We start from the raw sequence: 72,089 nt of genomic DNA on the forward strand, positions 1-72,089 counted from the left end.
GTAACTTTCGGTTGGAAACCAATACTCTCTTCCTCGTATCCATTACCTCATGATTATTTGCGTGGATCCCATGTATTCCAAATCGACCTCCGTTCTGGTTATCATCAATTGGGGGTTAAGGGAGACGATGTCTCCTAAGCCATTTTCCGAGCTCGCAACGTTAGTTGTAAATCCCTCTTAGTACCGTTTGATTTATTTAGGACTCTGTCCGTATTCATGAACCTCCTAAACCACGTATGCAACTTATCTAGACAAAACTGTTATCATATTTATAGATGACATCTTAACTTATTCAAGTAAAGAAGGCAAACGAACAACATCATCATCTTACGCTCGAACTTTGAGAAAAGAGCAACTCTATACCAAATTCTCCGAGTGAGAATTTCTGTTAAACGAAGTCAAATTTTCTAGACCATGATGTTAATGGTCAAGGCATTACAATCAATCTCGAAATCAAGCCACACGTAATCATGAAACTCTCTCAACTCAGACTTGTATTCGTAAAATCTTAGATCTCGCCTGTTATCACCGAAGATTCATTTCTGACTTTTCTCGTGTTACCCGACTTTTAAACTCGTTAACTCACTAAGGGAAAACTTTAAACCTCTTCATGACTGAGCCTTGAACGTGATTCTTCACACAAACCTTCCTAGCTAAATTCGTATAGCACTAGATGGAACTCAAACATGGAAATATTTCTACTTGAACGCCGAAAGGCATACTCTCTCGACTCAAAATTAACGTAACTAAAATTCGTTATTTTGCACGAAGAATTCGAATACTAAACTGTAGATCCGATCAACTTTCTCGCCATCACGTACCACACACATACCTCTGTTATTCCACCGTTACTGTCTGATATTACTGGGATTTAAGATAACACACAATCCAACGATACTTCACTCTTCTTTGACTTAACGTCCTTGTGTTTCTGATAATCGGCCAACTATTATTCAACCCCGAACTATACAATTACGTGTACTATCTTGTTTCTCTTCCAGACTTCAATTTTCGACAACTAGAGGCGCGTTATGGCAACCTCGAGATGTAAGCTCATCCTATTCTCAGTCCTCATTTCACTCCTATCTTTATCGCTCGCATTTCCGTTTAAGGAAACTCCTTGTAACATTTCTCCATGGATAGAGAAACTCCTCACATTACATTAGTATTCGCCACGAGGGTGAATAGTCCTAACGAACATTTTTTTTTTTTTGTGAACCCTAACTGACTTGTTCAAACATATCTTAAGAGATTCTATTCCAACACGGTGTATCCTTGTCAATTATCCCGTATCGAAATACTCGTTTCACTTCTAGTTTTACAAGAAACCTTGGAGACCCGCTTAGACATGAGTACCGCGTACCACCCACAAACAGACGAACCGAACAAACGAACGATTTACGTCTTCGAAAGACATGTTTCAAACTTGCATGGTCGCTTTTAGTAGATCCCTCTTACAACAGTAGTTACCACTCATGTGTTCACACGCACTTTCCGAAACCCTATATGACCGCTAATGTCATACCCCTATTCGTTGGACCAAAGCATGTGGCAAACAAAACACCGAATCTTAACTCATCCAAGAAACAACAATTGAGATAATCCAAGTCCGAGAAGGGCTCGAGACGACCCGTAGTCGCCCAAAAGAGTTATACCAAACTTAGATGAAAACCTCACAAATCCCAGTGTGTAACCGCGTAATATTGAGAAACCGCACCTTGGAAAGGTGTAATTCATTTTGGGAAATCGAGGAAGGTTATATCCGCAATATTGAACCTTTTGAAACCTTGGGGCGTATTGGAGCCGCTTCCTACCATTTAGAACGGCCGACTCAATTAAGTTTCCGTTTACCCTACATTTCGTGTAACAAACTTAGAAACGTATCCTGCGGAACAGGAACGTGCAATCCTTCTAGATGCACCAACTATTGATGACAAACTCCTCCTCATAGGAAAAACCGGCTGAACTTGTGGATCGTAAAACCAAGCCCTAATACAACGTAACACCCCGACTATCCGGATTCGTGGAATGTCTAAGAAAGTACCTTCAATCATTCGTAGAGTTACTACACTAGGTCTCGAGTAAGAGACATCGACTATTACTTCCAACTAAATTTCGGGACGAAATTTCTTTTGAGGTGTGGATAATGTAACATCCCGTGATTTTCCGTTAAATTTATTTTAACACCGTCTTTTTTTTTATATAATATCTTTCGTTATTCAAATTTGTATCTTTCGTTAACTAACGTTCATAATATTCTCGTTATCTAATTATAAGGTCATCCGTTACTCGAACGTTTTTAAAATATTCGTTGGGTTAATTCCCGCACCCGCTTTGAAACTCGAGGGACCGAGATTGCCAAATGGGCAAACTAGTTGACTAGGTCAACTAGTCAACCCACTTACCACATCCATTCATTTCATCTCCACCTCCCACCTTCATCCTCCTCTTTCTCTCTACTTCCCATTTTTGAACTCAAAACCCTCAAACATAAAATCATCATCTAAATCCGATTGGAGAAGCAAACATCAAAACAAATTACATTTTCGTGATCCTCTCTTCATCCTCTACATTTTGATACCAATATCATCAAGTTTGGGTAACATTTCTAAAACTCTAGATTTCTCTAAATTCGTGTTTTTGACTTGAAATGTTGTTAATTAGTGTCTATGGCTCATTGTGATGTCGTGTATGTAATTTGTATGCTCGATTAGTTGTTTTTGGTGTAACTAGTTCAATATGAAAATTACTTGCTAAATCCTTGATTTTGGATGATCAAATGTTGTTAGATTGTTAAAGTGCATGTTTTAAAAGTGTTACTAGTATCATTAGCTTCGTTTTGATGTATAGGTTGATTAAGGAAACTCCAAGAACATGATTAATGATTTTGTGAACTTGGATTAGGGTTTGATGAGCTTTACATGAACTTTTGATGCGTCAAATGCTATGAGATATTGTTGTTAAGTGTTTTGTTGCAATGTGTGTTTGATTACCTTCGAAACGGCATAACATACATGTAAATTGGTTGCCCGAATCATAAAATGCGTTTTTGGAACTTGAACTTTGATTATGAATGTTTAATTACGGTTTTTGGTTGTTGTAAGTGGAAGTTTGATTGATGAAATGTGCTTAGTTGTATTCCTCGTCAAAATACCTTTCCAACGATATATGATAGGCATTATAAGTGTTTGCGGGTCGAGAGTTGGGTTGGAAAAGGTTTTGGTTCGTGCATACTTTGAAAAACTGACCAGAATTCTTGGCCCAGATGGTGGCGCGGCGCGCCCCATCCCCGCGCGGCGCGCGGATTGGCCTGGTCAGATTCTGACCCCTTTGTCCCATTTCACGTGAAATGTTTGACTAGCTACCGACCTCCGATTCACATGAAACTTGTTCTAATATACTTGTATATGAATAATTAGCATAGAAAAATAGTCCGGGACCCGACCCGAACATGTTGACTTTTTCGTTGACTTTGACCCGACCAAGTTTGACTTTTTGTCAAACTTAACCAAATACTTATGCAACCTTTATAACATGATTAATTACTTGTAACTTGCATGAAACTTGACTAGTTGATTCACATGTTAATATAATCGAGTCGTAACGAGCCATAGGACTAATTGAACATCTTTGACCGTTTGTGCTTACCGATATTGATATAACCTATATGTTTAGGTCAAGACTAGCTTTGTCTTTGCACGCGTTTACTTGTTGAAGTACTTTATTAACTCTCGCGCTCAAGGTGAGATCATAGTCCCACCTTTTCAACAACTTTTATACTTTTAAATCGTGGGCTGAGAAAACATATACTTTGTTACATCTTGTACTACTTACTTTTATGTTTTGAACACAAGTGTGAAAACAAACATTCCACGTGCGAGTTAGAACAAAAATGCCTCAATTCGATTATCATTAGTTACACTTGCAGGGTGTAAGCGAGAACTTATATTGTGTGGCCATACGGGTTTAACAAACCCTCATTCGGACGGTTCGCTACCGTTATGCGGATGAAATATATTTTTGTGTTTTAGTGTGGGTTCTAGCACTGTGTGATGGGGTAACGTTGGTTAAGTTTTGATAATTGAGTGCTCGCGTATAACAACACTTTTGGAATGCAAATGATTTGGATAATCTACGTTATGGAAATACAAAATCTTGTGGTTCAAAAACAACGTTTAATACTTACTAAACCTATGATTTCACCAACGTTTTCGTTGACAGATTCTTCTATGTTTTCTCAGGTTTTGAATGCTTAGTGGTACATGCTTCCGCACTCTTTTGATACTTGCTTGGATGTCGAGTATACATGCATTTTGGAGCATCTTTTGAACTTATTTAAACTGTGTCGCATAGTTTTCATTTGTACTTATAACGTTGTAACTTAACTTGTGGTCAATTATCTTTGTAAACTTTGAAACAATCTTTACACTTGAATGGATGCGACATATTTTGGGTCAAACGTCTGTTTTAAAGACTTATGACCAGGTAATGGGACCTACGTAGTCGACGCCGTCACTTGACGATTTGTTGGGGTCGCTACAGACCCGACCCGACCCGACTCGCCTCCCCGTTATTATAACTATAATAATATTATATAATATATTTCGTCCTTCACCTTTTTTTTTATTTTTTTTTTCGTTTTCAACTTTTTTTCCTTTTTCCAAAAAAACCTCCCAAACTTTGTTCAAAAATAAAACCGCCCCCCAAAAGGGGAGTAAAGTGTCAAATAACCATTTTCATAAAAAAATCTTAACTAAACTCCACCCAAATATTCAACGGGTCATATCTTCTCGCTCGCAACGAGTTAAATTTTTCCGACACCATCATTAAACTCGAAATAATTTTAGGAACACAATGTCACTAACTATACGCAAAATGGAATCTTTTTAAAAAACGCTAAATATTTGAAGTATTTTTCATACACGTTGATTTTGCGTTAAATTTTTAAAAGTCGACAATTCCATAGCGAAACGCGGAGATGCACATAGCACATATATTGTTAATTTAAAATAACATTTAAATCTTTCACGAATTATACCTTTTAGTTCGACTCGCGTTACGCTTCAACGACATCATCGTTAGCCACGTAATAATTTTACAAACTAAACGCACTAAAATACATTGAAAACCGAACCCCGGCGCGAAGCGAGGGTTCGTAAACTAGTTAAATACAAAAAATAAAAAAAATAAAATAAGTAAAAGAAAAAGGAATTAGTGTTTCCAATTTCACAATTTATTTAGTGTGCATATCAGTAACAGAATTAATACTGGAAGACGTATGAATGACAATAACGAAAAAGAGGCAACTCCCACCATAGAGACAAGATTAAAGTTGTAACACAGCCTTAAAATTGAAAAAAAATGGTATTTGTGGGTTGCAGGTAGCTTAGATTTTGAGACGACATAAATGGGGACTCAATCTATCTATCTATTCTATCTTTAGCTGAGGTCATTATATGCATCTAATGATTGTAACATGTGCTGTAAGGATTGTAACATGATTTTAAAAATTAATTTGATTTGATGATGTCATGCTTCTAATAATATTTAATTAACATTTAAATAACTCCTATTCTACCAGGCCTCGCCTTTTTTTTTAATTATATATTTTTTTCAATTTGTTCTCAGTTTTCTTCCCCCAAATCCTTCCACTGCAATCTCGCTTGCTCTTTTGAACACTTATCAGTAGGGTTCATTAATTCATCTCCCCCACAATACATATCTAACATCATCATCAACCGCCAACATCCATCTCTTTCACTGCAGTTACCGTCTACGTCGTAATCCGTCGCAACCACTGTCATTGTCTCCGACGTCATGTACGTGATTTTTATTTCCAAACTACCAGGTAAAACTTTAATTCTGTTACGAATTTGTAATTGTGCTCTGTCAATTTCATTATAATGAGACACTTAAATGCTTTAAGCCTTTTTTCTTAAATGCTTTAAGCCCCTCTCTCTTATTCTTAATAGCAATACATGAAGTGGTATTGTTAAATTGCAGGTAAAAGACATCTACGTGATTGATTAACTCTAAGTTCTAAAATGATGCACACCAAGTATTTGATTAAATGTCCAAATGAAAAGGAGTTTTAAATGATATGCACTTTTATTTTGATTTTGTTTTGTTACTTTCATTCATTAACTATGTTAGATGTTAGACTGCTTATTCTCATTTTCACTAAAAGCTTCTATTGCCCTTAGTCATAAGGGTTTTCAAATAGAAGAGGCAAGTCTATTAATGTAAGTTGCATTACAATAATGTATGTTTATTAATGTTATTAGTTGATGAACTGTACCATTGTGGGTGATACCATAAAGCTTATGTAATTTAAACCGCTTATGACTTGCATATCACTAGCATCTTAATTTCTTTATCAGTCATTTCAATTCTTAGATGAAGTACATGTGGATTTATTGTTACAGGTTAGTCATTTGTAGGCTTTTACTACCTCATCCTTCACGCCACCTCTATTCTTTATGTTTCACATTCCAGGTATATTTAGTTTCAAGAGTTTATCTTTTACAAAAGTTCTATGTGTGAGTTTTAGTGTTCCTTCACATCATCATCATCGATGTTACCTTTTTCTTCCTCTTCTGGATAATTCTTTCTATTTTGTTGTCGTTGTAAATGTTGACTCAAGATTGATGAATTACCTGCTTCATCATTTGTAAATACGGTGTTTTTTTATGTGACTACTATTTTGTTTTAGTCCATGAAATGAACTTCTATTATGAAAAGGTGAGTTTATGTTATATTCTTAGTGTGATGAAAATGCAATGGGAAGAACGGTGATATTTGCGTAGTCAGTATTCATTTATACTCTTTATATTTATTCTCTTCATTTTTTTTCAACTGCTATATGCATTCAACCAAATATAAGAAATTATTTTATAGGAATATTTGATCAATTGATGTACAAATGTACTTGATAAGGGACTATAATGAAAGAAGATCATTAGATAGCTACATTGTTAGGGAAAATTGTTCAAATTCAATTGCTAATAGTATCATGGATATGAGCTATTCCATGATGATTATTGCTACCTTATAGGTGGATCGTAAGGACTAATTTAATGGTGTAAAGTTTAGTTTTTGTTAGTTCACATAAGGAGGTGCAGTTGGTGAAAGGTTAACTATCAATAAAACTTATAATAACATTAGTGCTATTTTTGGCATCGATGATTTTGTGATTGCTTTGACGACATAGATTCGCCTAGCTTATCATTTATTTATCGTGATGAATTGAAGCTATTGATTGATTGTTTAGATATGATTGATAGTAGCTATTGTGTCATTATTATTGGGAGTGTTGATCTTATTTTAGTGGTGGTATTATTGGCTTTGCACAAACATCTATGTGTCTTACTGGTAACTTCTATTGTCGAAATGCTGGGCATAGTCCTGTTACTATATTTTCTTCGAGGATAAATGATGGTATTTGTGGTAGGTAACGTTTTTTTAATTACAAGATTTTTTGTATCGTATGGAAGGTATGAAAAATAACATCCCATATATTTCCATGATCAGTGATGATGAAGAACTGAATCTACATCATCTACTTATAGTAACAGTTGTGTTATGTATTCAGTTTTTCATTATAATGTACAGTTGATTCATTTATATATATAGGTGTTCTAAAATATTTTTAATGTGTTTTAATTTTTGAAGGTGTAGATGTAGATGAGCTGGAGTAGTGGCAATAGAAGTCACAAATATAAAAGGTTAATGTGATGCAATAGCAAAAAAGAAAGAAGTCTCACATCTAAGTTATTTTATGTTATAATAATAATAATAATAATATAGATATGGATAGTCAATTTTGGTGTATACATATAGTCAATTTTGGTACACAAAGTATGTATTTTTATATTGAGATTTTAGGCTATAAATACTCATGAATGCAAGCATTAAACTTGCACCATTTCTCACACTTACAAAGTGTTTCTTTCTTTCTCTCCATTATCATCTTTGTTCTTACACTTCATTATTAGTATTCTAAATCAAGAATCAAATCACTAAAGGTAGTTATAAGCCTACTGAATTATAACATCAAGAATCAAACCACTAAAGGTAGTTATAAGCCTACTGAATTATAACATCAAGAATCAAACCACTAAAGGTAGTTATAAGCCTACTGAATTATAACACGTTATCAGCACGATAATCTTAATACTAAATATGGTTGGCTCTGCCACCAAAATGATATATGGTCGGTTATACCACCAAAATGATATATGGTCGGTTATACCACCAAAATGATATATGGTCGGTTATACCACCAGAATGATATAGGTCGGTTATACCACCTGAAAAAATATATGGTCGACACTGTCGCCAAATTTTCATTTATGTTTACTAATATTTATATTTTTGTTATATAACATTTATTTATGATTGCTTACACATGGTCGACACTGTCACCTACTTATCATTTATGTTATATTAAATTTATGTTTAATGTTTATATACTTATGAATATAAATTGACTCTAATTTATCATGATGTTTGTTTTAATTTTTGATAATAGAAAATGTCGAATCTGGAAAAGCTTAAATTTACTCCTTTAGAATCAACTGGAAACAACTACATGCCATGGGTTATAAAAGTAAAAATGCATCTTAAATCAATGGGCATTCTTGAAACCATAAATGAAAACAACACTTGTTCTGAAAAAGAACAAGCTACGGCATGTTGCTTTATTCATCAACATATTGATGAATGCTTACAAAATAATTATGTGACTGTAGAAGATCCCCATGTTTTATGGGAAGGTCTCAAAAGCAGATTCAATAATCAAAGAGAAATTTTACTTCCAGCTGCAATGGAACAATGGAGAACATTAAGGTTCCGAGACTTTAAGAAAGTAAATGAATACAGCTCAGCTCTGTATAATACATGTTCACAACTTAAATTCTGTGGACATGAAATTAGTGATGCAGACATGATGGAGAAAACTTTCTCCACAATGAATGCTGCAAACATCACAGTGCAAAGAAATTTGAGAATGCTAAAGTTCAAAACATATCCTGAACTTAATTCATATCTCTTAGTTGCAGAGCAAAATGATGAGCTATTAATGAAAAATCAGCAATCCCGTCCTACTGGTACACTTGCAATCCCTGAAGCAAATACTGCAAATAATTATAAACAGGGACAAGGACGCGGGCAAGGTCGTGGTTATAATAACCATCACCATCATCATGCCAAAAGCCATAACTATGGTAGAAACCATCCTTATGGTAATGGTAATGGGCGTGGACGTGGTCGTGGTCGTGGCCGTGGTGGTCAAAGAAATAGTAATCCACGAAAATATAAATATCAACCACAAAACAAGCCCATTAAACAAGATGTTGAAGAAAATTCTTCTAAAAATTCTGAAGAATCTTGCTACAGATGTGGTAGAATGGGCCACTGGGCTAATACTTGCCGAACATCTAAACATCTTGTTAAGATGTATCAGGATTCGCTGAAAGGTAAAGAAAAGGAAGTAAATTTTGTGGATAATATTGATCCAACAGTCACTGAGAAACCATCTGATTTATATGAAGATTTCTTGAATGTTTAAGTTGTGTGTTTTTTGAAAAATAAACGATTTAATATCGTCTGTCTTTGTCATTATGTTTGCTAAATGTTTCAGTACTATCTATTTGCGTTTAAAATATTGTGTAATATTAATGTACTCACTATTTATTTCTTATATATGAAGTTCAATATGAATTTTGATGGAATACAACATCAATCAAGTGGTGGAGATCTCTGTATAGCAGACAGTGGAACTACACACACTATACTTAAATCCGAGAAATATTTTATTGATCTAAAACCAACGGAAGGAACTATACATACAATATCAGGACCTGCTAACTTGATAAAAGGGATAGGAAAGGCAAATTTCATACTACCAAATGGTACAAAATTTTTAATAAATGATGCCTTATTTTCTCCCAAGTCAAGCAGAAATTTATTGAGTTTCTCCGACATATACCTTAACGGGTATGATTATCAGTCAGTGACAACAGAAAATGAGAAATATTTAAGTATCACTGACAAGAGTCATGTGGTTGAAAAACTGCCAAGACTTAGTTCTGGATTACATTATACACATATAAATGTACCAGAAATACATATGGTAGTTAACGAAAAATATATTGATCCTGGTGTATTCAGTTTATGGCATAACAGATTAGGCCATCCAGGATCAACAATGATGAAAAGGATTATTGAATGTACTCATGGACATCCACTAAAGGATAGAAAAATCCATCATGATACAATGGTTCCATGTACATCTTGCTCTCTTGGAAAATTGATAACTAGACCCTCACCACTTAAGGTTGAGAAAGAATCACCAATGTTTCTTGAAAGAATTCAAGGTGATATATGTGGACCAATTCATCCACCATGTGGACCATTTAGATATTTCATGGTTCTAATAGACGCATCTAGCAGATGGTCTCATGTTTGTCTGTTATCAAGCCGTAATGTGGCATTTGCAAAATTTCTTGCCCAAATTATTAAATTGAGAGCTCATTTTCCTGATTACACCATTAAAAGGGTGAGACTTGATAATGCTGGTGAATTTACATCTCAAGCATTTAATGACTATTGCATGTCTATAGGAATTGTTGTTGAACATTCTGTTGCTCATGTGCATACACAAAATGGTTTAGCCGAGTCATTGATTAAACGTTTACAGTTAATCGCTAGACCATTGATAATGAGAACAAAACTCCCTGTATCTATATGGGGTCATGCAATTTTACATGCTGCTGCATTGATTCGCATCAGACCAAGTGCAAGTCATAAATATTCCCCCCTACAACTTGCTTTTGGTCAAGAGCCAAATATTTCCCATCTTAGAACATTTGGTTGTGCAGTGTATGTTCCAATTGCGACACCACAACGTACAAAAATGGGTCCTCAAAGGAGGTTGGGAATATATGTTGGATATGAAACATCTTCAATATTAAGGTATATTGAACCTATGACAGGTGACGTTTTTACAGCACGTTTTGCTGATTGTCATTTTAATGAAACATTGTTCCCTAGATTAGGGGGAGAAATGAAAAATAAAGAAAATGATGTTTCATGGTGTGAACCTCAATTAAAGTATCTTGATCCTCGCACAAAAGAATGCGAGACAGAAGTTCAAAAGATAATGCATATACAAGAACTTGCAAATCAATTGCCTGATGCATTTACAGATACAAAAACGGTGACAAAATCATATATACCAGCAGTAAATACTCCAGCTCGAATTGAAATTCCAAAAGCTGGCAATAACGTCACTCATGAATCTTTGCCACGTCAGAAACGTGGAAGACCAATCGGTTCAAAGGATAAAAATCCTCGAAAAAGAAAATCAGCTGATAATGAAGTAAAAGAAAGTGTTCAAGAAGAACCACAAATCAGTACTCCTACTGCAGAGGAGATTGATGATGTCAATACAGAAATTGCAATCAATTATGCATATTCAAAAATATTATGGAATCGAAATGAAATGAAAAATCTTGATGAGAAATTTTCATTTAATGTTGCATATGACATCATGAATAATGATGATGATCCAGAACCAACATCTATGGTTGAATGTCAAAATAGACATGATTGGGCTCAATGGAAAGAAGCAATACGAGCTGAATTAGAATCACTCAATAAAAGAAAAGTTTTCGGATCCATCATTCTCACTCCTAAAGATGTGAAACCTGTAGGATACAGATGGATTTTTGTCCGAAAAAGAAATGAGAAAAATGAAGTTACAAGGTATAAAGCTAGACTTGTAGCTCAAGGTTTTTCTCAAAGACCGGGAATTGATTATGAAGAAACTTATTCTCCTGTTATGGATGCAATTACTTTTAGGTACTTAATCAGTCTAGCAGTTTCTAAAAATTTAGAAATGCATCTCATGGATGTTGTGACTGCTTATCTATATGGATCACTTGATAGTGATATATATATGAAGATACCTGAAGGATTTAAGGTACCAGAAGCATCAAATGCAAAACCCAAAGAAATGTATTCGATTAAATTACAAAGATCTTTATATGGGTTAAAACAATCGGGACGTATGTGGTATAACCGATTGAGTGATTACTTGATAAGCAAAGGGTATACAAATAATCTTACTTGCCCTTGTGTTTTCATTAAGAAAACAACATCCGGATATGTGATCATAGCTGTTTATGTTGATGATCTTAACATCATAGGTACAAATAAAGAGATCCATGAAGCCATTCAACTTCTAAAGAAAGAATTTGAAATGAAAGATCTCGGAAAAACCAAGTATTGCCTTGGTTTACAAATTGAGCATATGCCTAATGGTTTACTTGTACATCAAACAACATATACTGAAAAGATTTTGAAACGTTTCAATATGGACAAGGCAAAACCATTAAGTACTCCTATGGTTGTTAGATCACTCAATGTTGAAGCTGATCCATTTCGTCCATGTGAAGATCAAGAAGACATTCTTGGACCAGAAGTACCATATCTTAGTGCAATTGGAGCTCTTATGTATCTTACAAATTGTACAAGACCTGACATTTCTTTTGCAGTTAATTTGTTGGCAAGGTTCAGCTCTGCTCCTACCAAAAGACACTGGAATGGGATCAAACACATATTTCGATACCTTCGAGGAACTACTGATTTAGGATTATTTTATTCTAACGAATCAAAACAAGATTTGGTTGGTTATGCAGATGCAGGTTATTTATCTGATCCACATAAAGCTAAATCTCAAACTGGATATGTATTCCTAAATGGAGGTACTGCAATATCATGGCGTTCTCAAAAACAAACACTTGTTGCTACATCGTCAAATCATGCCGAAGTGATTGCATTACATGAAGCTACTCGAGAATGTTTTTGGTTGAGATCAATGACACAACTCATTACTGATTCTTGTGGACTAGAACGCGATAAAAGTCCAACAACTATCTATGAAGATAATGCAGCTTGCATAGCACAGATGAAAGAAGGGTATATCAAAAGTGACCGAACAAAACACATACCACCTAGATTCTTCTCATACACTCAAAATCTCATTAAGGACAACCAGATTGAAATGAGATATGTGCAATCTAGCAAAAACTCTGCTGATCTTTTCACGAAAGCACTTCCAACTGCTATTTTCAGAACACACGTTCATAACATTGGTGTAGCGACCCCGACAGATCGTCAAATGACGGCGTCATCTACGTATGGTCCCATTACATGGTCGTAAGTCTTTATAACAAAGTTTGACCGAAAAGTATGTCGCATTCATTTCATAAATAAGGGTGTTTCAAAGTTTACAAAAGTAGTTTCCATAACAAGTACATAACAATGTTTAAAGTTTGTATGAAACACATGCGACACGATTAAAAGTAGTCAAAAGACGCTCCACGTATGCAAGTATACTCGACATCCAATGCAAGTATCAAATAGTATGAGCGGAAGCATGTATCACCTAAGTTCAAGGACCTGAGAAAAACATAGAGAATCTGTCAACGAAAACGTTGGTGAAATCATAGGTTTAAACAAGTAAATGAGTAATAGTAAGTTGAACCACAAGATTTGCAACATCAATAAAGCCATAGTACATTCTAAAAGTTAATATTCACGAGCACCCAATTATCAAAGCTTAACGTTCCGTCCGTTGAATACCCCATCAATTAGTGCTAGAACAACACTGTTCCCGAAAATATATTTCATTCGTAAACGGTAGCGAACCGTTTGAATGAGGGTTTGTCAAACCCATATGGCCATATAACATAAGTTCTCGCTTACACCATCTGATGTAACTAATGATAATCGGATTGAGGATTTTCGTTCTAAACTCGTATGTAGAATGTTTGTTTTCCCGTTCTTGTGTTCACTTAGTTCAAAAGAATCGTTTATGTTTTCTCATCCCAAAAGTAAGTTTAAAAGAGTAAAAGTGGGACTATGATCTCACCTTGTATGCACGAACCAAAAAGTACTTCGACAAGTAACGTGTGCAAAGAACAATGCTAGTCTTGACCTAAACAAATAGGTTGTATTAATAACGGTAACCACGATAGGTCAAAGATGTTCAATTAGTCCTATGGCTCGTTACGACTCGATTATTTAGCATGTGAAATCAAATTGCCAAGTTTCATGCAAGATACAAGTATATAAATAAGTTAGGAAGGTTGCATAATCATTTGGTTAAGTTTGACAAAAAGTCAAACTTTGGTCGGTCAAAGTCAACGAAAGTCAACACGTTCGGGTCGGGTTCCGAACTATTTTTCTAATCTTAGAAATCATATATGAGCATGTTGGCCAAGTTACATGTTAATCGGAGGTGCGTAGCATAGCAAACATTATTCGAAAAATTGACCAAATTGGACAGAATCTGGCCAGGTGATTCTGCGCGCCGCGCAGGAAGGGGGCGCGCCGCGCCACTTCCTGGGCAGAGAATCCTGGCCAGTTTTTCAAGTGTGCACGAACCAAAACCAATTCTAACACAATTCTTGACCCGCAAACACTTATAACGCCTATCATACATCGTTGGAAAGGTAATTTGACGAGGAAAGCAACTAAACACCTATTATCAATCAAACTTGCACTTATAACAACCAAAAATCGCATTTAATGTTCCATAATCAATGCATTCAAGTCAATATTGAAATTTAATGATTCGGTAACCAAATTACATGAACGATATGCCGTTTCGTAGGTAATTAAGCATACAACACAACCTAACACTTACAATTAACATTCATGTCATTTAATGCATCAAAGATTCATTCTTAGTTCATGAAACCCCAACCAAAAATCACCAAATTTCATAATCAAGTTTAAGGGGTTTCCTTGGTCAATCTTTACATCATAATGAAGCTAGTAACACTAGGAACAAGATTAAAACATGAAGTCTTAGCATCTAACAACATATGAACACTTAAAATTCAAGATTAAACATGTTAACTTTCCATATGAACTAGTTACTTCAAAATATCGAAATCAAGCATACAAATCACATAAACAAACTAAACTTGAGCCATAGACACTAATTAACAAACTTATAACTTAAAAATCTCAAGAACACATAAAATTAGTGATTTTAGAAAGTTACCCAAATGTAATGAGGTTGGTATGGAATCGAAGAGGAGATCACGAGGAGTTCAAATATGTAAACGGTTTGGAATGAATCCTTCTTGAATGATTTTAGATGATGATTTGCTTTTTGGAGAATTTGAGAAAAATGGAGAAGTATGAAAGGAAAAGAAGAAAGAAAATGAAAATGGGGAGGATAAGGGGGTTGACTAGTCAAAAGCTAGTCACCTCTTTGGCTTTGTGGCGGAACTAGTCCCTCGAGTTCGGTTGCGGGTGCGTTAAATTACCTAGACATGATAATTTAAAACGCGTATTAACGGGAGATGTTAAAAACAATTAACGGAGTTTAAAATAGTTAAACGGAAAAGTAAACGGAAAAAGGCGGGATGTTACATTACCTACACCTTAAAAGAAATTTCGTCCCGAAATTTAAGTAGGCGTAGTAGTCGTTGTTTCTTCCTCGAGATCTTGCGTTTCCGAATTCACGAATAGATGAGGATACTTCCTTTGCATTTGATCTTGTCTTTCCCAAGTAAACTCGGGTCCTCTTTTGGCATTCCAACGAACCTTGACAATCGGAATTCGGCTTTGTTTCAATGTCTTGACGGAGGTGTCTACAATTTCAACCGGTTCCTCCACAAAATGAAGTTTGTCATCGATAGTAAGTTCTTCGAGAGGGATGACGATATCGGGTTCGGCAAGACACTTTTTCAAGTTAGATACATGGAAGGTAGGATGAACGGAGTTCAATTGAGGCGGAAGATCTAAACGATAAGCAACGGTTCCAATACGCTCCAAGATTTCGAAAGGACCAATATACCGCGGATTTAGCTTCCCGCGTTTCCCAAAACGGATTACACCCTTCCAAGGTGCGACTTTCAACATTACTCGGTCACCGACTTGAAATTCAAGATCGTTGCGTCGTTTGTCGGTATAGCTCTTTTGACGACTTCGGGCCGTCCTAAGCCTATCTCGGATTTGAACGATTTTCTCGGTGGTTTCGTGAATGAGTTCGGGTCCGGTGATTTGCACGTCGCCTACCTCGGCCCAACAAAGAGGTGAACGACATTTGCGGCCATATAGCGCTTCAAAAGGTGCGGCTTTAATACTCGCGTGATAACTATTGTTGTAAGAGAACTCGGCGAGAGGTAAGTGCTTGTCCCAAGCTTTTCCGAAATCAACCACGCAAGCTCGTAACATGTCCTCTAAGGTTTGAATTGTACGTTCGCTTTGTCCATCGGTTTGAGGATGATATGCGGTGCTCATGTCTAAACGCGTTCCCAACGCTTCTTGCAATGTACGCCAAAATCTAGAAACGAAACGACCATCTCGGTCGGAGATAATCGATAAAGGTACACCGTGTCGGGCTACGATCTCCTTAATGTAAAGTTGTGCAAGTTTCTCCATTTTGTCCGTTTCTTTCATGGCAAGGAAGTGTGCGGATTTGGTGAGACGGTCAACAATAACCCAAATGGTATCATAACCGCCCGTCGTTTTTGGTAGTTTTGTGATAAAATCCATCGTTATCCTTTCCCACTTCCATTGCGGGATTTCGGGTTGTTGAAGTAGTCCGGACGGTCTTTGGTGTTCGGCTTTGACCTTGGAACATGTCAAACACTTGGAAACATAAGTAGCTACGTCCTTTTTGATGTTCGGCCACCAATATAGTTGTTTAAGGTCGTGGTACATCTTATTGGCACCGGGGTGAATCGAGTATCGTGACTTATGGGCTTCATCTAAAATAAGGCTTCGTAGGTCCCCATAACTAGGCACCCAAATCCTTCCGGCGTAATATCGGAGTCCGGTCTCCCTAATTTCGAATCGAGAGACGAGAATGTTCAAGAGCTCGTGTGAAAGGTTTTCATCCTTGAGAGCCTCATCTTGGGCTACCCGAATTTGGCTATTAAGGTTGGTGTGAATGGTGATGTTTAAAGCTCGGACACGGAGAGGCACCACTCTTTCTTTTCGACTTAAGGCATCGGCTACTACATTTGCCTTCCCGGGATGGTAACGAAGCTCGCAATCGTAATCGTTCAAAGTTTCAATCCACCGTCGTTGTCTCATGTTTAGTTGCTTTTGATCGAAAATGTGTTGGAGACTTTTGTGGTCGGTAAAGATAGTACTCTTGGTTCCATAAAGATAGTGTCTCCACATTTTAAGTGCAAAGACAACGGCTCCGAGTTCGAGATCATGTGTCGTATAGTTTCGTTCATGAATTTTGAGTTGTCGAGAAGCATAAGCAATGACTTTCGTTCGTTGCATCAATACACACCCAAAACCATGTTTTGAGGCATCGCAATATACAACAAAGTCATCATTGCCTTCGGGAAGTGACAAGATAGGAGCGGTGGTTAGCTTCGTTTTCAAGATTTGGAATGCGGATTCATGTTCGGTCGCCCAAATGAATTTCTTTCCCTTGTGAGTCAATGCGGTTAGAGGACGTGCAACCAAAGAGAAATTTTCGATGAATCTACGATAGTACCCGGCGAGACCCAAAAATTGACGAATGTGAGTAGGAGTAGTAGGAGTCTCCCATTTGCTAATGGCTTCGATTTTCGTTGGATCGACTTTAATACCTTGGTCACTTACAACATGACCAAGAAATTGAACTTCCTTTAACCAAAATTCACACTTGGAGAATTTGGCATAGAGTTGTTCTTGTCTTAAAAGTTCAAGCACAAGTCGGAGGTGTTGTTCGTGCTCTTCTTCATTTTTAGAATAGATCAATATGTCATCGATGAACACAATAACGAATTTATCGAGATACGGTTTGCACACGCGGTTCATAAGATCCATGAACACCGCCGGTGCGTTAGTGAGACCAAATGGCATGACAAGGAATTCATAACTACCATAACGAGTTCGGAAAGCGGTTTTGGAGACATCTTCCCCCTTAACCCTTAATTGATGATAACCCGAGCGGAGATCGATTTTCGAATATACACAAGACCCTTGTAGTTGATCAAAGAGGTCATCGATGCGAGGGAGAGGATATCGGTTCTTAACCGTCAATTTATTTAGTTCACGATAATCAATGCACATTCGTAGGGATCCGTCTTTCTTTTTAACAAACAAAATCGGAGCGCCCCAAGGTGAATGGCTAGGTTGGATAAAACCACGATCAAGTAGTTCTTGGATTTGACTTTGCAATTCTTGCATTTCAGATGGAGCGAGTCTATATGGTGCACGCGCTACGGGTGCGGCTCCTGGAATAAGATCGATTTGAAATTCAACCGGTCGATGAGGTGGAAGACCCGGTAATTCGTCGGGAAATACATCGGAATAGTCACTAACAATTGGCACATCATCAATGTGTTTCTCATCGGACTCGACTTTCTTAACGTGAGCAAGGATCGCAAAACAACCCTTACGGAGTAGTTTTCTAACTTTAATACTCGAAACGAGGTTGAGTCCGGTGCAACTCTTATCGCCATAGACGATCAAAGGTTCACCATTCTCGATAGGAATTCGGATTGCGTTAAGATCACAAAGAATGTGAGTTTTCGTTTTGACTAACCAATTCATACCGATTATTACATCAAAGCTTCCTAGTTCCATGGGTATTAAGTCAATTTCAAATTCCTTACCCAAAATGTTCAAAGTACACCCCCGGTAATATGTGTCGGCACTTAAGAGTTTTCCGTCGGCCACTTCGATGGAATATGTAGTATCTAAAGGGTGTGGTGGAGTGCAAAGGGTAGGAGCTAAAGTCTTGGACACAAAACATTTATCGGCACCCGAATCGAATAAGCAAGTAACATAAGAGTTGTTGAGAAGAAACGTACCCGTGACTAGTTCATTGTCATCTCGGGCTTCCTCGGTGTTGATGTTAAAGGCTCGGCCTCGGTTGTTGGGGTTGGCTTTCTTTTTCGGGCATTCGTTCTTATAATGGCCCGTTTGGCCACATTCGTAACAAGTGACCGTTTTTGGAGGATTGGGCCCCTTTCGAGCGACGGGGGCGGTGCTTGTGCAATTGTTGGCCCTATGACCAACTCCTTGGCAACGGTGACAAATTAGCTTGTTACATTCGCCGTAATGATGTTTGTGGCACTTGTTGCACAAAGGTAAGTTTCCGACATAACCCTTCTTGCCGTCGTTGTTGAAGGGCTTTTTGGTGAAGGTGTTGTTGTTGTAGTTGGTTGATGGAGTGGCTTCCCATTTCCTTTTGTTGCCACCCGACTTGTCCTCGGCCTTAGGAGCCGGCGCTACGATTTCGTCAACCGTTTCAATTAGTTGGCGAGCCATGTTCATAGCGGCTTGATGAGTAGTGGGTTTGGATGACATCACCCCTTGTTTGATGCTTTTTGGAAGACCGAGCATGTAGAGCTCAATCCTTTGAGATTCGGGGTTAACAAGATTAGGACACATCAAGGATAGTTCGGCGAAGCGTTGATTATAAGCTTTAAGATCGTTTCCGACCGCTTTCAAAGCTCTTAGTTCTTCTTCAAGCTTTCGGGTTTCTTCGCGCGGAAAATATTCGACAATCATCTTTTCCTTCAAATCGGTCCAAGAGAGGGCATGAGCTTCATCGGTACCCACCGATTGAACATAGGTGTTCCACCAAGTGAGAGCAACACCGGAGAACGTGTGGGTGGAGTATTTGACCTTGTCTTGATCCCGACAACCGCTTATGCTAAAGACGGCCTCGGTTTGCTCAAACCAACGAGTAAGCACAACCGGTCCACCGGTTCCATCATAAGTGTGAGGTTTGCACCCCATGAAAGCTTTGTAGGAGCATCCCTCGTTTGAGTTACCGGCCCCATTGTTGTTGTTGTTGTTGTTGTGGTTGTTGTTATTGTTATTGTTGTTGGAAGAGTGACCGGCCATGGCCGCATCTACGGCGGTAGCTATCATCCGTTCGAGAGCTTGTTCGGGAGTTTCATTGCGGCGTACACGACGAGGAGCCATTGTTCCTTCAAGACACAAGAATATCATTGATTAGTATTCTCAATAATACTAACCGTGATATAGAATAAAGATAAAGAGAAGTTTTTTTTTTTTTTTTTTTTTTTTTTTTCTCGACTCGCCTTAAATTCTTTATGTCATAATGTCGGAACGTTCATACGAGTCACCGTAATATAATCCCGGAAATTATATTACCCTAATTCATATGTGCATTCGACATCATTTCATATAGTCAAGGTGGCGTGTCAATCAAATTAAACAACGTGAGATTAAGATGAACTAAGAGTAGATATGAGTAGAAACGTTCGAGTATAAATGCACAAGTAGTCAAGTAATTCCTACTTCAAGTCTATATGCCGGTTGTAGTCTAGACTCACCAATGTACCCTATGACTCGGGGTTGACACTAATGAACTCTAAATCCCTACAACCAAAGCTCTGATACCACTTGTAGCGACCCCGACAGATCGTCAAATGACGGCGTCATCTACGTATGGTCCCATTACATGGTCGTAAGTCTTTATAACAAAGTTTGACCGAAAAGTATGTCGCATTCATTTCATAAATAAGGGTGTTTCAAAGTTTACAAAAGTAGTTTCCATAACAAGTACATAACAATGTTTAAAGTTTGTATGAAACACATGCGACACGATTAAAAGTAGTCAAAAGACGCTCCACGTATGCAAGTATACTCGACATCCAATGCAAGTATCAAATAGTATGAGCGGAAGCATGTATCACCTAAGTTCAAGGACCTGAGAAAAACATAGAGAATCTGTCAACGAAAACGTTGGTGAAATCATAGGTTTAAACAAGTAAATGAGTAATAGTAAGTTGAACCACAAGATTTGCAACATCAATAAAGCCATAGTACATTCTAAAAGTTAATATTCACGAGCACCCAATTATCAAAGCTTAACGTTCCGTCCGTTGAATACCCCATCAATTAGTGCTAGAACAACACTGTTCCCGAAAATATATTTCATTCGTAAACGGTAGCGAACCGTTTGAATGAGGGTTTGTCAAACCCATATGGCCATATAACATAAGTTCTCGCTTACACCATCTGATGTAACTAATGATAATCGGATTGAGGATTTTCGTTCTAAACTCGTATGTAGAATGTTTGTTTTCCCGTTCTTGTGTTCACTTAGTTCAAAAGAATCGTTTATGTTTTCTCATCCCAAAAGTAAGTTTAAAAGAGTAAAAGTGGGACTATGATCTCACCTTGTATGCACGAACCAAAAAGTACTTCGACAAGTAACGTGTGCAAAGAACAATGCTAGTCTTGACCTAAACAAATAGGTTGTATTAATAACGGTAACCACGATAGGTCAAAGATGTTCAATTAGTCCTATGGCTCGTTACGACTCGATTATTTAGCATGTGAAATCAAATTGCCAAGTTTCATGCAAGATACAAGTATATAAATAAGTTAGGAAGGTTGCATAATCATTTGGTTAAGTTTGACAAAAAGTCAAACTTTGGTCGGTCAAAGTCAACGAAAGTCAACACGTTCGGGTCGGGTTCCGAACTATTTTTCTAATCTTAGAAATCATATATGAGCATGTTGGCCAAGTTACATGTTAATCGGAGGTGCGTAGCATAGCAAACATTATTCGAAAAATTGACCAAATTGGACAGAATCTGGCCAGGTGATTCTGCGCGCCGCGCAGGAAGGGGGCGCGCCGCGCCACTTCCTGGGCAGAGAATCCTGGCCAGTTTTTCAAGTGTGCACGAACCAAAACCAATTCTAACACAATTCTTGACCCGCAAACACTTATAACGCCTATCATACATCGTTGGAAAGGTAATTTGACGAGGAAAGCAACTAAACACCTATTATCAATCAAACTTGCACTTATAACAACCAAAAATCGCATTTAATGTTCCATAATCAATGCATTCAAGTCAATATTGAAATTTAATGATTCGGTAACCAAATTACATGAACGATATGCCGTTTCGTAGGTAATTAAGCATACAACACAACCTAACACTTACAATTAACATTCATGTCATTTAATGCATCAAAGATTCATTCTTAGTTCATGAAACCCCAACCAAAAATCACCAAATTTCATAATCAAGTTTAAGGGGTTTCCTTGGTCAATCTTTACATCATAATGAAGCTAGTAACACTAGGAACAAGATTAAAACATGAAGTCTTAGCATCTAACAACATATGAACACTTAAAATTCAAGATTAAACATGTTAACTTTCCATATGAACTAGTTACTTCAAAATATCGAAATCAAGCATACAAATCACATAAACAAACTAAACTTGAGCCATAGACACTAATTAACAAACTTATAACTTAAAAATCTCAAGAACACATAAAATTAGTGATTTTAGAAAGTTACCCAAATGTAATGAGGTTGGTATGGAATCGAAGAGGAGATCACGAGGAGTTCAAATATGTAAACGGTTTGGAATGAATCCTTCTTGAATGATTTTAGATGATGATTTGCTTTTTGGAGAATTTGAGAAAAATGGAGAAGTATGAAAGGAAAAGAAGAAAGAAAATGAAAATGGGGAGGATAAGGGGGTTGACTAGTCAAAAGCTAGTCACCTCTTTGGCTTTGTGGCGGAACTAGTCCCTCGAGTTCGGTTGCGGGTGCGTTAAATTACCTAGACATGATAATTTAAAACACGTATTAACGGGAGATGTTAAAAACAATTAACGGAGTTTAAAATAGTTAAACGGAAAAGTAAACGGAAAAAGGCGGGATGTTACAATTGGCATGAGACATGTTCAAAAGATGTAACAGCTGAAGCGATGTCTACTTGAGGGGGAGTCAACTCCATGCTGCACTCTTTTTCCCTTAGCTAAAGTTTTTTCCCACTGGGTTTTCTTTAGCAAGGTTTTTAACGAGGCAGTAATTTATAGTTGATCTTCAACAAAATAAAATTGCTATCCAAGGGGGAGTGTTATAATAATAATAATAATATAGATATGGATAGTCAATTTTGGTGTATACATATAGTCAATTTTGGTACACAAAGTATGTATTTTTATATTGAGATTTTAGGCTATAAATACTCATGAATGCAAGCATTAAACTTGCACCATTTCTCACACTTACAAAGTGTTTCTTTCTTTCTCTCCATTATCATCTTTGTTCTTACACTTCATTATTAGTATTCTAAATCAAGAATCAAATCACTAAAGGTAGTTATAAGCCTACTGAATTATAACATCAAGAATCAAACCACTAAAGGTAGTTATAAGCCTACTGAATTATAACATCAAGAATCAAACCACTAAAGGTAGTTATAAGCCTACTGAATTATAACATTTTATACCAAATGCCTTGCCTAATGACAAATTAAACTATAAACATTTTTATAATACTTAGATTCTATCGTTTGAATAATTCGTAATAAATATTGATTCACGGGTATTAGTGTAGATTTCTTTTTCAAACCCGTGAATTCATGGGTCACTAAACTAGTTGGATTTCTTATTTGTAAGAATTATAAAGAAAGGGTTTTGATGGGCGGTGCAAGATTGTTCGCTTATAGCCGGACCCCCAACTGGATATCTTATTTATTTGTAGAGTAAGAATTATAAGATCAGAGTTTAATTAATACTCCAATTAACATGTCGAATTAGATCTGGAATCGTTTTGGTTCGTATTCAAATGCCGTCATTGGTTCCGATTAACATGTCGGACTAATACTCTGATCAAACTTTATCTCTTTAACCGGTTCCGATTAACATGCCGGAATTTGAAATAATATCACGAACATGCCCAAATCATTTTATTTGACGCTTGTTTACATTCAATTTCATAGAGTTGTAGATTAATGATGTTCATGTGATTTAAATTAATAGAGTTGTACATTCAAATTCATACTGTTGGATTTTTTCATAACAATTTTTTCATTTTTTTTTTTTCAATAAGTTAGAGATAAGAGGGAGATAAGAGGATGTACTTGAGTTATGGATATATTTTTAAAGATGCATGAGTTTGGTAAATATATTTTAAAAACACATGAATCTAGTCAAAAACTTTTAAGGAGGGACTGATTTGGGACTTATTTTGACATTTAAGGATGTAATATGCAGTTTTCTAAACACATGGATGATTTGGGCAAAAGTACATAAATACAGGGACGATTTTAGTAATTTTGTTTACTAAAAAATTAATATTCCTCACTAAAATCATTTGGTATTTTTGATATAATATTTCATGTTCGTCCCTTCAAAACAATTGTTCAAGTTCCACCACTGTACATAATCATGATATTAATATTTATCACATGTTTGAATTATTGTTAGAAGGTTGTCTAAAAAATAATTGATTTTTATTTGAAGATATAGTGCATGAAATACATGTGGTCTATTATATTATACACAAATAATAGTAGCCTAACATTATTGAAGAAATGTTAGAAATGTTGGTTTTACACTTGCTAAAGTCAAAGAAATGAGGCATAGTTTTCTTGTTTCTTCTTATATCATAAGTGGCTGAGAATGCTTGTAAGCAAGGTTGCAAAATTCGCTATTGGAACATCAATCGTAGTGACGATTCTAGGATGCAAACTCAATGGGGTTCTATACAATTTGAGTGATACATTGTAAAAATTTTTCTAAAGAATGACTATTGACTTTCATTAATTTTAATTTTAAAAATCATTAATTTTAAAAATATATGGGGTCCTATCTATAAATTTAGTGGTGTCCTATAATATTTTATTAGTATTTTATACATATATAAAAAAAATTAATGGGGTCCTTTGACCCCACTTGCTTCCATATAGAGTCGCCATTGATTAATCGGTCGGGACTTTAGAAGGATTAATCGAAAATTAGGAAAATAAAAGGATTGTACTATTTACATTAAAATATTAAATTTTAAAAATTATATGTGAAAATATAGAATAAAATCATAAGTATAAGCATAAAGTTTAACATAATTGTCTAAAAGTGTTCATTTTGTTCAAAATCTATAAAATTCTATCTCAACTTCATGTTAAAACGTTGATCAATTTTGATTTTGCCCACTTTGATTACTAAATTTGATTTTGACCCATCAATCGACGTTAACCAATTAATTAAAGGGATTTTCAAAAATCGAAACGGATTGCCTTTAAAAATGATTAATCGGGGATTAAACGGAGAGTAAACGGGTTTTTTTGCAACACTGCTTGTAAGTGTACGCATGTATAGTTTACATGTATAAATAGGTGTTTGGGAGTGTTGGTGATATTAGTGTTATCTAACATTTAGTTAGCTGGTTAGATTTACTTGAATAGTTGAATGTAAGAGTTAGCTTGTTATACTTAGTCACGGGTACGGAGAGTGTATAATACACGTCCGTAAGAGTTGACTAACAATTGTTGCGGAAATTGCGGGGGGTCAGGGGGTTACGCCTCCTTGTGGGGTCAAGGGAAAGCACCCTTTGCGGGGTTCAAAGGGTTCTAGCGTCCTTTGCGGGGTCCAAGGGGCAGAGCCCCTGGCTAGGGTCTCGCTACCGAAAAGGCATTATTTATTTTAAGGAAAATTGTGTCTTTCATCAGTTATTCCCACCTAAAGGTGTGACTTTTGTCAACCATTTTTCTCGTCAAAACTGAAGGGTTTCCTCCCTTCATGATTAACTGCCATTAAATAATTTCATATCCCCTTTTTGGCACAACTACATTCACACATAAAACCCATACAAAAACATACAATTCTCTAATACTTGATTTTGATTTCTTCTTGCTTAGAAACAAATTCGTTCTGATCTTATCTCAATTAAGATTTCTTTTAAATCCAAGGTTTGTGAGGGCGAAATACTTAATTAGGAAAATGTTTCACGATATAGAACAATCCATATAATCTGTCACATACCCGTTTTCGAACACAGAGTTAAAGGTATTCGGAGAGGACCACAAATCACAAATGAGATTATCGATAATACCAATGGAGAGTGTTTACTTGTGAGGGCATAATCACAAAGTAGATAGGGAGTTGATTAGTGACATCAACTGGGACCTTTCTTTATGAGGTCGAGGGTTTATTCTTATTAGACTGAAAAAAATTTACGATTTTTTTTTTATTTTATTTTTTTTGAAAGGCAAGTTGTTTGCATCGAATACTCTCATTTGCCACGCAAGCACGCGCTTTCGGGCAGGAAATCCGAACCGCATTACAGGGTTCCGAACCTTATACCATCCCGAGGAACAAGCGGTCGGACCTAGCTCCTGAATACGGGTCGGTAAAACCTTCCCCAGGGCAATTCGACTTTCAGGAAATAAATCCCGCGAATATTTTTAAGAGGAGGGATTCAAACTTGAGACCTCTCCACCCCCATCCCAATGCACAAGTGCAAAGGGGTGAATCACTGGACCACAATGGTGGGTTCGAAAAAAATATATATATACGATACACTTAGATTTTATATTAAAATCTAATGGGTTTGGGTTTGGTTTAACCGAAAGTCTACTATTGTATCGGGATCTTTTCATTATAAGAATAAAGGGATCTTTTGGAATTTGGGGTAGACGTAGGCAGAGTTTTGTCGAACCTCGTTAATCGTCGTGTCTTTATGTTGCTTTCTACTATTTTTCTGAAGTTTGTCTTTAAAAATTATAAATATGAAATTACATTATATGTGTTATGGACTTATGGTTAAACGTAACCCTTAGGTTTATCATTTTTCTTGTTTATTATATACTCGTAAAACAAATACATTTAGCATTATTCCGTTCAGCTTTATATTTTGGGAAGTAATATATCAACCACTATTTTATTACATCCACCATGAATTACGTATTAACATGTTGTACTGTACAATCAGTTAATGCACAGTTATAATAGATGTAGTAAAAATAACGGTGGATATATTATTACCCCTTATATTTTACACTGTTCGTCACATACCCATTGGCATAATAATTCTTACTGTAACAAATTTAAGTGTTCCTAAAAGACAGAGTATCAAACAAAGTAAAGACAACCCACCACCACCATTATTAGTGGGTAGTGCTGTTTAAAGTAACCAACTAGGTTACAGCATTATCCATCGAATGGGTCCTACCAGTGTGTTTTATATGACCATTCGTAGCTAAAGTTCACCAATAAACATCACTTGTTCAATAATGGACTTATCAGAAAAACATCATAATATGTCTAAAGAAGAAGAAGGGTTACTAAGAGTGAATCAAATCAATGGAAGAATACTTCTTCCGATGGTCATTAAAACTGCTGTTGAACTTGATGTGTTTGAAATAATGGCAAAGACACCTGGTGGCCAATTCTCTTGTTATGATCTTGCTTCTAGTCTTCCTAAACGAACCCCTGAAACCCCGGTTATAATTGAACGTCTTCTTCGGTATCTTGCTAGTGAATCGGTTCTTACATCGACTGTTGTAACGGATGAAAGTGGAAAGTGTGTTACATTATATGGTATGACTGAGGTTTCTAATTACTATGTACGAAATGAAGATGGGACGTCGCTTGCTTCATCGCTTTTTCTTATCTATGATAAAGTATTCGTTGATTGTTGGTTAGTTATCTATCTTTGCACTTTATGACATTACTGAATTGATTTGGTCGGGTTATCTTTCACATATAACGGGTCAAACGGGTCAAACGTCTAAAACATCCTCTGTTTTCTCTATGTAGTATCAAATTTTATTTATTATGTATATATCGAAAAGGTAAATTGATGGTTTATTGATATATAGTAACTTCACTGATGATATCTATCTACTCTTACTCTATTAGACCCTGTTCGATTGCACTTTTTACACATATTTGAAGACGGCTCTCAGCCTAATACCCACAATAGCAAAATCTTGATTGATGGGGTAGTCACATAATGTTAGGTTAAAGGCATTTTGATCACTTCTATTTGAGTTATTGTATACTTGGAATGACTAGGAAGAGAAGGCCGGAAATAATTATTGAATAACCCGGTTAGGTCGTTGTTTAGTTTTACATCTGCCCAAAGGTATCATTTCTAATACATTCGTGAGATAGGGTTGGACATCTGATTAAAAATCTTTCAAGATACTCTGAACAGAAAAACTATATCAGTTTACCCATTTACTAGATTAGAGTAAAACGAACCCGTTTTCAAATTATTAAACAAAGATTTTATGTCTCTAATCTTTACATTATTTAGGTATCATTTGAAAGATGCGGTAGTTGATGGAGGAACCCCATTCGACAAGGCTCATGGAGTGAACGCATTCGAGTACCCTGCAAAAGATAACAGATTTAATAAAGTATTCAATAAGTGCATGTATGACGTCACAAAGATAGCTATGAAGATAATTCTTGAGAAGTACAAAGGATTTGAAGGAGTAAAAGAGTTGGTTGATGTAGGTGGTGGATTAGGTGCTAACCTTGAGCTTATTGTTTCCAAGTATCCTAATATTAAAGGCATCAATTTTGACCTACCCCATGTTATCAAAGATGTGACTCCTTTTCCAGGTATATGATAAATTCACGCACAATTATACTGAGAGTATGCATTTCTTTTTTTGTACATTTTACTCGTACCAAACATGTTGTTGATTGTCATCTTGATTGCTCTATCTTGATGTGCCGGGTGATAGGATGGTTTGGACTTTGGGTTATAAAAAATACTCCGTATAAAATAAAGCTTAGCCATGCACATAAAGGGAATTTATCAACTTTAAGCTTGTGATTTCAAGTTTCGTCATGAACTAAAATTGTGTGTGTTTATTGTTTCAAAGAATTTTTTTTTTTCCAGCAACTGATTATATTAATCAAATCATTTTATGTCGGGTTAAGGCTACCAAATAGCTTTATTCTTTTAATTTTGATCTAATTTAGGCTATATACCCAGAAAAATACCATTGTAGGTCACATACTTCCAAAAAGCATTTTAATGTAGGCTATTTGTGACCGGCTACTCGCGTGTGCAGTCCCTGAAGCTAACGGACGTTGACAAAGTTGCGATTTAGGCATTTTAAATTCCATCACCTAACACTCTTGAACTAAAGTCAAGACCTGAAAATTCGAGAAACGCTTCAATTGATTTGTTGACCAAAATCTCATAAACTTTGACTTTTCGATCTGCTGTTCAGAGATGAATTTTAACACGATCTGATGTAACACGAAGCTTGAAGGAGTAATCAACCACCTAAAAAGCAATTCGATTTATGAATGCTTCTTGCTAAGTGTCCGTTAGCCCCAGGGACTGCACACCAAGTAACCGGTCACCAATAGCCTACATTGGAACACCTTATAAAAGTATGTGACATATACTTATATTTATTTAGGTATATAACCTACATTAGAAAAAAAAAAAAAAAGTATAAATCTTATGTTTCCTCTCGAACTTATTTCTCTTACACCGCCTTATAGTGTTTTTTTTTTATAAACGAAAAGGAAAATATAATAGAGGAAATAAAAAATAAATTGAGTGGAGAAAAGAAGATGAATATAATACCCTTTTTTTTTTTTTTTTTTTGCTTTTGGGTCATTTCCGTCCAAACCTAATGTATGACAAACGGAAGGAAACCATGTATGTCTATATCTATAAGGACTAATAAACCCTAATAAAGTCTCATTAAAATTTATTATTTTCATTTGTTAATTATATTCACTAAGTTAGTTATTTTTCTTTCATTTCTTTTACTTATCTTCTAATTTGAAAATCAATTAATTTATTTATATTACTTTTCGTATCCATCATTCTCTCTTTTCAATTTCATCGTTCTTTTCAAATGAAAAGATACTCGATTTACATTCCAATCTTTTCAAATAAAACGAAACTCGAAAAGTAAATTAATTGGTATCGATGATCAGTGTGTAACCATAATTTGAATTTTTGTCTTCTTGTGTATATGTGTCAAACAAGTAACATCTAAGAGGACTAAATAGGTTTAAATTGCATAATTAGTTTTAACTAGTTTATGAACCCTCGCTTTTTGCCGGGGTTCGTTTTTCAATGTATTTTATTGCGTTTAGTTTGTAAAATTATTTCGTGGCTAACGATGATATTGTTGAAGCGCAACTCGAGTCGAACTAAAAGGTATAATCCGTGAAAGTTTTAAATGTTATTTTAAATTAACAATACATGTGCATCTCTGCGTTTCGCTATGGAATTGTCGACTTTTAAAAATTTAACGCAAAATCAACGTGTATGAAAAGTACCTTAAATATTTAGCGTTTTTTAAAAAGCGTCCGTTTTGCGCATAGTTGGTGACATTGTGTTCCTAAAATTATTTCGAGTTTAACGATGGTGCTGGGAAAATTTAACTCGTTGTGAGCGAGAAGATATGACCAGTTGAATATTTGGGTGGAGTTTATTTAAGATTTTTTTATGAAAATAGGTATTTGACACTTTACCCTAGGGATGAGATCGGTTCCGGTACCGAACCGAACCGTACCGGAACCGGTTAGTACCTGTACCGAATTTGGGTAAAATGGAGAACCGAAACTGTACCAAAATTTCAATACGGTACCGGTTTCGGTACCGGTACGGTACCGGTATTTTTCGGTTTTTACCCACTTGGTACCACAATTTTTTGACAATGGTGTAGATAATACGAGTGACGTGGTATGATTCATTTGCATGTTTATTATTTACTTGTTTGGTAAAAATGATGAAAATGTAACACTTAATGTACTTATATCAATCGCATTAGTGTGTTTCTTTTGAAAGTTTGATGATGATCATGAGTCTGAAAGTTGATTATTTACGCGTTTGGTACCAAACAATGTAGATTTATTCGATGGAGATCGATGATTTATTTGCATAATTAATTCATGCATATTAGATTTTATATATATATATATATATATATATATATATATATATATATATATATATATATATATATATTAGTTGTTGTAAAACAGTGAATATTTGGTTTGTTTCTATAAAAAGACTTCGAAATATGGAGGCTGACATAGTGTGTCTAGCAAAATGCAAATCAAGATTAAAAAAAAAAAAAAACTAGAAAATAATCAGCACTATATGTAGCCACATTAGCATACTTCTTATCAAATAAATGCATACATTGTTTACTTACAAAAAAAATTCAATGAAATTCATGTAAACATATATAGGAGTTTACCACGTGGGTTAAAGACACCCGTATTGTTTATAATTCTAGTTAGATTAAAGGTCAAAACTTAATTGGTAACTAGATATTTACGGAGTATGTAAGTTATATGAGATGGACCTATTATAAAGAATAAAATATGGAATATTAAATTTCGGTAACAAATACCGATTTCCCGAAAAAATACCGGAACCGTACCGTACCGAAACCGAAAACCACCGATTCCTAGAACCGAAACCGATACCGAATCCCTTTCGGTTCAGTTTTTGGTACCGGTATCGGTTCGTTACCGGTTCGTTTTCGGTATTTCGGTTTATTTGCTCATGCCTACTTTACCCCCCCTTTTTGGGGGGTCGATTTTAATTGTTGAAAAAAGTGTGGGTTTTTTTTTGAAAATAAAAGAAAGGTGAAAAAAATGTGAAAAAAGGTGAAAGGACGAAAATGACCTAGATACTATTCATGAATTTTTTGAAAAATAAAAGAAAGGTGAAAAAATGTGAGGACGAAAATGCCCTTGATACTGTTTATGAATTTTTGTCTAATAGTTAATATGGTAATTCCTTAATTTATCCGATGTCAAAAAATTACTTTCCCGGTTCAAGTAAAATGTCTCCATTTTTCGTTAATTAAAAGTAAGATGTGTTTGATAAATATCTTATATTTAAAGTAAGTTTAACAAACTTTATTTAAGAAATAAATAATTGAGAGAAACTGAAAAGTTTAATACTCCGTAATATATAATACAGAGTAGTTTTTGTAATTATTTTAAGATAAATGAAAATAATAAGGTGAACAAGTTGTTTCAACCGTAATAGGTCCATTTTCCCATCATGTATCCATTTATGTCCACAATGATTTTTTATTCTTGTGCTTATAACGTTGTAAATTAATGGATAAAGGCTCTTAGCAAATGCAATAAACAATGATTGCTCCATGTTATTTACTAGGTGTCATGCATCTTGGAGGTGATATGTTTGAAAGTGTTCCGAAAGGAGATGTTATTTTCATGAAGGTTAGTACATCAACTTTTTCTTAGCTAGATAGATAATCTTCATTAGAAGGTTAATTAACATATTATAATAGGTAACCATGATAAAATTTTGTTTTTAGTGGATACTTCATGATTGGGGCGACAACTATTGCGTCAAGCTTCTAAAGAACTGTTATGCAGCGTTGCCAGACGATGGTAAGGTGGTAGTGGTGGAAGCAATAATGCCTGACCATGAAAACGGTTATACTAATACCGATGAAATCTCTAAAAATGCCATCTCAGCTGATTTGGTAATGTTGATAGCTAATCCTGGTGGTAAAGAGCGATCTATAAAAGAATTCGACATTTTGGCCAAGGAAGCAGGGTTTGCTTCGTTGAAGATCATTTGCACGGTTTCAACTTTTTGTATCATGGAATTTTACAAAAATCCTTGATTTAATGGAATCAGAATTTTAAGGGACTTCATTTCAATTTCATGTTTAATAATAAATGAAACAGTTGTTGATCAACAATTTGTTTGGATGTGTTGGTGCATATTGTTAGTTCCTAGTTCGATATATGTTATGATGTAATTCAGTCTCATACATTTGATCATGTAATAACATTTGTGACTATTGAATGTTTGATATTGTGCGTGAACGTTTTAATCAATAGTTAAACTGACCTGACAGTCGACCGACAGACGTTGTTAGTCGATCGACTGTGTCCACTGTCGATTGACAGTGATAGGTCTGTGTAAGTTGATCAACGATCGACTAATTAGGACAGTGGACCGACTGACGAGGTCAGTCGACCGATTGTCCCTGCAGGCAATATATATACGGGTTTTTTGTTTCATTCTTAGGTTACGCATTCCATTAACCCTAATAAACCCAAGCTGCTTTGTAATCGTATCCTACCTCCAACCCACTGATTTACAACGTTAGGCACCGTTCTAATTTAACTAGAAGTCTAGGTTTGGCTATTTCGGTCCCAATAACGACCCTTAACTCGATTAACCTTCGTTCTATCGAATTGCGCCTTTAGATCGAGTCTTGACCGTTCTAAAATCCGTGTCAATTCGTCTACAGGATGTATAATCGTGATCATAAATAGTATCTGCAGTCAAGATTTCTATTTGGAGGTCAATGTCTTATGACATCTAGAGATCATTATCTTCTTATATGGGAAAGAAAATAGTCTTTGATACACATTTTTTGAAAGTGTTATAATGTAGGCTATTGGTGACCGGTTACCTGCTGAACCGGTAAAATCAATTTTTTAACATTTTTTTATTTTATATGGCTACAAATAGGTTATATACTTTCATTTGTATTCCGATGTAGGCTATATACAAAAATGATTTGTTCCGATGCAGGCTATATACTTTCACTTTTGTTCGCTCATTTTTGTTTTATTTGGTTAACAAGTTCAATGCATTCATATTAGCATTTATTGAGTATATAGCCTACATTAAAACAAAAGTGAAAATATATAACGTATTTATAGCTTTAACCCTTCAAAAAATTCAAAGTCGCATGACGATACATAGTATAATCGTCAATTTACGTATCTCCTTTATCAAATGGTCTTTTGACTTTTTGCTCCTTTACCAAATCATCTCTTTCTTCATACATACATTCACTTCAATTTTCCGAAAATTTAATTGAAGAGCTTTATAAACAATATCGAACAGAGGTTAGTCGGTTTTGGATGTAGAAGAAATGAGTTACGACTTCCTTTGCAAGTTAGTGGTATTATGTAATTTTTAACGGAATTAACGGTAGTAGTAGGTTCGAACTTGTTCTCTCGTTTGACCACGTAGACTAAAATGAAGGAGATCATAACCGAAACCACTTGTATCATTATTTTAACGTTTCTACTTCTACTATATCTTTTTTTTTTTTTTTTTTTTTAGATCGGCTCGTTAGTTGTTAGACACACTCACACAACCACACAGGAGGAAACCGCGGACCCTTAACTGGCATCAATTGGCAGACAGCCAGGAATTCCACAGAAAACCCCCTGGTGAGGCTCGAACCTGAGACCTCCCACTGAGGCTCGGTCCAAGCACCGGTACCGTTGAAGCAATGCTACGTTGATACTTCTACTATATCCTGTTTACGCGAGAAGCATTCTCCTAATGTGATAATATACAACATCATCCACAATTCCACATCATACAACAACAAAATGTGAATCACCAGGGTTTTACTCGGGACCCAATGCAGTTGTTGCTAGGGAGATTTCTTTTAGCGAAAAAAAAATGTGGATCATAATTTCTATGACACGCTATTATGTACTAACACATATTGTCATGTATAATAATAATATAATAATGAGAGTTATAATACATGCTTAATTCATGTTCTACCCACCTCGCAGGAAGTCACACTAGTCCTGCTTCTTTCCTTTTTTTTCTTGTTGTGCATACACATTAATTAAATAAATAGTATCCTATTAATGTAGATATGTTAGACCATATAAAAAGAAAATTTTAGAAGTATTTAATATCTTCATAGCGCAGTTCATCAATGAACACCACTTATTCAATAGAAGATTCATCAGAGAAAAAATACAAAATGTCCATAGAAGAGGAAGGGCTACTAAAGGTTTATCAAATCAATGGGATATTAGCTCTTCCGATGGTCATTAAGACCGCGATCGAACTTGATCTGTTTGAGATAATGGCAAAGACACCTGGTGGTCAGTTGTCTTGTTATGATCTTGCTTCTAAACTTCCTACAAAAACTCCCGAAACTCCATTTTTGATTGAACGTATTCTTCGGTTTCTTGCTAGCCAATCAGTTCTATCATCGACCATTGTAACTGATGAAGATGGAAAATTTATCACGTTATATGGTATGACTGCAGTGTCTAATAATTACGTCCGAAATGAAGATGGGACGTGTCATGCTTCGTCACTTTTCCTTCTTTATGATAAAGTAATGGTTGATTCTTGGTTAGTTATCATCTATCCATCTATCATCAATTCCTACTCAAATCTTACATACTTGCATACCTGTCTAGTCAAGTAGTTGATCACCATTATAGGTGTCAAAATGGTCGGGTTAAACAAGTTTGCAAGTCAGGTAACAAATCAATAAGGATTTCAATCATACCAAATAAATTTATGTACAAGTCAAAGCATATATATATAAATTTTCAAATCTCTTATATGAAGTATTCTAGGGACAACTTTAAACCACTAGACCTGTTTCATACTCAACTAATTAACTTAATTGTTAGTTTAATCATCTTGTAAAACCCAAAAACATATGAGGTTGTAAATTCTTTGAATTTCACCAACATTCATTTTAGCTATTGTATTGAAAATTACTAGTTTAACCGATCAACATAAGGAAGTAAACTTAAATTGACTCATTTATTTTCATGTACATAATTTGCTCTGGGGCAGGTATCACTTGAAAGATGCAATAATTGAAGGAGCTACCCCATTTGACAAAGCTCATGGAATGAATGCATTTGAGTACACTGCAAAAGACAACCGGTTTAATGAGGTATTCAATAGGTGCATGCATGACAATACAAGAATCGCGACGAAGATAATTCTTGAAAAATACAAAGGATTTGAAGGAGTAAAAGAGTTTGTTGATGTAGGTGGTGGTTTAGGTGCTAATCTAAAGCTTATCGTTTCTAAGTATCCTAATATTAAAGGCATCAATTTTGACCTACCCCATGTCATCAAGGATGCCCCTCCCATTCCAGGTATTCAATTTCATTCATATATGCTAAATTGAGTGATCTTCTAGTTTTAAAGGAACATATTTTTTTACATTACTGTTTAATCAAGCATTTTTTTCAGCTTGTTTCGTCTTGCTTAGTGAACAAATATCCTAATTTGAGTTGTGAAAATTTATCAATTAAACTTAGCGCATATCATATCTAATATTTTAAGTTATAATCTGGGCGAGACCACCAGCAAGGGCATATCATGGTCTATGAGGGGACGTGGCTCGTAAATTTGAGTAAGTAATAAAATTATAGCCCTTTAAATTGCGACGTTTGACTTTTGAATCAACAAAATCTGATTCCATACGAAGAAGATATGGCCAAAACGGTGAAAACTCGTAGACTTATTTTGTTATTATAATTTTTTTTAAAATTACATATTACATATTAGACAATTTTGGCCAAAAAAGTTCGTTTAAGCTCCGCCACTGACCTGCAAGTACTTTGACACTACTACGTTAGCCGCTTGACGCAAATAATCTTTCACAAATGTAAGTGACAATATGGTTGCTCCTTGTTATGGACTAGGTGTAGAACATGTCGGAGGAGATATGTTCGAGACTGTTCCAAAAGGAGATGTTATTTTCATGAAGGTTTGTTCTTTAACCTTTTGCATATATGCAACATACATACATTTTAAATTTTTTTAATAAATACGGAGTAATAATTAATTGCTATTACTATTTCAACTAATTAACTTCACTGTGCTTTTTTAGTGGATACTTCATGACTGGGGGGACAATTATTGCCTTAAGCTTCTACAAAACTGTTGGGCGTCGTTGCCAGAGCATGGTAAGGTGGTGGTGGTGGAAGCGATCATACCCGAGCCTGAAACTGAATACAGTTGTTTAGATGAAGCTTCTAAAGCTTCCATTGCAAGTGATATGGTAATGATGGTTGCAAACCCCGGTGGTAAAGAGCGAAGCGTATCAGAATACAACTCCTTGGCCAAAAATGCCGGGTTTACTACTATGAAGATGATTTGCAGGATTTCAACCTTTTGTATCTTGGAGTTTTACAAGAAGGATATTTAACTATGTGACAGTCAGCTGATGATGATCAATCTGAATGTTGAGGGAAATAAAATATATCATATATAAAAAAACACAATTCAGCAAGTGTTTGAACAAGTTTTTAAAGCGAAATAAAATATGTGTTTGGTTATATATGAGTAAATGTTTTGGACCTTTGGTCTTCATGCTAGATCGTAGAGTATTACTAATTATGCGTGTTAAATTTTGTTAATCACTGAAAACTTCAAGAACAGGGGTAAGTTTAAGAACAGGGGATAAAATACTTTAAAAAAATATCACTGTTTCAATTCAATGTTATTGTCACATTGCCTTAGATCTTAGACAATTTGCTTGAACTTATAAATGAGTATGACTCTGGAAAAACTAAACGAGACAATAATATAAATAGTGATCGGAGATGGTGGTTTCACGGTGGTAATGTGGTGGTTTGTGATGGTGGTTGTGGAAATGAATACTGTACATGATTTTTTGAGTTTGGGAGAGAATACGAGGGTTAATGAATTGGTGCAACTGTGAGGTGAATGTTGTGTAGAAGTTAGCTATGGGCCTTAATGGATTAAATGTGGAAACCGAGTAATATGAAAATCATGATATCATGATGCTTGAATGTGATTGGTTAATGGATCATGATGCTTGAATGTGATTGGTTAAGGGAACATGATGCATTGTGATGTTAGGATATTAGGACCCAAACAACGCTAGTAATTCTACAAGACTACTAGCCGAGTAGTGATACTATCAAGATCACTCAACCCACTTAATGAACGAAAGATAATATGCAAGAACAATAAAGAACGACACAAGATATAACGTGGTTATATGCAATCGTTGTGATTGCTTTAGTCCACGGACCAACTAGAGAGTGTTTATTTACTGAATATTTGCATGTGGTGTCTATTACAATGATACAATGAGTTCAATTTATAGGAGAACAAGAACACTATGTAACTAGCTAGGAATCTTCATCATGCTTCAAGTAATCATCTTGTTCACCAACTAGCTTGCTTTCCACCAACTAATAGCATGTTCACAGCCATATTTTTAGGTGTAAAGTATCCCACTTTGCACCTAAAGTGACAGGTAGACCAAACTTGTTCGAATCCCATGTGAAAAAATTGACAGCTTGCTGCCAGACACCAGATGCGCCGCATCACCTGCTTTGCTGTGACAGATTGGATTCCACGACTGCAGATTCAAGTATCAGCTCCAGATGCGCCGCATCTAGATCATGATGCGCCACATCTCTGCCCTTTGATGCGCCATATCAGCTTGAAACGCCGCATCCAAAACCTTCGGCATAAAACGCTTGATGAATGCGCCGCATCCATCCCATGATGCGCCGCATCGATGTTGTTTCACGTTTACCGAAATCTGCAAAATCCGTGCAACACCTTAACCCACCTTTTGTGGCGTTTTTTCCTACTTTGTTTAAATTTCTCCATACTCCAACAAATCTCCCACTTGGAGACTTTGAACAAAACTCCAATCATATCAATGAATTAACCAAGGACATTAGACCACCTTTGATTACCGCCCAATACCATTTGGAACACGCACGCTCAACACATACTTCGGATGAGTAGACTTTCGATAAAAGGTCTTCAATACTACTTGTTAAACTTGTAACACCATTAACATCTCTAGCTGGGGTCTTCTCTCATCAATTCGTGAGAAGATAAATTGAGGTAATGCAAAACCTCAATTTCTCCGTCGTAACCACCTTAGTAAACATATCGGCAGGATTCTTCGTACCAAGGATTTTCTCCAAGAATAAAGTGCCATCATTTATATGTTGTCGAATAAAATGATACCTTATCTTGATGTGTTTCGTACGACTATGAAACACCAGATTCTTCCCAAGATGAACCGCACTTTGATTATCACAATACAAGACGCAATAGTCTTGTCTTTTACCCAACTCGCCTAAGAAGTTCTTCAACCACACTAGCTCTTTAGAAGCTTCCACAATAGCCATATATTCGGCCTCGGTGGTTGATAAAGCAACACTCTTTTGTAGTCGAGATAAACAACTAATCGCCGTCTTCCCCATTGTGAAAACATAACCCGTAGTGCTTTTACCCGAATCATCACATCCACCCAAATTAGCATCCGCATAACCTCTAAGTATGAGATTGTTCTTAGAGAAACACAATCCCATATTAGAAGTACCCTTCAAATAACGAAGCAACCATTTGACCGCTTCCCAATGCTCTTTCCCCGGATTAGACATATAACGACTTACAACTCCCACTGCTTGAGCAATATCGGGTCTTGTACAAATCATGGCATACATAATACTACCCACGGCCGATGCATATGGAACCTTTTCCATATTCATTTTGTCTTTTACCGTTTTTGGTGATTGACTCTTCGATAACTTTAAGGTGCTTCCTAAAGGCATAGAACGAGCCTTTGAATCTTCCATGTTGAATCTCTCTACTACTTTCTCAATATATTTGGATTGAGACAAGTATAGAGTACCCTTCACACGATCACGCACAATACTCATGCCAAGTATTTGCTTAGCACCGCCAAGATCTTTCATCTCAAATTCTCGGGAAAGTAATCCCTTCAACTTGTTAATTTCGGACATGTTAGAACCTGCAAGCAACATGTCATCAACATACAACAATAAGATTATGTAAGAAGACTTGAATTTCTTCAAGTAGCAACAGTGATCCGCTTCACATCTTAAGAAACCAATATTCTTCACAAACTCGTCAAACTTTAAGTACCATTGCCGAGGTGCTTGCTTCAATCCATACAAACTTTTCTTTAGCTTACAAACCCACTTCTCTTTACCCTTTACCTCAAAGCCCTCGGGTTGCCTCATGTAGATCTCTTCAACAAGATCACCATGTAAGAATGCAGTTTTTACATCTAGTTGCTCAAGATGTAAATCTTCGGATGCAACCATAGAAAGTACCAAACGGATAGTAGTCATTTTAACTACCGGTGAAAATATCTCTTTGTAGTCAACCCCTTCCTTTTGTTGAAAGCCTTTGACTACCAAACGAGCCTTGTATCTTCTCTTGCCATCTAACTCATTCTTGATTCTATACACCCATTTGCTTTGCAATGCCCTTTTATCATGAGGTAACTTCACTAGTGACCAAGTCTTATTCTTCTCAAGTGATCCCATCTCTTCTTTCATGGCAAGCTCCCATTGTATGGATTCTTTTATCTTCCTTGCCTCAAAGTAACTTTCGGGTTCACCATTCTCGGTATAGAGTAAGTAGTTTGCTGATGGAGAATACCTAGGATTAGGTTTGGGCACTCTAGTCGAGCGTCTTGGTATAGGAGTAACCGGAATGGTTGGACCGGTTTCATTTGTGTCCTCCTCATCACTAGAACTCGCACTATGTTCGGAATCATCACCGCTTTCTGAATCATTCCCATCATTAGCATTTTCCGACGCCTCACCGTTATTCGGCAATTCATTATTTCCCAAACTCCCACTAGAACCTGCAAGATCATCAATAGAAACATCATCAAAAGTAACTTGACTCGTTTTAGGACTCCCCATTTCCGGTTTGCCATAGATCGAATCTTCATCAAAAGTAACATCTCGCGAACGAATTACTTTTCTAGCTTCGTTGTCCCAACAACGATAACCCATTTCATCCGACCCGTAGCCTATGAAAATACACTTATTTGACTTAGCTTCAAGCTTGTCTTTATCCGCATCTTTGGTCTTCACATATGCATTACACCCAAATATCCTAAGGTGACCATAACTCACCTTCTTGCCTTGCCATTCTTCCTCGGGAATTCGGAAACCCAACGATGTTGAGGGCCCCCTGTTTATCAAATAAGCCGCCGTGCTTACCGCATACGCCCAAAACATCTTAGGCAAACCGGCATGTAGTCTCATACTCTTAGCCCTTTCATTTAACGTACGATTCATACGTTCGGCGACGGCATTGTATTGCGGTGTCTCCGGTACCGTTTTCAACATTCTAATACCGAGCTCTGCACAATAGTCTTTAAACTCAAGACTACCATATTCCCCTCCATTATCCGACTTCAAGCACTTGACCTTCAAGTTAGTCTCATTTTCTACCATAGCTTTTCACTTTACGAAAGTATTAAATACATCGGATTTAACTTTAAGAAAATAAACCCATACCTTTCGAGTGGAGTCGTCAATGAAGATTACATAATAGCGAGAATCTCCATGTGATTCTACATTGGTTGGACCAAACACATCCGTATGAACGAGTGTGACGACTCAGAAATTTTCGACCAAATTTAAACATAATCTTTATATAATTTCGATTGATAAGCAATGAATTTTAATAAGTCTTGAACCTCCAGAAATTTTTTTACACAAGCTTTTGGTCACCCTTTTATTCCGACGATTCACGAACGTCATAACTTGATTTAATTGTTTAATTGTTTAATTATTGTGTATATATATGGATTTATATATATTTAACTTGAAAATATGATAATTAAATATCTCATTAAGTATATTAACAAAGTATTATATATATACTTTCATACTACTAATTTAAAGAGTTTTCAAACAATATATATGTTACTATTTAAACGACGTAATTAACTTATGTTAAAATGTATTTACATATAATGTATTACGAGTGTAAATACATCCTTACAAGTATTGAATACACTTTATAATATACCAATACATATAAAGGATAGCTATACTCATATTTCCGTTCAATTTCCTCAAAGAATTCTACTCGCATTCATACGATATTTTTACCCGTATTATACACAGTTTCTAGAAGTATTTACTATTGGTATATACCAATAGAAATCTGAAATTATTTGTGTAATGTGTCATCCATGACCTAATCAATTTAATATGTCATGCATGAATTAATACAATTTAACTTATCTTAGATATTTTCACTAAAAGCCAAAATTATAAGCTTATAAATAAGGACCATTTTAACTCATTTTTACTCCACATTTTCTTAAACTAAAAACACACACTTGAATGCTCTCATATCATACTTTAATCTCAGTAACTTTCCTCTTAATAATCAAGTACTTCTCAAAATCCTTGTTCAATTCCTTGTATAGTTGCTATCTTATTATACTTATAAAACTTGTAAAAACTAGAACTTGTTTTGGTGAACACCAAGCTTGTTTGAAAAACTAATCTAATCTTTCTAACTTAACTCTAATAACACTTATTTATATGTATTATGATGTTATATTAAGTTAATATAAGAACTTATAACTTGTACATATGAAGAACACCTTGAAACTTAACATATATCCTTTAATCTCCATTCGGTAAAAAGCGGGCTGTTTTGGGTTGGGAATTAAAAACCTATATTAGACCTTGAGTTCGAGGCTAAGACTTTGGAAATATGTTAATATATGTAAATAAGACTTCCAATATTTTTTTCATGATTTTAGACAAAGTGAAAGTATTTTATCAAAAATCATATATTGGGTGGATGCCGGGATTTTTCCAAATCTGTCCACCGACACAAAAAGAGGGTAAAGCTCTAAAAATTACTACTTGGGATGAACTTTTCGATTTGGTTTTGTAAAATTTACTTCTTAATGAATCCATAGCAATTTGATTCACTTTAAACGGAGTTGTAATGAATATTTGGCGAACAAAACAAAATCTGCTAAAATTAACGTTGTATGGACGAAATTTATATTATAAAAACTATATTAACCATATCCTTGTTAACTTTTCCTATATCCTATATATATTTGGACATGTTATCAGTAGTATAACAAAATATTATAATCTTGGTTAATTCTGTGATTGTATATATGTATAATAATATTCTTGGTACGTCCTAACACAATAAGTATACAATACGTTTTGATAAATCCTAAGACAATACGTACACAATACGTCTTAGTTAATTCTAAGACAATACGTATACAATACGTCTCTGGGTTGATGCAAAGACAATACGTATACAATACGTCGTGGGATAATTCTAAGATTATATATATATATATACCGATTATTGGACTGTTGGACTTTTCGGACTATTTTGGACTACTAACAAAGGACTACTAACAATGGACTACTAACATAAAATGTTAAAAATTATTATATAAGTATTCTATGAACTTGCTTTATTTTATTCATATGTCGTATTATTATCTGAATCGTTATTATTGTTATAGGTTCGTGAATCCAAGGACGACGGTGATATTTGTAATAAGTTGAAAACTTATTATTAATATACTTTTACTACTGTGAGTATATAGTCCCATTTTTAAACTCTAAAAATATTTTGGGATGAGAATACATGAATTTTATGTTTTACGCCATGCACACAAGTACTTAAAATATATTCTACGTTGAGTTGTACCACATTGCATATCTTTCCTAATAGCTTGGTAACTAATATTTACATGTTGTAAGAACATGTAAGCGCGAATCCTATTGATAGATCTATCGGGTTTGACAACCCCAACCGGGCTAGTCGCTCTAGTATCGTAAACGGTTGCATAGTACTTTGTTTTTACTACACTTGGTACAGTGTAGGGAGATTTCATAATAAAGGGTATATGCCACATTAATGGTTAAGTATGGTTACCGAAGCACTCAACAACTTATAGAATACTTTTATACACTTGCGAGTGTACATATGTTTATAACTATGAAATCTTGTGGTCTATATTTATATCGATGCTAACTTTAAACCTATATATCTCACTAACCTTTGTGTTGACTGTTTAAGCATGTTTATTCTCAGGTCCTTAAGAAAGTCTTCCACTGTTGCATTATCTGAGCAAAGTGTGCATGGAGTCTCATGTTTTTTTTTTTAAATGAAGTGTTGCATTCAATAAAACCTTTGTCATATAATATATTCGACTGTTATGTCACGTGTGTAGTATATGAAAACCGATGTATTATGGGGATTATTTCTTAAATAATCGCCCACTTGTTTAAAACATACATTATGTATAATAATGGTGTGCTTTTTATGAAACGAATGCAATATTTTCTAAAACGTATCATATATGGGTCAAATACCTCGCTATGGGACCAATGAATAACGTACAGTGTTTATAGTAATATGGACGGGTCGTTTCAGTTGGTATCAGAGCGGTGGTCTTAGCGAACCAGGTCTTGCATTAGTGTGTCTAACTGATAGTTGTTAGGATGCATTAGTGAGTCTGGACTTCGACCTTATCTGCATATTAAAAGTTTTGCTTATCATTCTTGTCTGAAATTACCTGTTTATCATGTTAAGTCTAGACGCGTCTTACTGCAATTATTGCATAGGTAGTGTATAGACACATATTCATATCTTATCATATCTATCACGGTAGACTTTGCCTGACATCTTCCGTAAATTCCTTTGTAACTTATGGGATTTTGGTATTAAATATACATATGTAAATTATGTATTAAGAATATCAATCTAAGTCCTAAATCTTTTTCATATCAACAATCATTCCTCTGAACGTTTAAGGCGGATTCTTCACAAAGCTCGAGTTCATCGGATTCTAAAAGCTATTCCGATATGGAATTCCATTTAAGCTCCGAGAGCAGTCTAACCGTAATGAACCATCCAATTAGTCATCACCTCTTCTGGATGAATTGGGGGTGGGTTCGTGGACGAATTAATCAATTTAGACAATAAGAAGGCGATCTGTTTCATGAATCTAATTCGCCTCTCGGTGGAGAACATGAGGCACTTACCGGCGAACCCGTTCGTAACACCGTTTTCTCTCTCCTTTCCAGGATATGCCGCAACGAGTATAATATTACTAATATTATTGAGGCTATCCGACCTTTACTCCGTATCTTGCATGGTGAATTATTTAGTAAAAAAAATTACTGTCATGAAAAGCAAAACTTCATTAGCAAGTGCATCTTACATCATTTCATTCCCTTTATAAAGCTCTTGACATCTCTTTTTATTCAAGAAACTTTAAACATCTTCTTTCACAATACAAAACAAAACAAATTCTCAACATCTATACTCACATCAAACCACTACTAGCACCAGCAGCAGCAGTACCAACAACATCACAAGCCTCAACATCGCAAGCCGCATTACGAGCATCAACATCATACGCACCGCAGGCACTGAGTGATACCAACAATAATGAGTGATGAAGTATTAATTCATTATTTCATTTACGTTGAAGAAATATTCCGCGGCGATTATGTAATATCTAAAGTTTTAGGGATTATTCATTTCTAGTTTCAACCGTAAACCAAATGAGATTAATATAATATTAACTCATTAAATTCATATTACATCTGAAGAAAATATACATACATATATTTTCATAGAGTGTAATAAAAAATTCTTTTGTACAAAATATTACTTGAGAAATTTTATTTTAACGAGTAGGTAATACCCGAGAAATACTTAAGTTCACATTAATATGTTACACTGTACATTTTCAATGATGTTTCGACAATCTCTAATTATACTCTCTCCTTTCATAGCAATATACATCATTTCACAAAATTCAAGACAACCATTTTCCATACCAATTCAATTACATATTCTGATTTTGACAGATCAAAATCGAAGTTAAGATTTAAGAAGTGCCATCAATCTTAAATTCCTACATCCTTCAAAATCATACTTTAAATTCAAACTATACTAGAACATCACTTTCATTCACAGAACTCATAAAGATATTCGTATCATTCAAGATTCACGACGAATTCATTATACGGATATTGACGATGACAACCTGCGTCTAAACCCTTCAAAATTCTTGAAAACATCTCAATTAAGAAACAATCGAGAAGATGATCCAACCACACGTTATCTATGAAAAGAAGAACTTATGCATACAGTCATACACCTGGAAAACTCCTGGAACCCAAGTAGAAGTTTAACACGTATCCGTGTCAGATCCTTTGGCATTTATTACCAAAAATAACTTTTCAATTCCTTTTCAAAGTAGCCAGTTTTATCACGGCTCCAGCAAGTCAACTTCGACTTTTCAGTCGGATTAGCGGTATTATAACCTCAATATATACGTTACCCTTTCACCATCGTTATCGGAGCACCTTTTATATTCCACTATATTATCAGCAGATGTACCAGCAACTTCAGCTTTAGTCTCTCTGAAAAATATCTATAAACCCCATCATGTACTCACCTACATCCTGTAACAATAATTGCCATACCAATTACCGGGAATCATCAATCATCAATCTCGAATCTCGAAGCGTTTTCACTTCAATTCTATGTATACATATAATGTGTAACTCCTGAAAATTTTGATCTTCAATTCTGAATTTCTGAAAAGCACCCAGTCTACGAATCAATACCCTGAATTTTAAAAAAGCTGAATGAAGCAGCAGAAACTGTAGACAACCGTAACAGTCAAAAGTTTGATGATAAAGAATAGTGTGTTGGCAAAGCTCAGAAAAAGAGAAGGTTTGGAATTGGAAAACGGATTGAGCAAACCATGAAGGAGGATGTGGACAAATCACAAAGACTAAATCTGCCTTCAAAGAATCCAAATGATTCAGTGTCTACTGAAGTCTTTAGCGAATACCTTGCTCCTTACTCTCAACTCTTGCGGATAATATTCTTCATCATCCTCTGATCTTAGATATTCTAAGATATCATCATATCTTTCATTATAAATATCTTCGATGTTTCTGAAGATATCTTCATAACTATTGATATCCGAAATCATTTACCTATTCGCGCTATCTGTGTTACATCATAAAAGAAACTATTTTAGTTTCTAAATTCTGGAACCTTCGAGTTTAAAATATGAATGTTTTGAAGTAGTGTTAGGAACTCAAGTATGATTTAGTATAATATGATGACACTTGATCAACGTGATTATATTACAGTAAGTCATACTGAGTTTCTAAATAGAACGTAATGATTCACAGATCATAACGTCATCATGTGCCATGTTACATGACTCTTACATTCAATCTAATCTCTAAATATATCAAGAACATATTCTATTGATAGTTCTATCTTTTCCTTTGGATTCTGGTAATTTCACAAGTCAAATTGTGCTATTACAATTTCTCTCTTAGAGAATTAGCTATGTTCATTCCGAATTTCATATCTATGAATTCGAGACCATTATTAGCTTGACTTGAAGTCGGGAAAAGAAGACGGAAGCATGAAACTCCAAAATATAAGGAAAAATATAAGCACCAAGACAACACAGAAATTACAAATCGTGTATATCGATGCGTATAGCAATATAAAGACACGAGAAAACTAAGAACACTATAAACCCAAGAGCATAGTAGAAATTAACAGATTCCTCCGGTGGAAGAAGAAAAAGAAGAATGACAGATGTGATAGTCAAGAATATATCAAGAATTAAAACTGGATGGAGCATATTGACGAATGTTTTGGAAGTACAAAGAAAGGAAGAAAGTATAAAAGATGGGAGATGTGGAAATAAGGAAACGTAGGAGGTTGATTTATAGTGAAATATCCGACAGAGAAATCGAGACATATTATTTCATTAAATCGAAGAGGATCATAATTTCCTTAATCGCCGAAGAATCAAATCTTATATAGATTACAAAGATTTTCTTTAATCCGGAGATCAACCGTGATGATGTCAAAAGATAAGACGAATCCCTATTTTCTCATTTCACTCTTTTACGATAGCTTCACTCATACGTTTCGAGTAATCGAATTATTTTATCCATATTTCTCAATCATGATAAAACCCTATGAATCAACTTATATTCGTCATAATAACATTCTTATTGTTAGCCATGATGACCTCGATCAAATTTCGGGACGAAATTTCTTTAACGGGTAGGTACTGTGACGACCCAGAAATTTTCGACCAAATTTAAACATAATCTTTATATAATTCTGATTGATAAGCAATGAATTTTAATAAGTCTTGAACCTCCAGAAATAGTTTTACACAAGCTTTTGGTCACCCTTTTATTCCAACGATTCACGAACGTCATAACTTGATTTAATTGTTTAATTGTTTAATTGTTGTGTATATATATGGATTTATATATATTTAACTTGAAAATATGATAATTAAATATCTCATTAAGTATATTAACAAAGTATTATATATATATACTTTCATACTACTAATTTAAAGAGTTTTCAAACAATATATATGTTACTATTTAAACGACGTAATTAACTTATGTTAAAATGTATTTACATATAATGTATTACGAGTGTAAATACATCCTTACAAGTATTGAATACACTTTATAATATACCAATACATATAAAGGATAGCTATAATCGTATTTCCGTTCAATTTCCTCAAAGAATTCTACTCGCATTCATACGGCATTTTTACCCGTATTATACACAGCTTCTAGAAGTATTTACTATTGGTATATACCAATAGAAATCTGCAATTATTTGTGTAATATGTCATCCATGACCTAATTAATTTAATATGTCATGCATGACTTAATACAATTTAACTTATCTTAGATATTTTCACTAAAAGTCAAAATTATAAGCTTATAAATAAGGACCATTTTAACTCATTTTTGCTCCACATTTTCTTAAACTAAAAACACACACTTGAATGCTCTCATATCATACTTTAATCTCAGTAACTTTCCTCTTCATAATCAAGGTAAAATACTTCTCAAAATCCTTGTTCAATTCCTTGTATAGTTGCTATCTTATTATACTTATAAAACTTGTAAAAACTAGAACTTGTTTTGGTGAACACCAAGCTTGTTTGAAAAACTAATCTAATCTTTCTAAATTAACTCTAATAACACTTATTTATATGTATTATGATGTTATATTAAGTTAATATAAGAACTTATAACTTGTACATATGAAGAATACCTTGAAACTTAACATATATCCTTTAATCTCCATTCGGTAAAAAGCGGACTGTTTTGGGTTGGGAATTAAAAACCTATCTTAGACCTTGAGTTCGAGGCTAAGACTTTGGAAATATGTTAATATATGTAAATAAGACTTCCAGTATTTTTTTCATGATTTTAGACAAAGTGAAAGTATTTTATCAAAAATCATATATTGGGTGGATGCCGGGATTTTTCCAAATCTGTCCCCCGACACAAAAAGAGGGTAAAGCTCTAAAAATTACTACTTGGGATGAAATTTTAGATTTGGTTTTGTAAAATATTTCTTAATGAATCCATAGCAATTTGATTCACTTTAAACGGAGTTGTAATGAATATTTGGCGAGCAAAACAAAATCTGCTAAAATTAACGTTGTATGGACGAAATTTATATTATAAAAACTATATTAACCATATCCTTGTTAACTTTTCCTATATCCTATATATATTTGGACATGTTATCAGTAGTATAACAAAATATTATAATCTTGGTTAATTCTGTGATTGTATATATGTATAATAATATTCTTGGTACGTCCTAACACAATAAGTATACAATATGTTTTGATAAATCCTAAGACAATACGTACACAATACGTCTTAGTTAATTCTAAGACAATACGTATACAATACATCTATGGGTCGATGCAAAGACAATACGAATACAATACGTCGTGGGGTAATTCTAAGATTATATATATATATATATATATATATATATATATATATATACCGATTATTGGACTGTTGGACTTTTCGGACTATTTTGGACTACTAACAAAGGACTACTAACATAAAATGTTAAAAATTATTATATAAGTATTCTATGAACTTGCTTTATTTTATTCATATGTCGTATTATTATCTGAATCGTTATTATTGTTATAGGTTCGTGAATCCAAGGACGACGGTCATATTTGTAATAAGTTGAAAACTTATTATTAATATACTTTTACTACTGTGAGTATATAGTCCCATTTTTTAACTCTAAAAATACTTTGGGATGAGAATACATGCATTTTATGTTTTACGCCATGGACACAAGTACTTAAAATATATTCTACGTTGAGTTGTACCACATTGCATATCTTCCCTAATAGCTTGGTAACTAATATTTACATGTTGTAAGAACATGTAAGCGCGAATCCTATTGATAGATCTATCGGGTTTGACAACCCCAACCGGGCTAGTCGCTCTAGTATCGTAAATGGTTGCATAGTACTTCGTTTTTACTACACTTGGTACAGTGTAGGGAGATTTCATAATAAAGGGAATATGCCACATTAATGGTTAAGTATGGTTACCGAAGCGCTCAACAACTTATAGAATACTTTTATACACTTGCGAGTGTACATATATTTCTAACTATGAAATCTTGTGGTCTATATTTATATCGATGCTAACTTTAAACCTATATATCTCACCAACCTTTGTGTTGACTGTTTAAGCATGTTTATTCTCAGCTCCTTAAGAAAGTCTTCCGCTGTTGCATTATCTGAGCAAGCTGTGCATGGAGTCTCATGTTTTTTTTTAAATGAACTGTTGCATTCAATATAACCTTTGTCATGTAATATATTCGACTGTTATGTCACGTATGTAGTATATGGAAACCGATGTATTATGGGGATTATTTCTTAAATAATCGCCCACTTGTTTAAAACATGCATTATGTATAATAATGGTGTGCTTTTTTATGAAACGAATGCAATATTTTCTAAAACGTATCATATAGAGGTCAAATACCTCGCTATGGGACCAATGAATAACGTACCGCGTTTATAGTAATATGGACGGGTCGTTTCAGTTGGTATCAGAGCGGTGGTCTTAGCGAACCAGGTCTTGCATTAGTGTGTCTAACTGATAGTTGTTAGGATGCATTAGTGAGTCTGGACTTCGACCTTATCTGCATATTAAAAGTTTTGCTTATCATTCTTGTTGGAAATTACCTGTTTATCATCTTAAGTCTAGACGCGTCTTACTGCAATTATTGCATAGGTAGTGTATAGACACATAATCATATCTTATCATATCTATCACGGTAGACTTTGCCTGACATCTTTCGTAAATTCCTTTGTAACTTATGGGATTTTGGTATTAAATGTACATATGTAAATTATGTATTAAGAATATCAATCTAAGTCCTAAATCTTTTTCATATCAACAATCATTCCTCTGAACGTGTAAGGCGGATTCTTCACAAAGCTTGAGTTCATCGGATTCTAAAAGCTATTCCGATATGGAATTTCATTTAAGCTCCGAGAGCAGTCTAACCGTAATGAACCAACCAATTAGTCTTCTTCCTACCCTTCTTCTCAACGCGTTCAAATTTCCTACCCCGGTTGTCGGTACTTAACAAAGAACCGGACGTTGATTCTCCCGAGTTTCTCCTACGAGTATCTTCACCAAGAATCAAATCCCTTATAGCTTCAAACGCTAGCTTAGTAGTTCCCGTAGAGCTACTAACCGCGGTAACCGTACCCGACCAACTTTCCGGTAATGATGAAAGTAAGATAAGTGCTTTTAGTTCATCATCAAACTTAATCTCTACCGATTGAAGCCTCGAAACGATATTATTAAATTCATTAATATGATTTGTTGCACTCGTACCTTCCTTCATCTTAGTATTGAACAATTGACGCATGAGAAATACCTTATTTGCAGCGGTAGGTTTCTCATACATGTTAGAGAGTGCTTTTAAGCAAGCAAACGTCATCTTCTCATTCACAACGTTGTATGCAACGTTCTTAGCAAGTGAATGACGAATAGCACCCAAAGTTTGACGATCTAAAAGCATTCAATCGGCATCGTCCATACTATCAGGCTTGGTTTCTAACAAGGGTTGGTGTAGCTTCTTTTGATACAAGTAATCTTCAATTTGCATCTTCCAAAAGCCAAAGTCTCTCCCATCGAATCGGTCTATTCTAAACTTCCCATCTTCAATCATCGTTCCCTTAACGAAACCTTGTGCTCTAGATACCAGTTGTTAGGATATTAGGACCCAAATAACGCTAGTAATTCTACAAGACTACTAGCCGAGTAGTGATACTATCAAGATCACTCAACCCACTTAATGAACGAAAGATAATATGCAAGAACAATAAAGAACGACACAAGATATAATGTGGTTATATGCAATCATTTTGATTGATTTAGTCCACGGACCAACTAGAGAGTATTTATTTACTGAATATTTGTATGTGGTGTGTATTACAATGATACAATGAGTTCAATTTATAGGAGAACAAGAACACTATGTAACTAGCTAGGAATCTTCATCATGCTTCAAGTAATCATCTTGTTTACCAACTAGCTTGCTTTCCACCAACTAATAGCATGTTCACAGCCATATTTTCAGGTGTAGTATCCCTGATAATGCTAAAAACGAACATATATTTCATAGCATTATCCCTCAAGAAAGACAAGCTTTTAGTTGCAATTGTTCTATTTACAAGTGATATTCGTTTAAATAATAAAAGGTGAAGACAAAAGACAGATTCGACGAATTAAAGACGCAAACGACCAAAAAGCTCAAAAGAACAAAATACAATCAAAGAGGTTCTAATTATTGATAAGAAACGTCTCGAAATTACAAGAGTACAAGATTCAAAACGCAAAGTACAAGATATTAAATTGTACGCAAGGACGTTCGAAAATCCGGAACCGGGACCAGAGTCAACTCTTAACGCTCGACGCAACGGACTAAAAATTACAAGTCAACTATGCAGATGAATATAATATAATATATAATTAATTCTTAAAATTAATATATATATTATATTATATTATAAAACCGTCGGCAGAAGAAAACAACCAAATGTGAGCCTCCCCAGCTGGCCATGCGATCGCATGAGCTCCTTTTTCAGTTCACAGGCCTATAAATTCGCAGTTTGGTGAACGTAATATCCATCATATATCCATCCTCTCTATATCTATACGTAAATATTTATATTTTAATTTTAATTTTAATTTTAATTTTAATTTTAATTTTAATTTTAATTTTAATTTTAATTTTAATTTTAATCCTAATAATAAGGGTATGTTAGCGAATGTTGTAAGGGTGTAAGTTGAAATTCTGTCCGTGTAACGCTACGCTATTTTTAATCATTGTAAGTTATGTTCAACCTTTTTAATTTAATGTCTCGTAGCTAAGTTATTATTATGCTTATTTAAAACTAAGTAATCATGATGTTGGGCTAATTACTAAAATTGGGTAATTGGGCTTTGTACCATAATTGGGGTTTGGACAAAAGAACGACACTTGTGGAAATTAGACTATGGGCTATTAATGGGCTTTATATTTGTTTAACTAAATGATAGTTTGTTAATTTTAATATAAAGATTTACAATTGGACGTCCCTATAAATAACCATATACACTCAATCGGACACGATGGGCGGGATATTTATATGTACGAATAATCGTTCATTTAACCGGACACGGGAACGGATTAATATCCACTAGAATTATTAAAACGGGGGTGAAATTATGTACAAGGACACTTGGCATAATTGTTAACAAAGTATTAAAACCTTGGGTTACACGCAGTCGATAACCTGGTGTAATTATTAAACAAAGTATTAAAATCTTGTTACAGTTTAAGTCCCCAATTAGTTGGAATATTTAACTTCAGGTATAAGGATAATTTGACGAGGACACTCGCACTTTATATTTATGACCGATGGACTGTTATGGACAAAAACCAGACGGACATATTAAATAATCCAGGACAAAGGACAATTAACCTATGGGCATAAAATTAAAATCAACACGTCAAACATCATGATTACGGAAGTTTAAATAAGCATAATTCTTTTATTTCATATTTAATTTCCTTTATTTTATATTTAATTGCACTTCTAATTATCGCACTTTTATTTATTGTTATTGTATTTAATTACACTTTTAATTATCGTACTTTTTAATTATCGCAAGTTTATTTTATCGCACTTTTATTTATCACAATTTCATTATCGTTATTTACTTTACGCTTTAAATTAAGTCTTGTATTTATTTTTAATATTTTACATTTGGTTTTAACTGCGACTTAAGTTTTTAAAATCGACAAACCGGTCATTAAACGGTAAAAACCCCCCTTTTATAATAATAATATTACTTATATATATATTTGTATTTTTATAAAATAAAACTAATATAGCGTTAAGCTTTGTTTAAAGATTTTTTCCCTGTAGAACGAACCAGACTTACTAAAAACTACACTACTGTACGATTAGGTACACTGCCTATAAGTGTTGTAGCAAGGTTTAAGTATATCCATTCTATAAATAAATAAATATCTTGTGTAAAATTGTATCGTATTTAATAGTATTTCCCTGGTAAAATTTAATAGTATTTTATACCCCTTAGCTTTAACATCAAGTATTTTTGGCGCCGCTGTCGGGGAACAAAATCTAGCTTAAAAGCCGGAAGCGCAACGCTAAATATAAAAAAAAAGATTTTTATTTTTAGTTTACTTTTATAAAAAAAATACACTTTTGTAAAAATACGTTTTAAATATACGAAAATACAGAAAAAAATAAAAATAAAAACACTCAAGTCCAAGTACTGTAGCAGTCCAGTGTCTGGCCCGAAACCCTAGCCCATGCGATCGCATGGCCGGGTAACTTAGAACTCATGCGATCGCATGAGCCCTGCAGACACGCCAGGGTTGACCAATTCAGTAATCATTACGGAGTATTATTATTAATTATACTTAAACCCTAATTAGGGTTTAGTATTTTATTAGTTAATTTAGTTTAGTTTATTTAATTTGTATTTTTATGTTTAATTAGTTTTAATAATTTATAAAATTAATAGTTTTATAAAATAAATAATATAAAAATAATATTTTTATAAAAATTGTACTTTTTACAACTTTTAGTATAATTTTATATTTTGTCCCTTTTTAATTGTTTTAGCATAATATTTGTATTTTTCGCTCATTTTTATTTTTAAAACATAGTTTTTGCCATAGTTATTTTTATTTCTAGATTTTTAGGCTTTGCCGTAAAACCCCTTAAGTGCTTTTTCTTTAGACTAAGATTTAGGTGCTTTAGAATTTTGCGACGCCTTTTAAGTTTTAGTTCCTTTTTAAGATATTGCCATTTGGGATATAGTTTTACTTGTAAGCTTTTATATTTTTAGACGCAACTTTTAGTTTTTAGTTTTTAGTTCCTTTTTAAGTTTCAACGCGCTACTTTCTTATTTTTATTTTTCGACGCCTTTTACCTATGTATCAATTATCACTCCAATTAGTAATCTCAATTTGCAATTTTAATTTTAAGTTAGTGATAGTAATAAGGTTGGGTTAGTCGAGTATTTTAAAGTTTTATAAGTCACTCTTTTTCTTTCTTATTTTTCGACGCCTTTTATTTTTCAATTCTTTTCTTTTTCGACCTTTTTTCGACGCGCTCTTTTTCTTTCTTATTTCTCGCTATTCTAGTTTTAGGACATAGATTTTTATTCTACTTCTTATCTAAATTTCTTAAAATTACGAAAATTTATTTTAAGTGGTTAAATTGATAGACATCAAAATTTTCTGGTTCGTAGTAATAGTTGGATTTGTACGTGGACCGGGTTATTGAAGCCAAACAGTACTCAATTATATTGAGACCAAACGAATCCTGCCCCTCTGCTGCATCTTTTGGCTATTCGAAACGTGGGCAAAATCAGAAAAGTCTATTAATTGGATAACTTATATAATTTTTCTTTCCTTTTTAAAAACTAATAGGATGTTCAGTGAATGCACCGAACAAGACGTTCACCACCTTTTGTACGTTCACCACCTGTAACTAGATCAAGACATCTAGCAAATATTACCGCCGTTGATTTTTCTTTAGAATCGTCATCCAGTCGACCAAGTACTCCAGTTCAAATTTCCGATAATTTATTTTTTGAACCCGACCTCACAATTGAGAATCCGGAGAATATTCAGGGACAATTCATAGATCCTGAACCATTAAATTTTCCTCCGGAACCACCAATCATTCAAACAGAGATTGTTGAGGAACGAACCATTAAATCAGAATCCTCTAGTGATTCAGATTCAACAAATTCAATTATGGAAGTAACGGAACCTTTAAGTATGGAAGACCGAATGAGAGCTAAACGCACTGGCCAAGGTCACGCAATTACTCATCCAGACATTAATGCGCCAGATTATGAAATCAAAGGACAAATTCTACACATGGTGACTAATCAATGCCAATTTAGTGGTGCGCCGAAGGAAGATCCAAACGAACATCTTCGTACCTTTAATAGGATCTGCACACTATTTAAAATAAGAGAAGTGGAGGATGAACAGATATATCTCATGTTATTTCCCTGGACTTTAAAGGGAGAAGCCAAAGATTGGTTGGAATCGTTACTTGAAGGGGCGATTGATACATGGGACGTTTTAGTTGAAAAATTTCTTAAACAATTCTTTCCTGCATCTAAAGCCGTAAGACTTTAAGGAGAAATTGTTACGTTCACACAGAAACCGAATGAAACTCTATATGAGGCATGGATAAGATTTGGAAAGTTATTAAGAGGATGTCCGCAACATGGTTTAGACACCTGTCAAATAGTACAAATATTCTACCAAGGATGCGACATCACTACAAGGAAAGACATCGATATAGCAGCTGGTGGTTCCATTATGAAGAAAACAGAAACTGATGCTTACAAAATTATTGATAACACTGCTTCCCACTCACATGAGTGGCACCAAGAAAAAGATATCGTTAGATCATCTAAAGCAACTAGAGCCGATTCTAGCCATGACTTAGATTCCATTTCCGCAAAGATAGATGCTGTCGAGAGACGAATGGAAAAGATAACTAAAGATATCCACTCAATACGAATTAGTTGTGAGCAGTGTGGAGGACCACATTTGACAAAAGATTGTCTCAGTATTGAACTAACAATGGAACAAAGAGAGAATGTTTCATATCTAAACCAAAGGCCTTGAAATAATTATCAACCGCCAAGACCGATCTACAATCAAAACCAGAATTATAATCGAAATATTCCATACAACAACCAACAAGGTCCTAGCAATCAACAAGTATCCAACAATACTTACAACCAGCAAAGACCTAATTTTCAAAACAAACCACCACAACCCGATGATAAAAAGCCGAATTTAGAAGATATGATGACAAAGCTAGTTGAAACTCAAACGCAGTTTTTCACATCTCAGAAACAAACTAATGAACAAAATACTCAAGCATTTAGAAATCAACAAGCTTCTATTCAAAATTTGGAACAAGAAGTAAGTAACCTAGCAAGGTTAATAGGTGAAAGAAAACCGGGAAGTTTACCTAGTGATACAAATGCAAACCCCCGGAATGAAACAGCTAAAGCCATTACCACAAGAAGTGGTACAACACTTAAACCACCTGAAATACCTGTAACTTCTGATGAAACTATTCCTACTCCACAAGAACCACAACCTGATCAAGATAAGGAAAAAGAACCGGTAGTTGAAAAGGTTAATGAAGATAACACAGTTAAGGATAAACCTTATGTTAAACCATACCAACCACCACTTTCTTACCCGAGTAAAATGAAAAAAGAGAAACTTGAAGCCGAGCAATCCAAATTCTTGGATATGTTTAAACAGATAAATGTAAATCTTCCTTTCATTGATGTGATTTCAGGAATGCCTAGATATGCTAAATTTCTTAAAGATCTAATCTCAAATAGAAAGAAAATGGAAGAACTCTCGGCTGTTACTATGAATGCTAATTGTTCAGCAGTGCTGTTGAATAAGATACCAGAAAAATTATCTGATCCAGGAAGTTTCACAATTTCATGTTTTCTGGGTAGTCTTAGTTCAATAGAAGCATTAGCAGACTTAGGTGCTAGTATAAATTTAATGCCGTATTCACTATACACTAAACTAGACCTTGGAGAATTGAAACCAACAAGAATAAGTATACAACTAGCCGATCGATCAATAAAATATCCTAGAGGGATAATGGAGAACATGCTAGTTAAAGTTGGTGCTTTAGTATTTCCAGTAGATTTTGTTGTTCTGGACATGGAAGAAGATTCTCAAGTTCCTCTCATATTAGGAAGACCATTCTTAAACACGGCTAAAGCAATGATAGACGTGTTTGGTAAGAAACTGACCCTAAGTATAGAGGACAAGAGTGTTACCTTTTCAGTTGATAGAGCAATACAACAACCGCAATCTGCAGATGATACATGCTATTATATTCAAACTATAGATTCACATGCAGAATTGTTAGAAGAATTTCCAGAATTACAAGGAACAGGAGAATGTTCTTTAGGAGAAGGAACTGAACCAATTGATGAAACTGAAATGTTAGCTACACTAATGGCTAATGGATATGAACCAACAACAGAAGAAATTCAAATGCTAAAAGAAGAAGACAGATATCGATATAAATCATCGATAGAAGAACCTCCGAAATTAGAGTTAAAGCCACTTCCAAACCATTTGGAATACGCTTATTTACATGGTGAATCTGAATTACCTGTAATAATATCGTCTTCTCTTACTGAAAATGAAAAATCTCAACTCATTTCTGTGTTGAAAGCTCATAAACCAGCCATTGCTTGGAAGATTCATGATATTAAAGGAATAAGTCCTTCGTATTGCACACATAAAATCCTTATGGAAGAAGGTCATAAAACGTATGTGCAACGCCAACGAAGACTAAATCCTAATATGCAAGATGTTGTTAAAAAAGAAATAATTAAACTGCTAGATGCAGGTTTAATTTATCCAATTTCTGATAGTCCATGGGTAAGTCCAGTTCAATGCGTGCCTAAGAAGGGTGGCATGACTGTCATTACAAATGAGAAAAATGAACTTATTCCTACTAGGACTGTAACAGGATGGCGTGTTTGTATTGATTATAGAAAATTAAATGACGCCACCAGAAAAGATCACTTTCCCTTACCTTTCATTGATCAAATGTTGGAAAGATTAGCCGGAAATAGTTACTATTGTTTTCTAGATGGTTTTTCCGGATACTTTCAAATTTCAATAGCACCCGAAGATCAAGAGAAAACCACATTCACGTGCCCTTATGGTACTTTTGCTTACAAACGCATGCCATTTGGACTTTGCAACGCCCCTGCAACCTTTCAAAGGTGCATGATGGCGATTTTTCACGACATGATAGAAGAATGCATGGAAGTTTTCATGGATGACTTTTCAGTCTTCGGTGATACATTTGAATCATGTCTAGTTAATCTGGAACGAATGCTTATTAGATGCGAACAATCAAATATAGTATTTAATTGGGAGAAATGCCATTTCATGGTTAAAGAAGGCATCGTTCTTGGACATAAAATTTCAAAAGAAGGAATTGAAGTGGATAGAGCTAAAGTAGATGTAATTGCTAAACTTCCACATCCCACCAATGTTAGAGGAGTTAGGAGTTTTCTAGGGCTTGCCGGTTTTTACCGACGTTTCATTAAAGATTTTTCTAAAATTGCCACTCCTATGAATTAACTCCTAGAAAAGGATGCTCCATTCATCTTTTCAGATGAATGTATCAAATCTTTTAATATTCTTAAAGAGAAACTCACTAATGCGCCGATCATGATAACACTAAATTGGAATCTACCGTTTGAACTTATGTGTGATGCAAGTGATTTTGCAATGGGAGCCGTTTTAGGACAAAGGATTGAAAAACGATTTCAACCTATATATTATGCTAGTAAGACGTTACAAGGAGCACAAACGAATTACATAACTACTGAAAAAGAACTCCTTGCTATTGTCTTTGCTTTTGACAAATTTCGTTCATATCTCGTTCTAGCAAAAACGGTGGTCTATACCGACCATTCTGCTCTTAGATACCTATTTTCGAAACAAGATGCCAAATCAAGATTAATCCGTTGGATCTTACTCTTACAAGAGTTCGATATTGAAATCCGAGATAAAAGAGGAGCAGAAAATCTCACCGCTGATCATCTTTCTCGTCTTGAAAATCCCGACTTAGAAGTTCTAAATGAATCGGCCATACAAGACAACTTTCCTGATGAATATCTATTGAAGATAGATTATAATGAAATTCCATGGTTTGCAGACTATGCAAACTACTTAGTATGTGGATTCCTTGAAAAAGGATTGTCCGTACCAAAAATGAAAGAAATTCTTTAGTGATATAAAACACTATTTCTGGGAAGATCCACATCTGTTTAAAAGTTGTCCACATGGAATAATACGCCGATGTGTATTCGGAGATGAAGCTAGTAAAATTTTAAACCATTGTCACACAGGACCAACAGGAGGGCATTATGGGCCTCAACTAACAGCAAGAAAAGTTTATGATGTTGGATTCTATTGGCCTACAATTTTCAAAGACGCACACCTTCTTTGCAAATCCTGTGATGCTTGTCAAAGGGCCGGAAAAATAAGTCAACGTGATGAAATGCCACAAAATGTCATTCAAGTATGTGAAGTATTTGACATTTGGGGTATTGACTTTATGGGTCCATTTCCAAAATCTCATAATAATCTCTATATTCTCGTAGCCATTGATTATGTATCTAAATGGGCGGAAGCACAAGCTCTCCCAACTCACGATGCACGAGTTGTAGTCAACTTTTTAAAACGTCTTTTTGCAAGGTTTAGAACACCGAAAGCTTTAATAAGTGATCGGGGAACTCATTTCTGTAATAATCAACTTGAGAAAGTTCTTAAAAGATATGGAGTAACTCATAAAATCTCCACTGCTTATCATCCACAAACAAGTGGACAAGTTGAAAATATCAACCGAGCTTTAAAACGTATTCTAGAAAAAACCGCAGGATCAAATCCGAAGGAATGGTCCATTAAATTGGAGGATGCACTCTGGGCTTTTAGAACAGCCTACAAAACTCCAATTGGAACCACACCTTTCAGACCCGTTTATGGAAAAACCTGTCATCTTCCAGAAGAAATTGAACACAAAGCATTTTGGGCTTTGAAGACATGTAATCTTGATTTACATGAAGCCGGACGTCTACGATTAAGTTAATTAAATGAATTAGAAGAATTAAGACAAGAAGCATACGAAAATTCGTTAATCTATAAGGAAAGAACGAAGAAATGGCATGATAAAAGAATCAGAAGTTCAAAAGAATTTAAAGAAGGAGACAGAGTTCTTCTTTTCAATTCACGATTCAAGCTATTTCCTGGAAAATTGAAATCAAGATGGTCTGGACCATTCATAGTCAAAAGAGTTTTCCCATACGGAACAGTAGAATTAATAAATTCAAATGGGATTGAATTTAAAGTTAATAGTCACAGAGTTAAACATTACATACATGGTCCGATGGAAGTCGACAACGAAGTTAATCACAATTTCGATACCACAGCTAACTAAGTGTGGGGAGAATCAAGTCTTTAAAGGATAATATGTATTTCTGTTAGAGTTAGATTGTCTGTTTTCGTGTAGTTCTCGAAAATGGAACCCGAATGGTCTTTCCCTAGCAGACCCTAAAGAACTAGTCTTCTCCCCCCATTCTGAATTTTTATTTTTTTAGGAAATGAAGACTTCCTGTGAACTAAACCATGGTCTAATGCTACACGCTTTGATCACTAAATGTAATAATGACACACTTCCGAGTGAACTAGTATCAGTAATCAGAGAAAGATTGGACGGAGTAAGAAAAGAATCCATATGCGAAGATAATAAGTTACAATTTGGTAAAGGAAAATAAAAATCCGCAGCGAAAAGAAGAGCACGACACCTAGAAAGATGTCACAAATGCGGAAAATGGTCACATGGAGGTAAATGTTCAAATAATCAAACCTATTCAAACACCGAATTTGTTACTTTATGCAGAGACGGACCGTTCATATGTTTAGAAGAAAAAACACTGAATGCTCGAGGTTACGCCTATGTAGCTATGAAAAACCAATTAAACCGACTATCTTATGAGTGGGATAGATCGTATCACTAAGAATACTATCTCACAGGTAAGTCTGTACAGTTTTTATTTTTTTTATTTTTATTTTTAACCTTTTGATAATAAACGCTAATTTGTTCGCTATAAAGTATTAAATTGGTATTCGATGAAATTAGGTTTGGCGACCGAAATTATTGATATCATTCAAAAATTTATTACATCACTGCGAAATTTAACGTTTATTCTTAAGGTATAAATATCTTTAATCAATCAACCCAAAATATTTCAAAAATTCGTCATGAGTTAAATTAGGTCGTGAAACCGAAATTACTTTACCGAAAAAAGGGGCGCATATTTTTGATAATATTTGATTGATTAAAGGGGGATAAAAAGCCAAAAAGATTTTTAATTTTATTTTTACCATGTTTTAAAATAAATATATTGATATTAAAATTGTAAACTTTTTAAATCAATATATTTAAAATTATAAATATTTGAAAAATTAATATAATTAATATAAGTTTGGATGTATAAAAACAAAAATATAATATAAGTTTGGTGTGAATTTATAATATGAATTTTTATTTAAGTTTGGTGTGAATTTTTAATTTTATGCATTTTTAAATTTAAGTTGTGTGAATTTAAAAACAAAAATTTACTTTATTTTGCTAAGTTAAAAATATGATTTTTAAAATTCGCCGTGAGTTGAAGACTAGGTCGTTGAACCGATATTGCTTTACCCGAGGGAGGGACGAGAACTTTTATTATCATTATTTTTAATCTTATTAAACTAAAGTATGCCAAAAATATTAAAAAAAAAAAAAACCCAAAAATCTTTACTTTTAAAACCGCGCTTTGATTTGACAAATTTTAAAATTTTGTCGAGGGACAGACTAGGACAACGATCCGAAATGCCCTCGCTCCTAAAGGAAAACAAAATTTTTAGAATTTTATTAATTATATGTTTTATAAAGTATAAGGTTTAAAAAAAAGTACTGTAGCCGGCACCCCATGCGATCGCATGGGGTTTGCACTTGGAACCCATGCGATCGCATGGGGACCAAATGCAGGCCAGACTCAAAACAGACAGCGGGTCTGTCTTCTCCACACAACACACACACAAACACGAAACTCTCTCAAATCTTCACCAAATTTCGCCAATTTTCCACCGTAATTCGTCATTTTTCTTGCTCTAATCATGACTAGATTCTCATTCTTCAGCAAAATGGTAAAAATTACACCCCTAAACTCTATAAATTCCTAGTTTTTGTGATAATTACCAATTTTTTACCTAATACAATTTTGTTAATTTCTAGTGTAATTAGTGTTAAATTGTTAGTATTTTATGCATGTATAACCTAGATTGATGCTATTTAACATGATTTGAAGTCAAAAACTTCAAAATTTTTAGAAATCTAGGGTTTGTGTTCTTGAGCAATTTGGGGCTTTTTGATATAAACAGGTTATGGTCGATTTTCGTCATGAATTATTGCTAAATTGAGTAGTGTAACATGTTTAGGTAGTTAAATGATCCAAACATTGATCCTAAACATGATTTTTGGAGATTAAAGTGGACTTTTTAAGTCCAAAATTCATGAACTTGATTAATTTGAACTTGATTAATTTGATGTAACTGCCATTTGAGACTTGTTTAATTATTAGTAATGACTATTTTGACATGTTATTTGAGTTAAAAGCTTATGAACTTTGTATACATTTTCATATGTGCTTATTTGAAAAGTGTAGAATTGTGAAAAATTGTGAAAATGTGTATAAGTTTAATTTTGATTTAACATATTATAGTAATTGTTTTAAGTTGTTATTTTGCTAACACTAATGCATATTTGGATGCACAAATTTTGTGTTTAATGTGTTTTGCAGAAAGCCGATACTGGAGGTTCAGGAGCATCATCATCTAGACGACCAGCACCAGCACCAGAACCAGAACCAGAACCAGAACCAGAAATGCAACACGAACAAGAACCACAACAAGAACCACAACAACAGCCTGATCAGCACATATCTTATTATGATCCGATACAGTTTGTTGATGAATTCATAGTATTCCCAATGAGGCCGCCAGTAGAATTCCCAATGATTTCTGAGCACACTCTGCATCCTAATCTGAGATTTGATAGGAGATGGAGAGATTACGAGACATATCAAAGGAACAAATTCAAATTGGTAACAAAAAATGTAGAGGTGCCAAGGGTAATCGATTGGGTTCCTTTGGAAACGGTCCATCTAGCTGACCGTGTTAGACAGCTTTTAGTTCAAAGGTATGGCAGTTCTTCTTTTACAGATTGGGAACGTCTTTTCACCATTCGTAGACCTGTATATAAGGAATGGTGTGTTGAGTTGATGAGTACTGTATCACTTGATACAAATATAGTTAGAATAGATGATAGAAGATTTCATAGGTTTATCCTTGGCGGTAGGATGTACAGAATGTCCATGCTGGACATGGCCAGGGCTTTACAGATATATACTCCTGGTGAGTTGCTACTACCCGATTGTACAAACTTGATTCATTATGGTGAAAGGGTAGATAGCAACTTTGACGCTGACGCCATTTGGAGGCGTATGTCACATTTTGATGTTTTTACACGAGCAGGAGGACACTCCTATACACATATTGACAGAGCAGAGCTTCGTATTATTCATAGATTTTTGGCTAACTCGATTACACAGAGAGGTCACAATAAAGAAAAAATTACCTTACATGATTTATTCTACCTAAAGTGTATTCGGGATCCTAGAAGCTTTGTCAATATCCCTTACTGTGTTGCTTTTTATTTATCTAAAATGGTAGAGGGAATGCAGGACGGGAGTATAATAGGAGGAGGTATTTTTGTTACTCTCATTGGAGAGTATTTAAGTGTTGATAGGAACCAAGGAGGTCCATTACAGCTTTGTAGAGAACAGGTTGAGCCCTTAGGATTGAAAGTTTATGTGGGTGCTAAGGTATTGAAAAGTAGACGTAACCAGGCAGTACCCTATGAGGGATCTCATCCTCAGGTAGAGAGAGGCTCAGACGAGGAAATGGAGGAGGCAGAAGACATTAGGGATGTCTTTCGAGATGCTATTATTGACGTCCACGTTCGTATAGATGAGGAAGCAATGACGAACGCGGCCAGACATAGTATGTATGAGCAGTGGAACTCCGAGCGAGTATACGAGGATTATAGGCGATGCCAACACGATAGCTGGTTAGTTCATCAGCACCAAATCATGAGCCAGCTATCATATCAGGTACCAAATAACTATGTACCTACTCGACCTGCTCATTTTCTGCCACACAGCCCCGATATCCGACCACCCTTTAGCCGGTATGACTATAACCAAGCCTATCAGAACACCTATAACCAACAATGGAACCCACCTGACGAGATGAACTGGAACCCATATCCAGACGGATTTAGTTCCATTTGGTTATTTATATGATTTTTATGTTTTTATCTTTTTACTTATTCATGTTTAAACTTATGTTATTGAATATACTTATGTAATCTTTATCATTTTTATTATTATTGTGTACTAATATTTCACATTTAGGATTTGAAAGTGGGATATTAAGTCCCATTTCAAATTGCCATGCATGTTTATATTTGTATATATGTATATTGTAAATTGTACAAAACAGGGTAAAACATCGCATTTTCAAAGACTGGCATTAAGTTCAGCAAAAGCTACTAATTTTGACGACAAGATGACAAATAAATGTGATGTAACAACAGACGGAATGAACAAATGATATGCACCATTTATCATTCAGCAAACAAACGCCAATATGTTTGGAAACTTTGGTAAAATTTAATCATTTTTACGCTAATCACCCTCAATAATTTAAATTGTTACTGATTTCTTGCAAATGAGGGCATTGCAAGATCTTAAGTGTGGGAAGGGGTTAAATTCTTTCGGATTTTAAAATTTTTACTTTATACACTTGGTTACCATTAGAAATACTAGTAAAGTAGTAGTTGTATTAGAATCTAGTGCTCTCTGATAATAAAGAATGGCCCTAGTCTTATATACTGACTACCCAATTCTAGTAAAATTTTTCAAAATTTTCAATTAAATGAACTCAAAATCATGTTTATACATATTTATGAACGATAAAACTAGGTGTTAATACCGAAATTATTGTTACCTCGGAAAGGACATAAATTGAGAAACAAACCAAAATGTTAAAATTCATTTAAAATGGAATAGAGGACAATAAAAAGGAAAATAAAAGCCAAGTGTGGGAAAAATTACCAAGTTATCTTAAACATATGTCACATATTTCTGTAACAAATAATTGAAGATACTTTTGCTTTGGACTAAACTAAACTGTTTTACCCGATGAAAGAAAAGAAGAGATGGATCTACACGATGAATCAATTCCACCGTTAAAAGGAAGTAAAGTCTTTCGAAAAAGAAACGCGCTTCTTGATTTAGGTTATGAAGTTGTCGTCCAGACTAGATGTAGGTTGATGAAAAATCTAGAAAAGTCATCTCTAAAATCAGCAGGAAATCCACGGACCTCAGCATAAAACAGGGTCGCCAAGTGGTCAGATTTATCCTAACCATGAGAAGGATTTATCTCGTACAATGGGGGGGCACCGTGCAAATTAGCTTGATAAGATTAATGAATCAGACCCCCAGAAAGGATAATCTCCTTAAAAGATCAAAAATCAGCTTTTAAGCCTGATATTACTCAATCCTAGAGATTGACCTTAAAGATTGAGAATTACAAACTCATGGAATTCAATGATATCTAAACTCGAGCTTGAACGAGAAAATATTTTGATCAAAATTATAAACCGATTTGTTTTCTGAAAACCCATTTTTCAATGCGTTCATTACCATTGAACGTAAAATCCTAGGAATTCACCTGGAATTCATTAGGTCACCTGAACCAAATCGGGTGTCAACCGTAAGAACGGTGGTTGCATAGCATGGTCAAAGACAGGACCTTGTGCCAGACCGAAAAATCATAAGAGTAAGCTTTACTATTGCTCCTACCAAGGATAGTAATTGCGTCCGACACGTTATAGACCATAATTAAAAGAATGTCAGGGGACATTGCCTTAACAGTTGCTTGTTCAACGCTTTCCTTTACAACCGGACGGTAGTTTACCGAAAGGTAATATTCGGAACAAGTAAACTGGACGTGTTGCTTTCTCAATACAAGGTTAGCAAGTGGGTGACACAAAACCGCAAGTTTTGAGCTAAAATTTTCAAATCTGAAACCCACCAAACCCACAAAAATATTTTGCAAACACCGGTGAAGGGTTATTCCGGAAAACTTATCTAGGGTAAAAGCTAGATTTAATTTTCAAAAAGATCAAATGTTTTCATAAAGATCCAATTTCCTTAATGGATCTAAATTTTATAGTCATGTGGGACTGTAAACCACATCGTTACTACCATTGTTTATATCGCCGTATTGAAATCACTGATGTACAAAGTGTGAAGAATAAAGAAGTGATTCTAGTATTTCAAGACTATATTGCTTGAGGACAAGCAACGCTCAAGTGTGGAAATATTTGATAATGTTAAAAACGAACATATATTTCATAGCATTATCCCTCAAGAAAGACAAGCTTTTAGTTGCAATTGTTCTATTTACAAGTGATATTCGTTTAAATAATAAAAGGTGAAGACAAAAGACAGATTCGACGAATTAAAGACGCAAACGACCAAAAAGCTCAAAAGAACAAAATACAATCAAAGAGGTTCCAATTATTGATAAGAAACGTCTCGAAATTACAAGAGTACAAGATTCAAAACGCAAAGTACAAGATATTAAATTGTACGCAAGGACGTTCGAAAATCCGGAACCGGGACCAGAGTCAACTCTCAACGCTCGACGCAACGGACTAAAAATTACAAGTCAACTATGCACATGAATATAATATAATATATAATTAATTCTTAAAATTAATATATATATATATTATATTATATTATAAAACCGTCGGCAGAAGAAAACAACCAAATGTGAGCCTCCCCAGCTGGCCATGCGATCGCATGGCCTTGAAGAGCAAAGCTCATGCGATCGCATGAGCTCCTTTTTCAGTTCACATGCCTATAAATTCGCAGTTTGGTGAACGTAATATCCATCATATATCCATCCTCTCTATATCTATACGTAAATATTTATATTTATATTTTAATTTTAATTTTAATTTTAATTTTAATCCTAATAATAAGGGTATGTTAGCGAATGTTGTAAGAGTGTAAGTCGAAATTCTGTCCGTGTAACGCTACGCTATTTTTAATCATTGTAAGTTATGTTCAACCTTTTTAATTTAATGTCTCGTAGCTAAGTTATTATTATGCTTATTTAAAACGAAGTAATCATGATGTTGGGCTAATTACTAAAATTAGGTAATTGGGCTTTGTACCATAATTGGGGTTTGGACAAAAGAACGACACTTGTGGAAATTAGACTATGGGCTATTAATGGGCTTTATATTTGTTTAACTAAATGATAGTTTGTTAATTTTAATATAAAGATTTACAATTGGACGTCCCTATAAATAACCATATACACTCAATCGGACACGATGGGCGGGATATTTATATGTACGAATAATCGTTCATTTAACCGGACACGGGAACGGATTAATAGCCACTAGAATTATTAAAACGGGGGTGAAATTATGTACAAGGACACTTGGCATAATTGTTAACAAAGTATTAAAACCTTGAGTTACACGCAGTCGATAACCTGGTGTAATTATTAAACAAAGTATTAAAATCTTGTTACAGTTTAAGTCCCCAATTAGTTGAAATATTTAACTTCAGGTATAAGGATAATTTGACGAGGACACTCACACTTTATATTTATGACTGATGGACTATTATGGACAAAAATCAGACGGACATATTAAATAATCTAGGACAAAGGACAATTAACCCATGGGCATAAAATTAAAATCAACACGTCAAACATCATGATTACGGAAGTTTAAATAAGCATAATTCTTTTATTTCATATTTAATTTTCTTTATTTTATATTTAATTGCACTTCTAATTATCGCACTTTTATTTATTGTTATTGTATTTAATTACACTTTTAATTATCGTACTTTTTAATTATCGCAAATTTATTTTATCGCACTTTTATTTATCACAATTTCATTATCGTTATTTACTTTACGCTTTAAATTAAGTCTTGTATTTATTTTTAATATTTTACATTTGATTTTAACTGCGACTTAAGTTTTTAAAATCGACAAACCGGTCATTAAACGGTAAAAACCCCCCTTTTATAATAATAATATTACTTATATATATATTTGTATTTTTATAAAATAAAACTAATATAGCGTTAAGTTTTGTTTAAAGATTTTTTCCCTGTGAAACGAACCGGACTTACTAAAAACTACACTACTGTACGATTAGGTACACTGCCTATAAGTGTTGTAGCAAGGTTTAAGTATATCCATTTTATAAATAAATAAATATCTTGTGTAAAATTGTATCGTATTTAATAGTATTTCCCTGGTAAAATTTAATAGTATTTTATACCCCTTAGCTTTAACATCAATCCCACTTTGCACCTAAAGTGAAAGGTAGACCAAACTTGTTCGAATCCCATGTGAAAAAGTTGACAGCTTGCTGCCAGACAACAGATGCGCTGCATATGATGAGTGATGCGCCGCATCACCTGCTTTGCTGTGACAGATTGGATTCCACGACTGCAGATTCAAGTATCAGCTCCAGATGCGCCGCATCTAGATCATGATGCGCCGCATCTCTGCCATTTGACGCGCCATATCAGCTTGAAACGCCGCATCCAAAACCTTCGGCATAAAACGCTTGATGAATGCGCCGCATCCATCCCATGATGCGCCGCATCGATGTTGTTTGATAAGGCTAAAAAGGAACATATATTTCATAGCATTATCCCCCAAGAAAGACAGGATTTTAGTTGTAATTGTTCCATATTCAAGTAATATTCGTTTATATTTAATAAGTGCGAAGACAAAAGGCGAAAACGAAGAATTGAAGACGGAAAGGTCCAAAATGCTCAAATGTACAAGATACAATTAAAGTGGTTCAAATTATTGATGAAGAACGTCTAAAAATGACAAGAGTACAAGTTGCGGAACGCAAAGTACACGATATAAAATAATACGCGAAGACGTCCGAAAATCCGGAACCGGGACCCGAGCCAAGAAGAAACGCCCGACGCAACGGACCAAAAATATCTAGTCTACTATGCACAAGAATAAAATATAATATATAAATAATTATATTAATTATTTATATATTTATATTTATTTTATATTATGTCGGCAAAGCTATGTGACAAACGTATGTGAGCTGTCCAGCATAGCCATGCGACTCGCATGGATTTATGCCTATTTCCCATGCGAGTCGCATGAGGATCAGAATCAGCTCACATTCTATAAATTGCCAGTTTTCGTTCCAGTTTAACACACACATATACATAATAATACTCCGTAAGAATAATAATAATAATAAATTTATAATATATAAATAAATATAGTATAGATTAGTGTTATATTAGATTAGTTTGGGTTATGTAAAAGTTATTTTTACGGGTTTTGAAGTCGAAATTCTGTCCGTGTACCACTACGCGATAAATAATCAATGTAAGCTATGTTCTCCTTTTTAAATTAATGTCTCGTACTTAAGTTATTATTATGCTTATTTAATCCGAAGTAATCATGATGTTGGGCTAATTACTAAAATGGGTAATTGGGCTTTGTACCATAATTGGGGTTTGGACAAAAGAACGACACTTGTGGAAATTAGACTATGGGCTATTAATGGGCTTTATATTTGTTTAACTAAATGATAGTTTGTTAATGTTAATATAAAGATTTACAATTGGGCGTCCCTATAAATTACCATATACACTCGATCGGACACGATGGGCGGGGTATTTATATGTACGAATAATCGTTCATTTAACCGGACACGGGAATGGATTAATAGCCACTAGAATAATTAAAACAGGGGTGAAATTACATTCAAGGGTAATTGGTGTAATTGTTAACAAAGTAGTAAAACCTTGGTTTACACGCAGTCGATAACCTGGTGTATTCATTAAACAAAGTATTAAAACCTTGTTACAATTCGAATCCCCAATTAGTTGGAATATTTAACTTCGGGTATAAGAATAATTTGACGAGGACACTCGCACTTTATATTTATGACTGATGGACTGTTATGGACAAAAACCAGACGGACATATTAAGTAATCCAGGACAAAGGACAATTAACCCATGGGCATAAAACTAAAATCAACACGTCAAACATCATGATTACGGAAGTTTAAATAAGCATAATATATTTTATTTCATTTTTCCTCGTACTTTTATTTATTGTCATTTTAATTATTGTTATTTATTTTATATTATTATTTAAATATCGTCATTTACTATACGCTTCGCTTAAAATATAAATCGACAAACCGGTCATTAAACGGTAAACCCCCTTTTATATATTATTATATATAATTATATATATTTTGTACAAATATAGTTGTTTAAAAATATAGTGTGCAATAAGCCCGCTCCCTGTGGAACGAACCGGACTTACTAAAAACTATACTACTCTACGATTAGGTACACTGCCTATTGTGTTGTAGCAAGGTTTAGGTATATCCCATTTGTAAATAAATAATTAAAACTTGTGTAATTTGTAACGTATTTCGTAGTAAAAATATAGTACTATTTCGTACCCCCACGCTACCACACCAAGTTTTTGGCGCCGCTGCCGGGGAATCGGTGAAATGCTATATTTTTAATATATATTTGTATAAATATATTTTTAGAAAAACAATATAAAAAAAAAAAAAAAAAAAAACGTTTTACATCCTCCGCGACTTGCGGAGTTGTAAGGCAAGTGGAACCGCGACTCGCGGAGCCGCCCTGACGAGCTGACAGAAACCCTAAAATCGCATTAATTACGGATTATTATTTATTATTATTTAAACCTAATTAGTTTATTATTAATATAATTTAGTTTTAAGTTTTAATTAATTAGTTATAATTAATTATATTTAATTTTAATATATAAAAAATTAATACTTTTATAAAATATAAAAATAAAAATATAAAAATAATATTTTTATAAAAATTGTACTTTTTACAACTTTAAGTTTATTTTTATTTGTATAAAAAATAATATTTTTTTTGTGTGTAATATTTGTATCGTTATTGTTCGTAGCTAGTTTTAAGTTCTAGTATTTTGCCGTAGCTTATTTTTATTTTTAGATTTTTAGGCTTTGCCGTAAAATCCCTTAAGTGCTTTTTCTTTAGACTAAGATTTAGGTGCTTTAGAATTTTACGACGCCATTTTTCGCTTTAGTTTTAAATAGATTTTAGTGCCTTTAAGTAATTGCCGTTTTCTGAATAAAATTGCATTTACCTTTAGACCTTTAGGCGCAACTTTTTAGATATAATTTTTAGACTTTTAAGTTACGACGCGCTATTTTCTTATTTTTATTTTTCGACGTTTTTCGACATGCAATCTATTTCTTTCTTATTTCTCGACGCTCTAGTTTTTAGGACTTAGAATTTTCTCTATTTCTTATCTAATATCTCAAACGGAAAGAAAAATTATTTAAGCGGTTAAATTAATGGACGTTGACATTTTTCTGCTTCGTAGTAATAGTTGGATTTGTTAGTGGCTGAGTTGTGGCTTTTCCGATTTAAAGGTGCCTGGCTC

The 72,089-nt window shown here is 34.5% G+C and overlaps 2 protein-coding genes across 2 annotated transcripts; both read left to right on the forward strand.

The window, feature by feature from the left end:
• The first annotated feature begins 26,946 nt into the window (after positions 1–26,946).
• LOC139899187 (caffeic acid 3-O-methyltransferase-like) lies at positions 26,947–32,613 on the forward strand. The gene is made up of 4 exons (XM_071882007.1): positions 26,947–27,461; positions 28,083–28,393; positions 31,947–32,011; positions 32,110–32,613. The coding sequence occupies exons 1-4, from the start codon at positions 27,055–27,057 to the stop codon at positions 32,422–32,424; spliced, it is 1,098 nt and encodes a 365-aa protein (XP_071738108.1). The 5' UTR covers positions 26,947–27,054; the 3' UTR covers positions 32,425–32,613.
• A 1,923-nt stretch (positions 32,614–34,536) lies between these two features.
• On the forward strand, positions 34,537–36,812 carry LOC139899188 (caffeic acid 3-O-methyltransferase-like). The gene is made up of 4 exons (XM_071882008.1): positions 34,537–34,931; positions 35,388–35,698; positions 36,251–36,315; positions 36,439–36,812. The coding sequence occupies exons 1-4, from the start codon at positions 34,552–34,554 to the stop codon at positions 36,754–36,756; spliced, it is 1,074 nt and encodes a 357-aa protein (XP_071738109.1). The 5' UTR covers positions 34,537–34,551; the 3' UTR covers positions 36,757–36,812.
• Positions 36,813–72,089: the final 35,277 nt, after the last annotated feature.

Source organism: Rutidosis leptorrhynchoides, chromosome 3, assembly GCF_046630445.1.
Source record: "Rutidosis leptorrhynchoides isolate AG116_Rl617_1_P2 chromosome 3, CSIRO_AGI_Rlap_v1, whole genome shotgun sequence".
Classification (NCBI taxonomy): domain Eukaryota; kingdom Viridiplantae; phylum Streptophyta; class Magnoliopsida; order Asterales; family Asteraceae; genus Rutidosis; species Rutidosis leptorrhynchoides.

Coding starts and splice junctions, on each gene's coding strand:
- LOC139899187 (XM_071882007.1), top strand. CDS start 27,055: ATGGACTTATCAGAAAAACATCATAATATGTCTAAAGAAGAAGAAGGG. Junction 28,394..31,946: donor AGATGTGACTCCTTTTCCAG/GTATATGATAAA, acceptor GTTATTTACTAG/GTGTCATGCATCTTGGAGGT. Junction 32,012..32,109: donor GAGATGTTATTTTCATGAAG/GTTAGTACATCA, acceptor TTTTGTTTTTAG/TGGATACTTCATGATTGGGG.
- LOC139899188 (XM_071882008.1), top strand. CDS start 34,552: ATGTCCATAGAAGAGGAAGGGCTACTAAAGGTTTATCAAATCAATGGG. Junction 35,699..36,250: donor GGATGCCCCTCCCATTCCAG/GTATTCAATTTC, acceptor GTTATGGACTAG/GTGTAGAACATGTCGGAGGA. Junction 36,316..36,438: donor GAGATGTTATTTTCATGAAG/GTTTGTTCTTTA, acceptor GTGCTTTTTTAG/TGGATACTTCATGACTGGGG.